Source organism: Vigna unguiculata, chromosome 9 (assembly GCF_004118075.2).
Source record: "Vigna unguiculata cultivar IT97K-499-35 chromosome 9, ASM411807v1, whole genome shotgun sequence".
NCBI classification, from domain to species: domain Eukaryota; kingdom Viridiplantae; phylum Streptophyta; class Magnoliopsida; order Fabales; family Fabaceae; genus Vigna; species Vigna unguiculata.
The window spans coordinates 18,155,132-18,227,220 of NC_040287.1; the positions used below are offsets into that span (position 1 = coordinate 18,155,132).

The 72,089-nt window shown below is 33.9% G+C and overlaps 1 protein-coding gene and 1 long non-coding RNA gene across 4 annotated transcripts in view; one reads left to right on the top strand and one right to left on the bottom strand.

The window, feature by feature from the left end:
- Positions 1-2,901, bottom strand: part of LOC114164137 (RNA pseudouridine synthase 7-like) — a 14,603-nt gene extending 11,702 nt beyond the window's left edge. Inside the window, exons 1-6 of one of the 3 annotated variants that reach the window (XM_028048678.1) lie at positions 2,801-2,901; positions 1,279-1,359; positions 1,120-1,163; positions 933-1,010; positions 350-450; positions 189-276 (exon numbers count right to left, since the gene is read on the bottom strand). In XM_028048678.1, the coding sequence (XP_027904479.1) occupies positions 189-276; positions 350-450; positions 933-1,010; positions 1,120-1,163; positions 1,279-1,342 (375 nt within the window). In that variant the 5' untranslated portion in view covers positions 1,343-1,359; positions 2,801-2,901. The other 2 variants (XM_028048677.1, XM_028048679.1) reach the window with 2 other exon arrangements.
- Positions 2,902-31,685: 28,784 nt separating this feature from the next.
- Positions 31,686-37,049, top strand: LOC114164689. Its single transcript, XR_003599583.1, has 4 exons — positions 31,686-32,589; positions 32,689-32,758; positions 34,724-35,061; positions 36,670-37,049. It is a non-coding gene; the product is annotated as an uncharacterized LOC114164689 (long non-coding RNA).
- Positions 37,050-72,089: the final 35,040 nt, after the last annotated feature.

A 72,089-nucleotide genomic window follows, 5' to 3' on the forward strand; every position in this document is an offset into this window, starting at 1 on the left:
TAGCTCTATATAAACAGGTGTTAGAAATATATCTAAAATCCTTAATGTTTCTTCACCTAACACCTTGAACTTCACGGAATATTAATTCATGACAGAACTTATTCTCTGCATAATTATTTTACTTCACATGAGTTATCACAGTTTTACAACATAGGCACTTCACTAACCCATTTGTTAATGATACTTACAGGAACAGATGCTGGCTTACAAATAGTTAGCACATCTGGTTCTTTTTGAAGAATAAGAACATCACAAGCCATCACAGGTGGTTCATGCCTGAAAGCTCGGTGGCATCAGTTGCAAGGTTTACTAAATCCATAGAATGAAAGCATAAAGTTTAAAACCCAACCTGTGTAAGAAATGGCTTATCTTTTGAGATGGTTTAACTACGTATGAAACTGGTACCATCTCTCCATCTACTTGAATCCTTCCACATTTCACTGCACTAACCTACAATGTTAAACACAAACTATCAATTAATTAAAACTCTGGGGCATCATCAAGTTCACTGAGCTGAACACAACAAGTGGAGTATGTAGTCAGTGATGCCATTTGTTCAGGAAAGTGTAAAAAACATCTCTTCCAAATAAAAATAATAACAACAATAATAATAACCATCACAAGACATTACTCTGGTATCCATTCTTTTCTTATGGATACTACACTTGCAATGCGGTTAGTTAGTTTCTGATAGTATCCAATATAATCAAATGTTTGTTATAAACTCGAGGTAACTATCGACGACTCACCAAGGGTACCTAACCTAACCTATCAGGAACCAGAGCAAATTTCACTCTCTTAACGTGATTTTTTTTGTTGAGTATTGAATTATTATGAAAGGTTTGTCATAAATTGTAACTACTTAAAACAACCGAAACTTACCATTAGACAAATCATCAAATCAAATATAAACGAGTAGGCGTAATTCTTACATAATAATCATAAGGTCGACCTTTAAACTCCTCAGCAAATAAGTCTACAATGGTTTTTCCCGCCCACCGATTTTTAACCTGCAACAACAAATTGACCATTTCTAGGGTTTAATAGGGGTTTTATAACATATAGAAGAGAAATTTTTAAATAATAAAAAATTGAATAAGCAAAACAAAACAAATATACATGAGCGATGAATTCAAAGTAGTATGGTCTAACAAATCGTATTCCTGCACAAATTCCAACAAGGGAAGAAAAAAGAAAAGAGAGTCACGTTCTATGTTCGTAGTAAATTTTCGTCCTTATCATTGGAATATGCAGAGTGTCTACGATATTGAATGATACCATTTCGAAAGATATAATCGTGCTGGTGTGGGGGATTCGCTGGAGTTTGCCACACGATATCCATGCCCTCCAATTTTTAACCTGCAACAACAAATTGACCATTTCTAGGGTTTAATAGGGGTTTTACAACATATAGAAGAGAACTTTTTAAATAACTAAAAATTGAATAAGCAAAACAAAAGAAATATACGTGAGCGAAGAATTCAAAGGAGTATGATTTAACAAATTGTATTCTTGCACAAATTTCAACAAAAGGAAAAAAACATTAATTCATTTTTCAAAATTCCAGTTTTTGTAATTTTTATAATTTTAAAATATTTTTGTTTTGTTTTTTTAGAAAGAAAATTATAATGGTGGGATTTAATTATAAAAGGATAAAATGGAGACAATAAAAATATGAGAATAAAAATATGAGAATGAATGAATAATATATGAGGTCCATGAAGTAAGCATAAAAACAGGTCCACAAATAATAAACAAAGACAAAGGGGCGCGGGGTTATCAAATGAGAGAGTGGGCAGAGTAAAAAAAAAGGAAAACAAGTGTGGCAGGGTGCTGTAAAAAGTAGTGGTGTTTGGAAGCAATAAAGTCCAATAAAGTCCAAAATGAGAATAGCATCCAGCGGTGCACAAGCGAGAAATGAAAACAGCCCCAAGTAAAATAAATAGAGGGGTGCAAGGTGCAGAAAGGTTGGTCTGCCCAAAGAAAAGAAATTGAGTGAATCTAATTAAGCTAACTCCTGATTCGTAAACCCCCATCCAACATCAGTCGCTTCCGTCGAACCTCCACCTAGCCGCACCTCTGGAGCTCGCCGCCGCTCATTTCTGGACAGCCGGTGATGTTGCCGCTGCGGTGCTCGAGACCGTCGCCGGTGCGGATGAGAACCTTGGGAATTCTCTTCTTCATTTTTTTTTCCTGGGCGAGACATACCGCTTCTTCTTCCTCATCGCCGCCGACGCCACTCATTTCCGGAGACTACCGTCAGCGATTCCAGCCGACGCAGGTCGTTCACTCATCTCCAATCCTCGATTCTCTTCCGCGAGAGAAAAAGATGCTATAGGCTCTGCGACTCGCCACCACCGTGCCGCCACCGCGATTGGGTTCGCAACCGTCACACTCTTCTCCCTCTATTTCTCCGTTCTGATTTTGTGGATGGATGAAGATGATGGGAAAAGGATAGAAATGAATGTTTGTTGCTGCAACGGGGTTCTGGTCCGTGATGTTGAATTGCAGGAATGGGGTTGTAACAGAAACAATGGATGGTTTCTATTGATGATGAAGAATGGGTGTGATTCTGGTTTGGTTGTGTGTTCTCTTTGCAGGTTAGAATGGTGTTGTGATGCTGCGGGATAAAACTTTGTTAAAAGTCGGAGGTGCTACGAGGGCGTGAGGATTCAGTGGAGTCGAGGGTGATAATAGAGGATTCAATGAGTCACGCAAAATTTAATAAACTATTACATTCTAAGCACGCAACTGCATCAAGTTCATCTCAAACATTCAAGTATTCAGATAAAGTACTTACCTCTTGCGGTTCCTGTCAGCTGTGTTGGTGGCTTCACCTCTCTGCTGCTGTTTTTAACAGTAACATGTTATCTAAAAGACTTGACTTAAAACAACAACTAATATATAGCAGTAATAGAAAATAAATTTAGTTTTAATTTTATAAAGTGAGTTTATAAAAAGTTTATTTTTTTATATATTAATTTTATATTTTACTTCTTCAGTGACCATCGAAATGCATTAAACAAGATTTATTTGACGCATATAAGTTTCACCATTTGAAGGTTAGTTTATGCATGGAATGAAATATTTTGTAACAAAATATTTTTGGTATAATGTAAAGGTTTGTGTGTGAAAATTCCTCGTATTCGTTTTCGTGACCTAAGGTCACCCTTCCCGTTACTTTTGGTGTAGCACATGATTCCTATTGTGACATAACCAAACGAAGCATTGTTTGGTGAAGGTTTTGAAAGGGTCATTGTGCCTATTAAAGTTGACTAAAAACAGTGATGGAAGAAGACAATTTTAGAAGGTTGGACCCATATCCTGAATTGAAAGGGTTGTCAGTGATTCTCAAGACACAATAACTTAGCACTATGATTGTGATTAGGGGACCAAGGAACCCATTACAAGTGCAACTACAAAATTGATTTTTTTGGATTTTTTTAGCATTTTGATTCAGTATTTACTTTTGCTATTTTTCAATAGATAATTTTTTAAATATTTTTCTTTCACATTTTAAAAAGTGATATTGTTCATATGTTTTTTTATCTCATCGATCCCAAACTATATTGCTGGAGTTACTAGTTATTTATTTTACTTTATATGTTTATTTTACAAGTTATTTATTTATATTTATTTTTGTACATCCATCCCAAATTTTAATTATTTAAAATAAATATTTATTTTACTTCATACACATTCTGAAATGCTAACAGATTACATCATAAATTGCATTATTCAACTTATATAGTAAAATTCTCATCACTTTCAATCTATTATTTTATTGGACACTTTTATTGTAAATCTAAAATATATTTAAAAAAAAATTTACAAATTTTCAGCATAATACAATTTATATTTTTAAATACATTTATAATAAATTTTAATTACATAAAATAAATATTTATTTTACTTCATACACATGCTAAAATACTAACATATTAGATCATAAATTGCATTACGCAACTTAAATAGTAAAATTCTTATATATTTGAATCTCTTGATAAGATATTATTAGTATCTTGTTCTTTTAAATGTGCATTTTTGTTCAGATTCCTTAAATTAACTTCTTGCTTCTTTACCTGATTTTGTTAACCATTTACCACTTTCAATCTATTCTTTATTTATCTCCTAATTAAATTTTAGTATTTGTATTAATTTAATTATAATTAGAAGTAATTAAAAAAATTGATAACATAAAGAAATTAACAAAAACAGTTTTTAGTAATGTAACAAAGTTAAATCTTATAATAAAAACAATAACTGTTGTGATGCTTTCAAAATAGGATCCTAATGAAATTTCCTATTCCTGACAAGTAAATCTAGATTCTGCTAATCTAAACTAATTATTTTTAATTATTTAACAAATCTTACACTTGAGTTTTTTCAAGAAAAAGTGGTTACTTTGTTTATCATGTTCAAAATAAAGTGACGAAAGAAGTTAAATTTTAGTTATCTTTTCAACAACCCACACAAATGATGAGATTGAGATACGTCGCAATCGGGATCGCGACGGCTAACGAAAAAAGAAAACGAGTTTAAAAAAAGATTTGGAGTCGCCACCATAATTATATGGGAAACTATGGAAAACCATAAAAATAAAACAAGTCTGCGAAAAACCAAATTTTTTGGGTTCGGGAGTCGGTTACGCGTAGAAAAGGTATTAGCCCCCTACAGCGTTCGCCCAAGGGCAGTACCTTTAATTAAACATGCAAGATTTGGTTTTCAAAACATTAATTTTCCCTAAAAAATGAGACGAATAATGCTAAAAAGAAACAATAATATTTTTTAAATTTTTGGGTCCGACAAAGATTGACTTTGGTCCTACGCATTCTCATCTAAAGTGAGAAATCAGGGTTATATAGTTCTTTAAAAGATGTTTTGAAAACTATTTGAAAAATGATTTAAATTTGTTAGAACTGAACCTGATAATTAAACATGCAAGATTTGGTTTTCAAAACATTAATTTTCCCTAAAAAATGAGACGAATAATGCTAAAAAGAAACAAAAATATTTTTTTGATTTTTGGGTCTGACAAGGATTGACCTTGGTCCTACGCATTCTCATCTAAAGTGAGAAATCAGGGTTTTGTAGTTCTTTAAAAGATGTTTGGAAAACTATTTGGAAAATGATTTAAATTTGTTGGAACTGAACGTGATAAGGACTGGCCTTGCTCGTACGTATCTCACAGTGGATAAACAAGGATCACATAGTTCTTAAAAAAATATTTGTTGGAAAATGTTGATATTTTGTATTTTTAAATTTTTTTGTATTTTTTTGTGATTTTGTGATTATTTAAAAAATGGTGTCATACGACGCAAATGGCCGAACAGACACCAAAAAAAAAGAAAATATTTTTGGTATTTTTTTAGAAAAATAGTGTCACACGGTGCGAGCGACCGGATAGACACAATAAAGTGAAAGAGAACATTTTTATTTTTTAGATTTTTTTCTATTTTTTTGCAATTTTTGATAATTTTTAAATATTTTTATATTTATTTTATATATATATATATATATATATATATATATTTAGAGATAAAATAATAATAATAAAAATAATAAAAAATAATGATTATAATAATAAATAATAATGAATAAATAAATAAAAATAAAATAAAAAGAAACAATTTATTTAAGAAATATGAAAGTGAAAAACAAAATATGAGAGTCCACGAGTAATTAATAAAATGCATGAAGTATATGAGGTGTACTTAGTAGAGATGGGAGTGCAACGAGTAAAATATAAAACAAACCCAAAATAGGAATAAAACACACACTAATACAAAAAAGCCATTTAACGTCACCCCAATAACGTCTGCCTAAAAAAAGTCCAACGTTAAAAATGATCGGTGGCATTTTTGTAAATAACGGGACCTTTTTAACGTCCGACGTGGAGCGGGCAGACGTCACTTAACGTCTGTTAAAAAATACCCCGACGTCACTCAAAAAAGGACGTCGGACCAGCACGCGCCAGACGTCCCTTGACGTCTGCCCCTCCCATCCCCGACGTCACTTAACGTCGGATACCACACCCCCGACATTAAGTTTTGGTTTATCTCTGCGCGAAACGCAGAAACCCTCGCGCTGTTCATCGTTTCCGCGAGAGTTCCCTCCGGCGATGCCATTTTCGACCCCCTCCAAGTGAGTTTCAAAAGGTTTTCGCCATCAAATTTGTTAGGGTTTGATTATGGGTTGATTTTACGCGTTTTGAACTTATTATTTTGCGTTTTCATCTCCATTTGCAGCGTTTTGAGATTTGTCCCACTTGCTCTTCATTCCCATTTGGCCAACAGTGTGTGGAGACCCTAGACTCCCTCTCAAAGTTCCCATTTGTTCAGAATTATTTATTTCGGTGTTTGATGAGCTTTGGGGTCTTGTTTTTCAGCTGGATATTTTCGAACATGTTGGTGTGCCACTGGTGGAACATTGCTTGGCTAGTTTCAATGGTTCAGTTTTATATGGACAAGTTTTTCTTCTTCCCGTTGACTTTTAATTTAACTTTTAGTTTTGACCTGTTGTTGTTGCTCCTGTGTTGTTGAGTCTGATGATGTTGTGTTTTTGAACTTGCTAGACGGGGAGTGGGAAGACTTATACGATAAGATTAAGCTGTGGCTTTTTCTTTCAGGGTGTCATTCATCTGTTGTCGAGACTGCTCAGCCAGCAGTATCCAGATTAAGAGGTATCATGTTGAACTGAACCCTTTTGATGGTTATATACATTCCCTTTAAAGGTTATTGGATGGTGTTTTTCTTACTTGTGTTTACTGGTTATATGTTTACATGGGATTTTGTTTATATTCAAGTTGTTGCTTCTGGACTTTAGTTGGCTCCTGGCGATTCAAAAGAGGTTGCAGCTGCTCTCTCTCGATCTTTGAGGAGTTGTATAGAAAGGTTTTTTTACTTCAAATCTCTTTGACTTCACCATTTCCACGTAAGGAATCGATTTAGCCATAGCCGAGAGGCTTGGCCTCGAAGGTGCATCCGTTGTTATCTCTTCTCGCAAACAGGTTCATTTCCCCTTTCTTAATTTCTTCTCCATCCACTCAATTTTAGGTTTTCCCTTCATATCTTTCACCTTCATCTCCTTCAATTGCCGCAGCAAAATGTTGACGCGGCGACAGAAAAACTAAGAGCAAAAGGAATTGAATTGTTAGAGGTTGTTTGTCATGTTTCTAATCCTCAACAACGGAAGGATTTGATTCACAAAACTGTGCAGGTCAGATCTTCAGATCAATTATGAAGTATAGTGAGCAATTTAACGTCTGACCGTACCAGGGCCGACGTTATTTAACGTCTGACGGGCTCTGACAGACGTTAAATTGCTCAGGTTTTTGGCTCATTTCAGCGCGAAATTTGACGTATGTTGTTACTGGCCCCGACGTTGGATAACGTCGGACTCTTAATGACCGACGTCAAGTGACGTCTGCTATTTTTTCGACATTATTTTGACGTCACCCGGTACGACGTCGGTGTTTGGGCAGACGTCAAAGGTCGAAAATGTCGGACGTTAAAAGGCTTTTTGTGTTAGTGACAAATGAGTGGTGGAGTTAGTAAACCTGAGGTGCATCAGGTAGTTACTAGAGGGGTGTGAAGTGGAACATGGGCTACACACAGTAACAGTAAACCAGTCCAAAACAAAAAGGGGTGTGATGCTAGCAAATAACAGGGGTACGCAGAAAAAAAATATACAGCAGGAACAACACAAAATAAAGGAGGTGCAAAGATTAAAAAAAGGGGATGCACGAAGGAGACAGACCCAAATTTCTCTAACCCTAATTAAACTAAATCTCTCTTTCAAACATCGTATCCTTTCTCTGCCTCTTCCGAACTCGAACAGCCACATCCCTCATCGAGCCTCCACCTAGCCGAACCTCTAGATCCATAATCACCGGCGTCGCTCCCCCTCATGGCTGACCAAGGCCAACGTCGGCGATGTTGTTTCGACTCCGCTTTCCCTTCTCGGCCAGGGCTTCTTCGTCGCATCTCCGTGACCAACCAAGACCAAGAGTTTGCCGCCCTTGTCATAGCTTGCCGAAGGCACCACCGGTGCACGAGCTTCCAAGGACTTTGACGTCGACGTCGACGTCGAGAAACCATGGATGCTCGACCTTCGCTCACTCTTCCCAGGTGCAACTCGAGCGGCCTCCGTTTCCCCGTGACCAAGACCGCCATCACAGCGTCACTGCCGTGAACAGGGAACACTACTAGAGACTCTAGTTCAGTTCTCTCCTTCCTCACATCAACGTGTGATGAAGGATCGTCTCGAATTTGGGATGAAATTCGTCTAGAACGAAAATGGGTATGAACCCTAAAACGAAAACGGGAAAAATGGAGGACGTCGATTTGGGGGGTTTTTTGTGAAACAGGATGAAATCACGCCACTTGGAGGAGGTTCCAAGATAAGTGAGGAAGATCCGCCACTTTGAATCGGAGATTCAAAGATAAGGATCGGTGGTTCTTAGGAGAACCTCGAGACTTGAGAGAAAACTCACTTTTTCATAAAACTCAAATCTGAAAACAAATGTGTCTCACAAGGGCTTATATACAATGGGCCGAAACACCAAAAGGCCCAACACAACTAAAGGTCCGATAAAGCCCAAACAAAAACATTACAAAAATATAAGAGTTTTTATTCTACGATCTGAAGCTAATCCGAGATCTCTTTGAAGGTTTTGGGCATGATCCCATCAACTGCTTTGAAATCCTTGTGACGATCACGAACCACGCCTCCATCATTGCCTCCGGGTTGGAGAAAATTCGACCTCAAACTTTAGCGCTATATTAGCTACAACAAAAACACACAAACATAAATGCTGAAAGCATACGAAACCAGAATAGTCTAGAGACATAAATAAAATGCTGTCAAAAAATGAGATTGAAATCATGGGAGAGGTCAATCTCTTATTATCAAGGTGCTTAGAGATTGTCCTTCAAGATCAAAGATAAACCTACAGAACACATCAAAGAGTTTCAACACAACTATACTATTCACAATGAAACAAAAAGGAAAACAACCCATAGTAATCATAATAGAAAAAGAGTGTCCCTGAAATCCCTTAGGATTTTTAGGATAGGACAAACACGCAAGCAGATGATTAACGTCAGGTTCATGTGTTGCCCATGTTGTTGTTGCCTTTTCTATCATCCTTTCCTCACCCCATTGCTTATTGTAACATCCCTAAGGAATATTACTTTGAAAATGACGTAAACATCCTTTCCTCATTTATAAACACATGTTCCCAAAACGTGGGAAAATTAAAATCGCAAAGTTCAAGACATTATAAACGTTCGCAATTCAAAGTTATTACAACTTATAAAAGCCCAAAATGGCTAATATTCAAAACTAAAAAAAATACATCAAAACTCAAGTCTTCAAAAGCCCATAAGATCCCGCACTCCAGTCTCAAACGTCTCCTGGCTCACCTGTCAAATCATCTGCTCCCGGATAATAAATCATCCGATCATCACTATACACACACACAGATAGGGTGAGCTATGCATATAAAAACAAATTAAATATGATATCCATCCCAATAAAAATTTGATGATATATATTAATTACAAATTATCCACCCTTGATCTCATATTCCTTCATGAGACATATGCATGAAACTAGGTTCTGGGACTTTTACTGTGCTTCCACGAAACTATCCCTTTCGTGGTCCAACCCTACGAGCCAATCCTGCTCATAGTCCATCCCCACAGACTCCTCGCCTGTAGTACAACATCCAAGCTTACTCAACTTGGACCCTGGCACGCACGAAATCACCATACTATGAACTCCTCGCCCAACAGTAACCGACGGGAACATCACAGTTCCTTGCCCATCGTGCGTCCAACGCATGCAATCACCATACTAAGGACTTCTCGCCCAATAGTAGCCGACGGGAACTCAACTAGTTCCATGCCCATCATGCGTTCCACCACTCAAGCACATCCTAGACCCCTATTGGACTTAGTCCGTCAAGCCCAAGCATAAAACAAGTGAACTTAGTCCTTCAAGTCCACTAGTCAAAATAAAACCCAAATTTTACAGCCACAAACATCGTCTAGACACCGCTAGGCGGATACAGACAGAAAACCGCCAGGCGGTCACACTCCCACCGCCAGGCGCCGCTGACAAAACAGAACCCGTAATTCTTCATCACCGCCTAGCGGACACAACCCTGCCGCCAAGCGCCTCCTATGGGTAGTGGCTACTGCCACTGGTTTAAGGGACTACCGCCTGGCGGTCTGCCCCGCACGGCCAGGTGCCATACCAGTAGCGAAATGCTACTGGTTTTTGGCACTTTTTACAGTTCTGAATACCTCAACTTGCAATACTAATTCCACACACCACTCATAGTATTTAAGACATATCACCAAAACTAAAACACACTTAGTTCAATTAATTCATGCCCAACTCAATTATTATCATGTCATAACATACCTCATTTGACTTTCAAACCTAACAAGCCACAAATAACAATAGCATCCCTACCACTTATCATCATACATGTTATTCTGTAAACATTCCATACTCAAAGTATTGCCATATACCCAATTAATTCTTGCACCCACCCTTTTCCCTTTTAATTACCTTAAACTGGGTCTCATACTCAATATACCCCGGTTTCTAAAACTTTTACACTCTTTTATTCATTCCACCCCAATCTGATCAGTATTTTACATATACTTGGACACCTAACTAACATAACAGTTACCAACATGTAAGAAACACCCCATGCACATATTTAATCTTCTATTTATTATTTAAACATCCTAGGTAATAAAATCCATCCCCTCTCAAAATATTTACAATAAGAACCCCAAATCAATGTGCCCCATGGCAAGGCACCAACCAAGTCGAACCTGCTACTTTACTGACAGGTCGCCTGGCGGCAGCCTCAGTACCGCCAGGCGGTACGTGAAAAACTGGGCTCCGCCCAGATTCTTCCCGCATTCGTTGTGACTCACCCACCCACCCCACTGTTTCACAGTTCACCCTTACAATAATGTAATTTCACATGCATCACACCCAGATTCAGATTACAATCAGATTATCATCCATCACACACGAACAATTCACCATTCACAATCACCGCTTATGACAATTCATTCCCAAACCCAAGCGAAACCTAAAATACCAACTCACATGAAAATTCATGAAATCCTCCCTCAATTTCGCGATTATAGGTAATCACACAACATCTCAATCATACACGCATCATATAAATTAACCCAGACGTCCAACATCGCAGAAACACCCAAAACCCGCAAGAACTGGACAAACCAGTTTGTATCGCCTGGCGGGCAGCACCTTGTCGCCATGCGGTGCATGAAGAAAACCCAATTTTTGGGTCCTGAACGTATGAGTCGCCTGGCTGTCCTTCAACACCGCCAGGCAGTTTCTGGGAAAAATCCAGAAAACTACGAAAAACATCATAAAACGCAGAAAACACAATGCAATTCCATTCACACATGGCATAGTTTATCATATCCAAAATAAAACCAACATAAACAGCTCCCCTAACCTGGATTAACACTTTCCTTGCTCAAAATTTCACTTCTTGAAAACTCCAATGTTCACCAATGGCTTCCTCCCAAATTACCCTCCTAACTCAACTCGCTTATCACTCCAGAAACTTGTCCCTCTCTGAACTCTTTGTCCTCACCGCACCTCCTCCAATTCCAGCTAACCAAACCCCCCCTTTTTACCCATAATGAGCCTTATAATGAAGGTTTAATAATGCTTGATGGTTAAAAACGAAATTAAGGTTTAATGACAGTGTTGATTACCCTTCAATTGCATAATACCTTCTATCTTTTCAGCCATCCTTGGCTGCTAAGTTTACTAGGGTTTCCTTTAACCTTTCAAATTCAAGACAAACCTAAAAATGGCAAAAATAGAGTTTCATTTGAGTCCCTCTAAGGTTTGAACCCACACTCATGCAATTGTTACTCAATGCCAAACCATTCAACCCATTCATATCTCATACTAAACAATAAAATTCAATTATTATAAAACTCCACAACATGTTTAATACACATAAAAATAATGCTAATTTAATAACACACAAAAATAGCATACATAGGATTCAAACCCAAGTCCTCTCACACAATCAAAGTACTCTCAACCACTTGAGCTAGTACTTTTCCACATCACACATTCCGCATTTAATTAAATAACTATTTAATTATTTATTTATTTTTTTCCCGGGTCTTACACTTATGCCATTGCTCCTTAATGTATAAGTCTTTCCTAGGCATTAAGACAAAAAGAGAGGGGTTAGTAAGTGTTCCCAATGAAAATGAAAAATCATGATGTGAATGGGAACAACAATTTAACGCATTATCATCCCCCTTTAAGGATTTCATCTCAACCATGCATATCAAGGGTGTGAGGAGATACTCATTCTTGTGTTTCTCTCTTTGTTCTTCTTCTTCCTTTGCTCTTTGTTCTTTCTCTTCTCGCTCTTTTAGCTCTTTTTCTTTTCTTTCTCTAAGCTCTTTCATCTTTTGTTCTCTTTCTCTCATCTCTAGCTCTTTTCTTTCTCCTTGCTTTTTCTTCTCTTGCTCTCTTAGCTCTTGCTCCTTTCTCTCTTTTAGCTCTCTCTTTTGTCTTGCTTTTACTCACATTCCCTTTAGTGCTCTTTCCGCTTTTTCATGCTCCCTTTTTGCTTGTTGCTCTTGCCTAACTTCGAGCTTTCGTCTAACACTCCTCTTTACCTCTTTCAAGTATATAATTTAATCCTGGAGTTCCTGAAGATTCATGTACTTTGCGTTCCAATTAGGACATTGATATTTTTTATGTCCATAACCTTCACACTTGGTGCATCTAATAACACTTGTTTTGTCTTTTGGCAATGATCGTCTATCTTCATGGTGCTCCCTTCTAAGATGCCCAAGTTTTTTATTCAACCTGATAATTCTAGACACAACGAAGTTGATATCTTCTATCAAGGTCGAATGTGTATGGAACATTTTGGAATGCTCAAAATTTCTAATTTCTGCACTGAAAGAGAGGAAACAAGAACTAACACAAAACACAGTAAGTGGTTAGCAAAAGTAATGTAGATAAAATTATCAAATGGGCTTCACCACTCCTTACGTGTTTACATTCAATTCCACTCGTGTTTCACTCTCAAAGCATATTCACTCGCTCTCAAGTTCATGTTCAGTTCTTCAAAGAACCTCCAATCAACCCATCCAGAATTCAACATCAAAGTGAAAGACGTAACGAATCTAAGCTCAACTCAAGAGGCCAAGGAAAGGAAAACTCCAAGACAAAACCAAGGAAATTTAAAGATAAACTAAAAAAGCACCAAAATTAAGAAAGGGCTAAACCAAAGGGAGTAAATATGTGACAAAACTAAGACTATGACAACGAGAAAAAGCACTTTTAAAGACAAGAGTAATCTAAACAGTGTATTTAGAATTACTACTAGAAATGTGAAACAAAATACTCAAGCTAAAATGTGATGATTAATTCAAACTCCCACAAGCAATACTTCCAACAATTTAGCTCAAGGTACATTGCCTCACAACACAAGAAACCAAGGAAAATCAAACTCAAAGAGAAATGATGGACAATAGACTCAAGCAATCTTAAGTGGTCCCTCATTTAACATCACTCACCAATCTGGTATGAAGTGTAGTTGCAAGAATCCAAATTGCGCCAAGAATTCCAAAAGCAAAGAAATAAAATGTTGTAGCTAATGAAGCCTTGTTGACTTTGCTGCCACAAGAAGATTGCCACTACAGTGTGGAAATGTGGGGCTGCTACTACAAGTTCTAAAAGAACACAACCACATGAAGTGCTTTATTTGTCAACCTTGCTCACCCTTTCTACACCATAGGCACTAAAGGCATCGAGTGAGGTAGCTGCAGCAATTTGAATCTGCCAATGCTGCCAATTTCTAATGCCACCGCTTGAAGCAACACCTAGAGCACAGCTTTGCAAGTTGAACACGCCACTTCGAGACAAGCAACCTTGCTTAATACCTCTTGCAATTCGCTGCACCGACTGGACCAAAAGCATATATGGCTGGCACCGACACTAGTGCAAAATAAGTATATTAGATCGATTCTGGAGCGTATATTAGATCGGTTCCACAACTGATCTAATATACACTAATGTAATATGTCAAAGACATATTAGATCGGTTTTGAAACAACCGATCTAATATCTTTTACTGAAAAGAAAAAAAAATTCGAAAGTGACCATGCGAAGGGGCATAGGAGAAACGAACCACCAACAAACCATCATAGACCAACACCACACCCCAACCGCAAACTTGACTAAGAGACTTCACGAAACACCATGGGGACCAGCATACATTCGGTAAAGTAGCGGCATCACAAATTTGCTTTATTTGCAAAGGAGATGGGAAAGCACCAAGCACTGAGAAAGACAACTACAAAGAGAGCTTTCTCCACACACAAAAACCCTAGGCATGAGAAAATGAGGGAAAAAAACACTAACTTGTTACATTGGTTGTTGAAGAGTGGCATGGAAGAGAAGAAGAAGCTTGTTGAAGCACGATGCGACAATGGTAGGGCACGGCGACGGTGGTCAATGGCGCTTGGAAGAGAAGACCAAAGGAGGCGAAAGAGAGAAGACCAAAGGAGGCACAAGAGAGAAGACAAAGTTTGAAAAATGAAAAGGGTTTTCGCAATTTGTAGTGCAGAAAACATATTAGATCAGTTGTTTTTTAACCGATCTTATATGTACCCGATCTAATATGTACATATTAGATCGGTTCTTTATATAACCGATCTAATATGCATATATTAGATCGGTTCTCCCTATAACCGATTTAAAATACTTTCCAATATTTACAAAATTGCCACCGTGTTTTAAATTAAATTGGTTCCATTTCAACCGATCTTATATCATGTTCTAATATCACCATTTTGCACTAGTGTGAATTAAGTCCAAGCTATTTATTTGGCACTTGCTTTTAGCATCCAACCTTGGAAATTCAAACAACTCATGTGACAGATTCGAACAAGCATCTACTGCACCAAAAACTTGCCAAATTGCATCGTTTCAACAACACTAATATTGCATAGCGCAAGCATCTTGTATTTAGTCCAACTGCTACACAATTTTCACTGCACCAACTTGCAATTGATGTTGTCAAACATGTCTCTGCTGCACAAAATAACTAAGACAGGCCTAAACCAATTCAACTGGCACACCAAACTAACTTACAGCGCTTCACCAACTTCAATTCTATGTTATGCTTCAAGTTGGCTATTATAGCTTACCCATCCAGCCAGCTTCAAAACGACTCTGCACCAAATGAGGTTGTCAAATGGTAAGAATTTAACCAAGGGTTCAGGCTTCACGTGGCAACAATTCACCAACTCAACATGTCTCCCCAACTTCACGCTACTCTGCTGCCTCAACAGATTGGCTACTGCGACTGCACCAAATCAAACATCACACCACTTCACCAAACTTTGTTGCTTCAAGATGGGGCCAACAACCTTCAAGCACGAAGTTTCCACTCTTTCCACTCTGCACTAGTATCCACCACTTCAAGCAACACAACACACCTTGCTGTATTCACAAATTTAGTGCCAATCCAACCACATCAGCCAATCGTCTACAGCTTCACCGATTTAATACGAGAATTAAATCTTCAAAAATCTTCCTCCACATGAGTAAGTCGGATGGACCAGCTTCTCGAACTCACTCACACCTTGATTGTTGTCTTAGTCCTTGATTGACTCAAGCAATTCACGTTCCAGAAAACACTAGCAGTAAAAATGGCCACTCGAATCAACTTAGAACACCTCAACTTCAAGTTTATCTTCAATGGGCCATTTTCTCAAACACGTGGTATGCAATCCACCACCCGAGCCAATTCTGATTGTAACACCCAAACTTTGGGCAATCTACCACAAAGCAGTGAACTCAACCAGTAACCAAAATCCATGAACACTTCCACACTCCTAGCTCATGAATCCGATGGAGTAACCCAAGCACCTTAATGTTACACGACCCACTTCGGAACTAAAAACACAAACCGCAACGAATCTTGAAGGAGAGAAACCAACCTATCAATGTCGCTGTGGAGCCAATACGGGAGTGTACAACTGAAGGACGAACGAGAACACCAAACACAAAAAAACACGAAAAACAAACCCAAGGAAAACAAAATCCGCAACGAAGAGAATCCAACCGAGCTCTGATTACCAGATGATGAAGGATCGTCTCGGATTTGGGATGAAATTCGTCTAGAACGAAAATGGGTATGAACCCTAAAACGAAAAGGGGGAAAATGGAGGACGTCGATTTGGGGGTTTTTGCGGAACGGGATGAAATCACGCCACTTGGAGGAGGTTCCAAGATAAGTGAGGAAGATCCGCCACTTTGAATCGAAGATTCAAAGATAAGGATTGGTGGTTCTTAGGAGAACCTTGTGACTTGAGAGAAAACTCACTTTTTCATAAAACTCAAATCTGAAAACAAATGTGTCTCACAAGGGCTTATATACTATGGGCCGAAACACCAAAAGGCCCAACACAACTAAAGGTCCGATAAAGCCCAAACAAAAACATTACAAAAATATAAGAGTTCTTATTCTATGATCTGAAGCTAATCCGAGATCTCTTTGAAGGTCTTGGGCATGATCCCATCAAATGCTCTGAAATCCTTGTGACGATCACGAACCACGCCTGTATCAACGTGGCTGAACCCTAGCACTAGTTTGCACTCGACTTGCGGCATCGTGGTGAAGCTCCGACTCGCCGACGGTAACGCTGTCGGTGATATTTTCTTTATCCTTTGGTTTCTCTGTTTTGATGTTGGGTTGAGATGATGAAAAGGTGCGTGACAGTGATGATGATTTCGTTTAATGGGTGATGAAGTAGAATGGAGATGATTGAGAGAACGTGAATCTACTGTTCTGAGCGTGTGAGTTCTGATTTTGGGTTCCTATTCTCTCTGGTTTTTGTGCAGGTGAAGGAAGAAGATGAAGGTCGAATATGAAGGAGGAAAGGATAATGAGGCTGGAAAATGGTCTGAATAGTGGTGCGTGAAGGCTCTCTTAACCCATGATAAGAAATGAAATATGAAGAAGGAGAAGATTAGGGTGGGTATGATGATGGTGGTGGTGAGTGATAGGTGTTGCGTCTTTCTTGTGTAAAGAATAAGGGAATATGGAGATAGTCGTTGGAAAACTGATGGTCGGGAGTGATAGTCGGGATTGAGTACAATGAGGGAGTGAGTACAGGGATACTGGATCGAGGTTGTGAGTGGTTCTGCTAGTGGAGATGGAGGGTGTTATGTGATGTTGACGTTAGTTGCTGTGGTTGGAATCTGATTCTTTATTTTTTGGTTTTTATTTAGATGCAAGGCATAGGCACATTGTAAATGGAGACTACAATAGATCACAACGACCTTTACACGGACACATGAATCAACAAGCAAAAGAACATAACACAACAAAACATCATATTTGCGTATTTAACGATGCACAACAAGCGACATACATTTCAATTTATATACACGCGAGTACTCAAGTAGCGATACTTACCTCTTGATGCTCCCTTCTCTCGCGTTGGTCCTTTCTCCTTTGACTGTGGCTTTTGTTTTATTCCCAGAACTTCTATAATCTCTTCTCACTCTTTTTTGTTATGTCCCTTCCTATTTTTTTTCTCCTTTTTTCTCGCTGCCCTGCTATCTGTTTCTTTACATGAATTGTATTTTGAAATTGTGTATCCTCTCCTACGAGTGTTCTCTTTCGAATGTGCTGAGAGCTTATCCTTTTTGTTCACGGTCCAGAGACGTAAGGTGGGAAGTGGCGGTTGCTTTCTTCCCTTGCTCTATATCTGGTAGAGCCACTTTTTCCCCTTCAATCAATCCATGCCCCTCCTGTCAGTCACCATGGCATCCCTTATTGATATCAAATAAGGAAAGAGCTAGACAATTGAGGCAACAGAAAATTAAATGTTCCACACCTTTTTTTCTCTTTACTATTTTTTCAAATCTGTTTTTTTTTCTTTTTACCCCTTTTTTTAATTCATTTTTCTTTATCTTTTCTATTTTTTTAAATAAAGAATAGTAAAAATAAAATAAATAATATATATATATATAATAATAAAAATAATAAAATAAATAAAAGTGAAGGGAATTGAAAACAAAATAAAAATAGAAAAAATAAAAATAAAATAAGATAAAAGGACAAAATAAAACACAATAAAATCAAAGTAAGATAAGATGGAAAATAAATAAATAAATAAAATAAAAATAATAACAAAAGAGTAATAATAATAAATAAAAAATAAAAAACAATAATAATAACAATAATAATAATAATAATAAATAAAATAAATATACAATCTGGATAGAAAAAAATGAAGTTGAAAACAGAGCATATAACAACAAAGAGAAAAATAGTTTCAACATCCTCACCATGGAAAACTACGAAAGAAAAGGAAAAGAGAAAGGAAAAATAACAGAAGAATTTCAACAACGTTTGAAGAAGTTGGAACAAGAGTGGGAAGCCTATAAGGAATCCAAGCCAAAAGCATCACACACAAACATTCCCTCCATTCAAACCTAACCATTCACAAGTCCCGCAAATATTCTCCCAAGGAACTCATGTTTAACCTTCAACAAGAGTCACCGTCACCTCTTGAGCCATTGAAGAACGTGACCAGAATCAAAGATGTGTCGGTCAGAGAGATCCTCCAAGAACGTAGGGAGGCTATTGAAAGAGGAAAGTTGAAGGGTCGACAACTTTTTCAGTCAACAACTTCCAAAGGTGAGAGTAGTGATCGTGAGGAGAGATCAATGTCTTTTCGTAACTTCGATGATGAATCTAATGGAAGTGAAGGGGTACATGGTTATTGTACCCGCGATGAACTTTGTTCTTTGTCTTCCTCTTCGTCATCTTGTCTTGCCGGTGATGACGACAATGATAACCAAGTCATGGATAAATTGATCCATTGTATGGCAACGGTAAAAGACAGTGTTAGTGCTACGTATCGCAATAGAAGAACGAGGTATGTTGTTTTACTAGGTGAGGTTACTGTTATCTTGCTCATGATTGTCATGTGCATGTGTTTGGCAAAGAATTTGGGTGGAAATGATTGCAATATGATCTTGGTTCCAACATGAGATGATTTCCATGTGCATGTGTATGATTTATAAATTGTTTAAGGATTATGATATAGTATTTTAGTGTGTAGACAGTCAAAATTATGTCTATGCATCTGCACAAATTTTTGTTTATAGAAGTTAATGATTTTTCTAGATAGGTGCATCTTTTTTTGATGATTATTTATTGAATCCATAACAGAACGTACTACATTGTGCCATGTCTTAAGAAGACTTGCCATTAACTTCCAATAATAATTCCTTCATGTTCTATTCTAATATGGGAGGTGCATTACTAAGTAGATTGCCTATGAGTAGGTTGCCTAAGATCTGGTCAAAGGTTTCCACTAACTTATCCACAGGGTGTGTATGTGAAGCGATTTTATTAGTCGGTTGTTTTTCTATTTTTAATAAATGTGAGTCTATAGGATTCCTATTTTGTAGGCATTAGCTTAGTCACGTATGCTAGTCTAATGCTAGTTTGTTATCTTTTTGTACTTGCTATAAAGTAGCTTTTTGAAGCAATATACACACAGTTTTTGCACCAATTCTTTAATATACACTTTCAAACTGGTATCAGAGCTCTACAGGGCCTGATACAAAAGCTGCAGCTTACTTGTGAGAAGCAAAGTCTCAAAATGCAAAGCGAGAAGTTATCGACCAAAATACCTTACTTTGATGGTCAACACTATGACCATTGGAGTGAATTAATGGAGAATCTTCATTGTGCCAAGGGTCTTTGGAATGTGGTCAAAACTGGTGTCGAGGAGCCACAAGAGGGCACGACTCTAACTATTGAGCAAACAACAAAGTTGGAGAAATCTAGACTGAAGGATCATAAGGTAAAGCATTACCTCTTCCAAGCCATTGATCGAACAGCCTTCGAGCAAATTCTTGATAGGAGTACCGATCAACGAACACTACAAGAAAAACCATTATTATCGACGATCAAAATCCGTCGGTAATGGCCAAAATCTGTCGCTAAATCAACATTACCGACGGATCATCGACGGTTAAAAATTTGTCAGTAAAATGCTTGTCTGTAAAATTTTACCGACGGAAATCATGTTTTGTCGGTAATTATCGAAGGAAAAATCTGTCGGTAAATCTGTCGGTAATTATCGATGGAAAAATCTGTCGTTAATTACCGACCGAAATATCCGTCGGTAAATTTTTTACACTATTCATCTTCTTCCTCCTCCCTCTTTCAATTTTTTTTCGTGGTTGTTGTCCCCGTCGCCGTCGTCGTCACCGTCGCTGCCGCCGCCGTCGTCTTCTTCTTTCTCTTTCTTCTTCTTCTTCTCCTTCTTCTCCTTCATCTTTTCCTTCTTCCTCTTCTTCTTCTCCTTCTTCCTCTCTTCTTCTTCTTCTCCTTCTTCTTCTCTTTCTCCTTCTTTTTCTTCTTCTTCTCCTTCTTCTTCTTCTCTTCTTCTTCTTCTTCTTCTCTTTCTTTTTCTTCTTTTCTTCTTCTCCTCGTCTTCTTATAAGGTGAGATTTGGGCGGGAAAATTTCCGCTTCTTTTACCGACGGATAAATCCGTCGATAATTCAAATTTGGGCGGAAAATTTCCCGCTTCTTTTATCGACGGAAAAATTCGTCGGTAATTTTGTCGGTAAAAAAAAATTGAATTATCGACGGATTTTACCGACAGATTTTTCTGTCGGTAAATGAAATTTTTTTTACCGACGGAAATCCGTCGGTATTAAAATTTGAGAATCCATCGGTAAAATCCGTCGATAATTCAAATTTACCGACAAAAGTATATCCGTCGGTAAAATTCCGTCGGTAATTTCAATTTTTTTTGTAGTGGAACAAATTAGCAAGAAGACAACATGGTTTCTAGATTCTGGTTGCTCTAATCACATTTGTGGTGATAAAAAGGCTTTCGTTGACTTGACGTATGAGGCTAAGCATTTTGTGAAATATGGAAATGATTCACATATGGTTTGGTTGGCATAGGAAGTATCAAATTAGTTTTCAATGGCACCACTTTTCTAATATGGGATGTATATTATGTACCAGAGCTTCAAAAAAACTTATTAAGCATTGGTCAGCTTCAGGAAAGGGGTCTCTCCATCCTTATACAGAAGGGAAAGTGCAACATCTATCACCTATCCAAAGGTTTGATTACCCACACAAATATGAGCAAAAATCGTATGTTCATTCTTCTTGATGAAAGTTGCGACACTTCTCCTCCCACTAACGAGTGTTTACATACTTCCTCCACTGACCTTACTTATCTCTGGCATAAAAGGCTCGGTCACCTACACTACAAAGGTCTAAAGACTCTACAAACCTTAAACATGGTACATGATCTTCCAACACTTGATTCCTCGGATGTTGCATGTCTTGATTGCATCATTGGCAAACAGCATCGCAATCCAACTCCTAAGACAAGCAAGTAGCGTGCACACACTATCTTGGAGCTTATACATGCAGACATATGTGGACCTATAGACCTGTTTCCCACAGTGGAAAACGGTATTTCTTAAGCCTCATTGATGATTATAGTCGTAAAGGGTGGGTGTATATGCTTTCTAAAAAATTTGAAGCTTTGGAGTGTTTCAAGTTATACAAAAGCCTAGTGGAAAAGGAAGCTGGAACGTCCATCAAATGTCTTTGAACCGATAGAGGAGGTGAGTTTAATTCTCTTGCATTCAAATCTTTTTGTGATGAAAATGGTATTAAGCGACAACTTACCACTGCCTACACGCCACATCAAAACGGAGTCGCTAAATGTAAGAACAGGACTGTTATGAACCTGGTGAGATGTATGCTCTCCGCAAAAGGAATTCCAAAAAAATTTTGGCCAGAAGCAGTAAATTGGGCATTTTATCTTCTAAACCGTTGTCCGACAAATGCCATGAAGAATATCACACCACAAGAAGCTTGGAGTGGAATCAGACCTTCAATCAAACACCTTCGCGTTTGGGGATGCTTAGCTCATGTACATATACTAGATGCCACACGAGGTAAACTTGATGATAAAAGTTTTCCTTGCATTTTACTAGGTGTTAGCAGTGAATTGAAAGGTTATCGCTTATTTGATCCTAAAACCAAGAGAATTGTGATTAGCAAAGATGTCTTGTTTGAAGAAGAAAAGAGTTGGAATTGGAGTACAAATTACAAAGAGTAGATAGAAACTGAATTGATGTGGGGTGATGATGAACTCTATAATGATAATAATGAGTAGCAATATAGTGACAAAAATGCTGAAGATGCACAAGAGGAAGACATGAAGCTCAAAAGTGGTGATGAAACAAATGAAAATCAAAGGAGAGAAAGAAGACAACCAACTTGGATGAGAGATTTTGTTAGTGGTGCAGGTTTAAGTGAAGAAGAAGAAAAAGTAGAAGGAATAGAGGGAGCAGCCTACATGGTCCAAAATGTCATGAGTGATGACCCGACTCTATTTGAAAAAGTTGTCCAACATGCCAAATGGAGGAAAGCGATGGATAATGAAATCCAATCGATTTAGAAGAATCAAACTTGGAAACTAATGAATCTACCTGATGGAGCCAAGACAATTGGAGTCAAGTAGATTTTCAAGACAAAATTGAATGAGCTGGGAGAAGTTGATAAGTACAAAGCAAGGTTAGTAGCTAAGGGTTACGCACAACAATATGGAATTGATTTCTCTGAAGTATTTGCTCTTGTTGCACGCATGGACACAATACGTCTACTTGTAGCTCTTGTAGCATGCAGAGGGTGGGATATCTTTCAACTTGATGTTAAATCTGCTTTCTTGCATGGGGAATTAAATGAAGATGTTTATGTGGAACAACCAAAGGGCTATGAAAAAAAGGGGGAGGAGCACAAGGTCTACAAACTACATAAGGCTTTGTATGGTTTAAAATAAACACCTAGAGCTTGGTTTAGCCGTATAGAAGCACACTTCATGAATGATGGCTTTCAAAAATGTCCAAGTGAACAAACATTATTCATCAAAAAGGGTGCTAACCAGACCATACTAATTGTCAGTATCTATGTTGATGACTTGATTTATACAGGTAATGATGTGGGCATGATGACAAATTTCAAGAAGTGTATGATGCGGGCCTTTGATATGACTGATTTAGGGAAGATGAGGTTCTTTCTTGGCATAAAGGTCTTACAAAAACCCGAAGGCATATTTTTGTGTCAACAGAAATATGCCAATGATGTTATGAAAAGGTTTGCAATGTTTGAGAGCAAACCTATGAAGAGTCCAATTGTTCCAGGTAATAAAGTTAATAAAGATACTAACGGTGTAATGGTGGATGACACTCATTTCAAACAGATTGTAGGAAGCTTAATGTATCTGAATACTACTCGACCAAATATTATGTTCAGTGTGAGTTTAATTAGCAGGTACATGTCCAAACCAACTGAGCTACACCTACAAGTGGCCAAACGAATTCTACGGTATCTCAAAGGAACTGCAAGTTATGGAATTTTGTACAGAAAAGGAAGGGAAGAAAATCTGCTTGCGTTTACGGACTCTGACTATGCAGGAGATGAGGATGACTCTAAAAGTACATCTGGCTATGTATTTTTATTCAATTAAGGAGCAATGTCATGGATGTCCAAGAAACAACCAATTGTTACTCTTTCAAGTATCGAAGCAGAGTTTGTAGTTGCTGCTGCTAGTGCCTGTCAAGCAATATGGTTGAGAAGAATTATGAGATTTTTAACTCTCTCTCAAAAGAGCACTCTGATTATGTGTGATAACAGTTCAACTATTAAACTTTCAAAAAATCCGGTCATGCATGGTAGAAGCAAACATATCAGAGTGCGGTTTCATTTTTTGAGGGACCTTGTGAAAGATAGAGAAATTGAGTTGGAGTATTGTGGAACTCAGGAGTAAGTTGCAGATGTAATGACTAAATCTTTGAAATTGGAGGCTTTTCAAAAACCCAGAAACAAGATGGGAATGGTTGATCTCAGTGAAATAAACTAATTGCACCTGCAGTTGGTTTAAGGGAGGGAATGAAGCGGTTTTATTAGTGGGTTGTTTTTTTGTTTTTAATAAATGCGAGTCTATAGGATTCCTATTTTGTAGGCATTAGCTTAGTCACGTATGCTAGTCTGATGTTAGTATGTTATCTTTTTTTACTTGCTATAAAGTAGCCTTTTTTGAAGCAATATACACACAGTTTTTGCATCTATACTTTAATATACACTTTTAGTATGTGTCCTTTCGTTGTGACCATGATCTGTTCATCGTCGTTCGAATGGCGTAGGATTTGTTTCTTAACATTGCACTCTCGATGAGCACACCTATAGTAACTTCTGAAACGAACAATAAATGTACTTAAGTATGCATAATCAAGACGAATTAGAAATATAAAAATCAAAATGCTAACCTTAGTTTATTGTATGGTTAGAATATTAGTATGTAGAATTAGAGATGTATAAATGGGTTTAACTCTTAATTAAATGTTACTTATCAAAGATTCAATTAAGGTTAGGTTCAAAAAATGTTCAATTTTTTAATTGTGAACTAAATTGAATCTAATTCTCTTGTCTCACAAATTAAACGGATTTGAAACTAATAGACTCCAACTTATAATCTAATCATGTAGATAGACCATAAATTCTTGAAAGGACTAAAATATTTCATTAATAATATTTAAATAAATTGGATACTTTTATAATAATATTTAATAAAATAAATAAAAATTATATCAGTATAAAAAATATAATTGACTCAATTTTAAATATAAAAAAGTAAAACATTTAAATGATCCAATCCACTAACTTACAAATAAGTTAGGATAAATTACAAATTTTTTAACTCAAAGAAAAATAAATGAGGTTGAATAGACAATTTGTAATACAACTCTAATAAACCAACCTATAATATTATACTCCTCATTTTTAACACAACTAATAAACCAACCCATAATATTATACTCCCAGAATACATTAAAATGTTTATCATTCAGTACATACAAGGAAGAACACCAATATATAATTAAAAAATACACAAATCGGCCTGGAGATAACTTGTATAGAAAATGCAATATTCCACATTTTTATTACTCCTATTAAGTATATTCAACTTCTAAATTAAAAACAGCATCCTAAATTATTGCCTGTGAGATTTTTTCTTTTATATTTTTTAAATCCTATAAAGTTTCTTTTATATATAAAGTTTTATATATAATTTTGTTTTTTTATAATGTATATATTGAAAAGTGAATAAAATTAAAAGTCATTAAAATTTAAATTTAACAAAAATAAATGCGAAAAAAAGAAATATATATATATATATATATATATATATATTGACATTTTTAGAAGTCTAAAATTTTATTTAAATGATTTTTGAATGTATTTTTTATTGGAAACTGACATCTAAAAATAATTTTAAAGGTGTGATTTATGTAATTTTATTTGAATGGTCAAAGAATATTTTTAGAATTTAAAAAATTTTAGAGGTGGGGAAGAAATCTTTAAAGATGCAAGATGAAAGCCCCTTAATGTTGTTACTCAAGCCACTAAATATGTGCAAACACACCGACCTCAAATTGGGCTTTTACTTTTGCACCTCCACAATTTTTTCATACATCCCTCAAATATTTAAAACAGCAATTCTGCCCTTTTGAAAAGTGAAATTGGGATTACATATCCCAGAAACTTTCTGGAACAAGGCTTTTGGAATTGAGAACAAGATTTTTAGAACAAAATTTCGAAAACAGAATTTCCTGAATGAAATTTTCAGAAAAATGATTTTTGAAACAGAATTTCCAAATGTATTTCAGAATATGTTTTTTGAATGAGTTTTTCAGTGAGTTTTTTCCACATTTTCTCTCTTCTTCTTTCCTTGCAGCGTTCTCTTACTCTTTTTCTTTCTCTTCTGCAGCAGTGATGATGGTGACTATGATGGCAGGAATAGCAGCAACAGAGGTAATGCAGTGTAATGGTGAAGGATATTTGAGTCTTTTTCTCTTCTTGATGAAGGGTTCAGACAGCAATAGTCCTCCAGTTGTAAATTTTAAGACCCCACATTTGTACCATCGTTTTACTCTTTATGCTTTATTACGATCATATTAAAATTAAAATTAAAATTTAGTGTTATTTTTAAATACTAATAATGTGTTTGGGTAAGAATATTTACTTTTTATGCAGAAAGGATTGTGACGGTAGCACACACAAAAATGAAAAAAAAATTGATAAATTTTTTTGTTATAAAACTTTAGATGTTATATATTGATAATTTTTTGTAATAGTTAATTAATTAGGGTAAATATTGAATTTACTAAAATAAGAATTAAAATATTTGTTTTCAATATATTAAGAAAGAAAATACACAATAGCATTAATTTGGTTTGAAATTTGTTAACGTGTTGGTCTTTAATAATTATAAAAAGAAAAAAATTAATATATAACAAATTTTAATATATATTAATATTATTATTTTTTATTTAATAAATCCATGAGATAATTATTAAATATTAAAGATCAAACAGAAGTTCAATTACTTTAAACAGTAACCAAAGTCAAACAAAATGAACATAGTTAAAGTTTTTCTACCAATAATATAATTTGTTGTCTTACTATATTAAAAATAAATTAATATGTACTAAATCAATTAATTATCCATCATAATATATTTTATTATTATTCACGTTTACATTTGAAAACTTTTATAATATTATATTATTAATATTTTATTAAAACATTATGATATTATATTCAAAATGAAAGTATTAATTTTTCCTAATATTCAAATAAGTAAAATAAATTAAATAAATAATAAAAAAATATTTATTAAGATTTTATAATATTTTTTTATCTTTAATTTAAAATTTATTTTAATCCTAATTTGATCGTCTCAACGACAACATTATCACCTGCATATCAATTTACACCGTAATCTCAAACAATATCATTATATAAAGGAGAGTGCTAATCACTATCCTAAGAACACTGATTAAGGAATAACTAATGCAAATTGGTTCCATCAATTTTTTCATTAAAAATTGAAATAATTAAGTACATTAGTTAAAATAATATAAATGCATATAATATATTTTATAAAGATAAAAGTATCATTTTAAATTCTTAGATAATAATTTTATGATATAAAACAAGGACTTTGAAATTTTTAAGATCTCTACTTCAATTATTTTTTTGTAATTTTTTTAGATGTTTAACATTATTTTTTTGTTAATTTAAACTTTTTTATGTTTAATTATATTTAACTTTTAACAACACTAAAATATAGTTATTTTATTATTTAATTATATTTTTATTTTTATTGGTCAACATTAAATAAAATATTAAACACATATATAATTTTTATGAATATTTTTATTTTTTAAATAAAATAAAATTGTATTAATAATTATTAGATTATATTTTATTTAATATCACTGATTGTGTATTTTTGTAAAATTTAATATATATTAATTATTAAAGACACTTGTTAACATAATCTTTGCACAAAATAACGTCATTGAACACATGTTACCTGTGTATCATTAAATAATGCATTAATAACATTAAATAACATCATTAATAACATTAAATAAAGAATTAAGGACATTAAATGTTAGACTAGATACTTTCTAACTTTCTTTTTTTATCTATCTTTTTAAGTGCATCGTCCGTATATACAGTTCACATGAGTTAAAAATAATTTGTAGATTGCGTCACATCAACGTTAAGAAAGTTAATCTTAATTTTCTTCCATAAAATAAATCGTAAGAAACTCAATTCACAGATTTATATATTTTATAATATATAATCTATAACAATATATAAATATATATAAAAAAATTATCTTTTTTCTTTATTTTTTAAATATATAAAAAGAATTTCTTCTTTTTATGTTCAATTTTATCTTTAATTATTATTTTAGAAATTAATTATTTTATAATTAATTTATATTTTGACATTTTTTAAATCTCTTTTATGTTAGACTGTTATTTTAAAAAACTTTTTTTAATAATTATTTTATTTAACCACTATTTTTAAAATTTATTATATATATTTTAAAAATAAATATTATTGATCTTAACTCAAATTTTTATAAAAATTAAAAAAATGCGAATACACAAACATAATAGCATCTGTATTTTTACTAGTATACTTTAAGAGAACAACAGTATCTTCTATTTCTAAGATATGTTGTTTGAAAAAGTAATTAAAATGGTTTTAAGTATTATTATTATTATTATTATAAATTTTAATAATATTATTCTAATTATTAGTAATATTATTATGATAAATTTCATTAAAAGTAATATTACAATTATTATTATTAGATATTATATTATTATAACAATAATTATTATATATATTATTAATGGTAATATTATTAATATTACTGTTATTATATTAGTATTATTAATATTATATATTACTATTATTTAATATATATTATAATTATTATATCATTACCGTTATTATTAAATTCTATTAGGAATATTATTATTGTAGGTATTATTTGTAATATTAATGTATAATATATTAACTAGAAAAAATATTATTAAAAATTTTAACATTATTAGTAGTAGTAAAATTATTGATATTATTATTATTAGTATTATTAACAATATTAATATATAATATATTATTATTATTATTTTATATGATTGTTGTTATTATTAAATTAATACATATAGCGGTAAAAATAGTTATATAGTATTATTTGTAATATTAATATATAATATATTAATCTTTTTATATATCAAAATATGGGAAAAAATAACTTGAAAAAATATTATTATTTTATTAACTATAATATAGAAAATCAATACTTAAACTAATAATGAAATTATTAATATTGCTACTATTCTTAATATTATTATTATTATTATTATTATTATTATTATTATTATTACATATTGCTTTTATATATTATATATTATTATGATTATTATTATTATTGTTGTTATTATTAAATTTATTAATATTGTTAATAGTAATAACATTCCAAATATTATTAGTAATATTAATATATAATATATTATTATTATTATTATTATTATTATTAGTATGGGAAAGAAAAAATTTAAAAAAATATTATTATTATTAGTTATAATAAGCGAGAATTATTATTATATCATTATTTTTTTTATTATAATTATAATATTAATAATTATTATTAATATAATTATAGTTATTACTCTTACTCTTATGCTTACTAATATTATTACTCATATTATTAATATTTTTAATAATATATTATGTTAGTAATTATTATTATTATTATATTATTATAATGGTATTACTATTGTTAGTATTATTATTGTAGTATTTACATATACATTTTACATATACATTTTACTTTTATTTACTACAAAATTATATTTTAATTACTTTCATTTTAATTTGCTTTATTGTTGATTTATCTCTACATCTTAATAATTAGTTGAATTAAAAAAAGTAAATACTACAATTAGTAAAATAATAATTAAAAAATTAATTTTTTATTATGAATAATCCTTTAAATTTAAAAATTAATAATTAGTATTAGTATTGATATTAATATAATAATAATATAATTATTATTGTTATATATTAATTTTATTATTATGAAAATTATTAGAAGTATTAGTTGTAATAATATTAATATTATTATTATTTTTGTTATTACTATTATTATTATTATTATTATTATTAATAACATTATTATTATTATTATGATTATTTATTCGTAGTAGTACTATTCTTATCATAAATAATATAATGTTATTACTATTATTTCAATTTGCTAAAAAATTATATTTTAATTATTTTCATTTTTATATTTGAATTGCGGTATTTAGATACACATCTTACTTTTATATACTATAGGATTATATTTTAATTACTTATATTTTTATTTGCTTTGTTGTTAATTTATCATTACATTTGAGTAATTAGTTGAAATAAAAAAGTAGTTACTAAAATTAGAAAAATAATAAAACTAAAATGTATTTTTTTATTATAAATAATCATTTAAATTTTAAAAACAATAATTAATATTAGTATTGATATTGATATTAATATTATTAATATTATTATTATTATTATTATATTTTGTATTTTTATTTTAAATAATATCAATATTATTATATTAATATCAATCTTATTTTTAATTGTAGTATTTAGATACATATTACGTACTACGAGATTATATTTTAATTACTTGCATTTTTATTTGTTTTGTTGTTGATTTATCTTTACATCGAGTAATTACTTAAATTCAAAAAAAGTAGTTACTAAAATTAGTAAAATAATAAAACTAAAAATTAATTTTTTATTATAAATAATCATTTAAATTTTAAAAAATAATAATTAAGATGATATAATTGTAAAAACAAAATAAGACATCATGTATCTTTTTATATATGAAGTCGTTGTATTAATATTATTATAATTATTTTTATCATTACAGTGTATTATTATTATTATTATAGTTAGACACACATCTTATTTTTATTTACTACAAGATTATATTCCAATTACTTACAATCTTTATTTGTTTTGTTGTTGATTTATCATTACATTTGAGTAATTAATTCAAAAAGATAGTTACGTAATATTACTTTTTGGCACCGGTTTTGGGCGAACCGAGGCCTATAGTACTCTTTGGCTTCGGGTGTTTGGTGAACTGAGGCATAAAACTTGGTTGAAATTGTAAAAATGTCACCGCGCCATTACATGCTTCAGTTCCTGGATAACCGAGGCATATAAGACGAGGTAAAAAGGAATTTCTGCACTAATGTAATAAACAAGTGTTAATATTATATTTATAAAACTAAATGTCAAGTTAACGAAATTAATTAATATTAACTATTATTTTTATTGAAGAATGTTTTTTACATATAAAAATACGTAATATTTAATAAAATAGTGTTAATATTATATTTATAAAACTGAATGTCACGTTAAAGAAATTAACTAATATTTTTATTGAAGACTGTTTTTTATATATAAATATGGAAGAACCAATTACTATTGTGTTGATATCTCAAAAGCATCCTAAAATTTGAAGGAAAAATCAGTGAGTTTTGATGGCAGAAAAAATGTCAAACAAGTTGGCTATCATCATGGTGTTCACAATCTTGGTCGTCTTAGCCATGGAACCTCATCATGTGGAATGCAAATTTATCACGCCAATGAACCCCTGTAAACCTTTTCGGTGCTTTACCCTCTGTCATGAAGTTAAGCAGGAATACTACAACGGTTTTTATTGTATGGAGAACTCAGAGGGTTCATTTTGCGTTTGTAATTGAATTAAAATCATTATCTAATATTTTGCTTTATTATAAAGCGTCAAACCATACTAGTTATTTCGAGGTTATATGAATAAAACATGGTTTAATTATATTTTAATTTTATTATTTATTTTGATTTTGATTTATTCTCATTATTCATAAAAAATGTTAAATAAAAATGTTAAGTTGTTTACTTTTTCTTCTATTCAGTATAATAATACCATATTTTCATATTTTTCTTTTTAATATTATAGGAAAAAAAGTTAGTCTTAGTACAAAGTTTTTTAATTTTGTTTAAATTTTATTAATGACTAAAGTAATTAAATACATATTTAGTGTTGAATAATTGTTTTGACTTTATAATTTGTTTTTATAAAATCCACGTTGGGAGGAAATGTCATTTTGTTTGAAACTACCCTAGGTCATTCTTCATTCTTCCCTCCTCAGTGGTTTTTCTTTCTTCTTTCTAGAACACCCTCACCGTTTGTTCTGCCATTGGTGCCACCACTTTGTGTTTGTGAAGGCAGATTACGCAAGGGTTTGATTAACGTTGCCTTTCTCCGTTGTCGTTGAAAACGCGAACACTTACGAATTGGGGAAAAACCTGAGGTTTGGCACCGTGGCAAAAGGTGGAATTGGTTGTTGTGCCCAGGTCATCGTTCCAGCGTTGAAGAAGTTGTGAGTTTTTATCGCATTTTCGAACAACCACTTCGGTAAGAAAAAACTACACATTATTTGCGAATGTCATCACGAAACTTGACCGCACCTCTGCACGTTGTGTATCCCACATTGGCATCTTTATTATTTATTTGATTGTTGGTGCATTTGTTATTTTTGAGTTTTTTGTTTGGGGTTTAAGGTTTTGTGCTAACCCCTATTTTGGTGTGTAAGAGTGTGGTGGATGTATGTCATTGTTTGGTGGTTCTTATGACAACCCTAGTTGATGACATGTACTATTGAAATTCATAATTTTAGAAAATGAACCACTTAACTTCACATTGATTAATCATCCACATTTTGATCATGGTCTGGGCTATAACATTCCTGGTTGTTTTTCAGCCCGAACTTGTAAGAACCCTTTTTCTTTTTCCAGCCCTAAAGGTTAGTGGGCTGCCTCTTAATGGGCCCAAGGGTTGGCCCAGTGCATATAAGTTCTAGGTCTGCCCTAAACCTAGGGTACCCTACATTTTCAGGACCTTTGCCCTTACCTTGAGCCGCAGCCGCCACACCTTCTGCTAGGGTTCGTTCTTCGTCTCGAACCAGTCCATCCCGAGAGCTCGACTAGTGATTCCCGCTCCACGTAAGTAACTCTAACCTACTGTACTTACCTTATGAGGTTTTACATTCGTTTCCACCGATTAAAATCCGAAAATCATTGTGTTCACCGCTGTTCCGCCAGTTCTTAGGTCCATCGCTCGAGCTACTGTGCTCCAAGGTTCCGCGTCGAAGTTTCGTTAGCTCTTTTCCAGGTACGGGAAGTTAGGGTTATGGTTTCGAGTCTCTTTTTGAATGGTTTGTGCGTTATTTGTTGAATGTATGGTGGGATCTGTCGTTTGGGTGTGTGAGAGTACCTTGCATGTGATGTTTGGCCGGAAATCATGGCCGTACAGTGAAGAACAGTGGCGAGACCTGTTAATCTCGCCCAAGCGAGTCCATCTCGCCTAGGCGAGATGAAACAGGGAGCTCGCCTAAGTTTTTTGCGCGAAACGTCGCCCGGGCGGCTCGCTCAATTTTTGAGCGAGCAGGCAACTCGCCCAAGCGAGAGGGATCTCGCTTAAGCGAGATCCCGTGTTGCCCATGCCCTTGTTTTTGGCGCTCTCGCTTAGGCGAGGGGGGAGGCTCGCCTGAGCGAGCACGTCTCGCCTGAGCGAGACCCCGCAGCCTGAGCGAGATGCTGGGCGAGACCGTGCTGTGTTTTGGTTGTTTAATGTTTCCCGAATGAACCATGTTGGCTGAGTATGATTATGTGATGATGGACATGTATATAATGGAGTATGAAATATATATTTGGCATGATTCATGAATTGTGGATGAATGGATTGGTATGAGACTTGGCATGAGAAATAAATGAATGGGTAGTTTGAAATTAAAGGAACATGGGGTTGTCATGAGATGAGACCCTAGACTCATGGGACGGTGATGATCAGAGGTATGGATTCAAAATGTGAGGCGTATGAGGAATAGATCTCATGGATGAGTATGAGGTTGTAAATATGTTTTCGATATTCTCCTAATGTTGTTTTATGAATGTTGGTCCGTGTCAGCGTGTAATTCCTTGGGGTCTCTCGGTGAGACCTCTGGGGTTGCGCTTCAGTGGTCGGGACGTAATTCCATGGCCCTTGCTAGTGGGTGTTCATGGTGGTGCCCCATCTGTATAACTAGGTAAGGATTCAAGGTAAGGTTGCATCCTGACACTCCGAGGAGCCAGTCAGTCTCAGTTAGAGCGGACTGACTCTTGTGGTGGGAGTAGCAGGAGGCCTGAAACTCACTAAGGGCTAACCTTGTGGTGGGAGAGATTTGATTCATTGCAACACTGGTAATACATGGCTCAGGATCGAGCAGCTCAGGTTCGAGCAGAGGTACCCACACAAGTGCAAGCATCCGCTGAATCCGACCAAGTTATACGTATCCGGATGAGTCGAGTCGAGTCGTAGTGTATTGGATGAAGAGTCATAACATGTTTGGTTGCTATGTGGATATGAGATGATGAAAATATGTTTGACTGCATGATTCATGTTGCTAGCTCTAGCTTACCCGTTTTGTTGCATGTTTGTGATGTATGTGGCTGTTCTTCTTGCGATGATCATCAACTTGGTTGATGGGAGCAGATGGGCGAGGTCTTCGTGGTCAGCAAGGGAGTGGTGATCCAGCAGCTTAGCCATCCGGGCTAGATTTCGAACGTCTTTCTTTCATGTTTCTTTAGGGCTATGGCCCCTGTATTTTGTTGTTACCGGATTTGTAAACTCTTAGTCAAACTGTTCATCCTGCTTTTTGTTGGCATCGTGGTGTGCCTGGTTTTGTAGGGGTGACGTTATGAACCCCAGGACTGCATTGTCGATTTATCTATGTGTGACGTGTCCTTTAATTTTACGTATTAAATTAAATGGGACGTTACAGAACTTGATTACCCTTTTCATAAATTGACATGCTGTTGATTGTTCTTGGTTAGAGTTAAAGTCTTGCAGTAGGCCATCCATTGATTAAGTGTGTTATTGGAGCTTTTAATTTGGAGAAAATGAATAAGTTAACTTTGCTCAAACAGTTTTAGCTTGTGCCTTTTCTAAAACATTATTGCTCCGCTTCTGCTTTAGCTTGTGCCTTTTCTAATTGTTGGTTTATTGCTTTAAGATTTATTGTCGAAATTCCCATCATGTGGTGAACTGACTATTGTTAATTCAGCTCACAGTTATGGTATTTTCAAATTATGATTTTAGGTAACACCTGGAGCGACCAGAGCGATGAGGTGTGACAGTGGAGTTGTATCGTGGAAGTTTCTGAAGCATTATGTTGACTCAGGGATGCTTGTTGATGAATTATTATTTTTTCGTATTTACTTAATTGATGCTTAATTTTTAATTGTATATTATTAGTGTATTTCCTTTTATTTGGCTTTATTGGAACAGTAACTCGAATTTTAATTAATTTGAATTTACTTGATCTAATTATCGTTTCTTAATTATTTCAGGTTTTGTTGTGAATTATTTTTGGACTTGGACACTTATTTTGTAAAGAGAAGAGTGTCACGTTAGTGCCACACTAACCCTATTTTCATGTAAGCATTTGGGTCAAAATGACAATTTTTTAATTTTGCAGTCCATAATGAATGTTTTATAATTTTGCTCATCAAAATGACATATTTGTAAATATGTAAATGTGTGGTGATGTTACACTTTTTTCACACCAGGAAGTTCTATTAACATAACATGGTCACGGTTTCTAAATGACCCCTTCATGATATGTAACATAAATTTGTTTAGATCATGGGTGACATCTTAGCTTACTTTATCAATTATATAAAAAAAATATTAACTTTTTTTAAAAGGTTCTAAAGTGTTTCTTATTATAGGAAATAAAATTCTTTACCTAGTTGCTTGGACAATGTGGGAATAAATTACACTAGATGTAATGTGTGTTTATGAGAAACATCTTCGTAAACACTAATTGTATTGTATTGATTGAAGTCTTACCCATGACTTCAAACACATAAAAGTTAACAATTGAAAATGAAAATAATTGTCCATAACTTGGTCGCTCATATCCCAAACAACATTGTTCATTTATAATGCTTATCAAAGTTTATGACAACAAAAACATTACAATTTCACAATGAAGAAAATATCTACATAGTAGTACAACATTTACAATAAGGTTTTCTTGATCATTAACAACAAGCTTCAGGTTTTCGTTCTCTTCGACAATATGTTGTACTCCCTTTCACCTCCATCTTGCCCACTTCCCTTGTCATAGCTCCATGGACCAAGTTACCCTTTTTGTGCCTTAGATTGATAACTACAACTACTCCTACCTCTGCCCTTCCCTATTGTTGATCAAGTCAAAATAACCATTAATATGAAAAAGAAAAAGGTTCCAAGAAAATAAGTATAAGCTACATACTTGCAAATTTAGAAAAAAACAACACTAAAAAATAATTTATTTTCTATATTTGAGCTGCTATAGCAACATCATCAAATATGGCTGACTATAATGATTTGAAATGTAAAAATCTACCTTGTGATTTCTTATAATTACACCGTTAAGTCGAATCCTCCCAAAATTCTTCAATTACTCCTCAATTTCAGAAATAAAGAGAGTAAGTGACAAATTTCTCACATAAACAAATTTGATTTTATATGAAGACATTTCCAATCAAATAAAATGTTACTAATAAATGAGTAGTTAGAAATAAAACCCCCAAACAAGCAAACAATGATTCTTTTAAGCAAATTAGAAATAAAACAAATATTTTGATGGGATTGTGTGTTTGGCCCCCACTATTCTGGTTCTTAATGCAAGTTTTGATGCATGCTTAATCCAAGAGATTTGGTAAGGTATGTCATACTTAGATAGGCATTATAAGAGACATTTGTGTGTCTAATCTTAAAGGATAGAGAAAGTAGTAGTCATTACAAATGCGAGTACTGAGTACTTTCCCAACAAGAGACATCTGAGTGAGGTTGCTTGGAAAATCTATTTAATCATTCTACATATTGGAATTATTAGTTGGTTGGTGTGCTTATGTTTTGCAAATTTTTTTCTTTGTTTCTATATTTTCACTTGTTTCTTTGTTATTATTATAAATTTCCAATTCTTAAATTTTTGTTTATATAAAAATTGGGATAATTTGTTTGTTGAAGTATATTTTGTGTTATTGTGAGTATAGGTATTGATGAAAATGAAGATAAGACACAAAGAAGCATATGGTATTGGTTCAACACGCGACCTACAGAAATGAAAAAAAAATGTCACACTAAATATAAGGCGTTGAGCTAAAAGAAGTTAGACAAGCGCTTGCTGGGAGGCAACCCAATATTTTTAATTTGTCTTAACATGCTTAATTATGAAATTCTCTCTGAACTTGTTCTAATCATGTCCTCAAAATATATGAATTGAATGTTTGGATGGTCAACTAAGTTAGAATATGTTTGAGTAATGATTTTCTTGTCTCATAATTGTGCATACAATTGAGATAACTTGTGGCATACATTGATTGTGAGATGGTTTGATATGTTTATATTTAGTCAGTCCTTGTTTAGTGTGAAAGTATCACCAGATTTTTGGATATTTGAGTAAGAAACATTTAAGTGTTGAAAGCATATAAGTGTTATCAACTTGAGAGTAGAGAGTTGTAAGGAAAGCAGTTATTTCCATGAAATTAATTTTTGCCCGATTCTTGTTAATATAATCACATAATTGGTTAGAAAGGATAAAGACATTTGTTTGATATGTTTAAGCTACTTAGCCAAATAGCCAACATTGATATATGTTAATTGTTTGTTACCTTTTTTAGCTTAATTGTTTCATTCTTTTATATAACACCCCCTTTGAGATGCCATGTGTAATTATTTTTTTTTGCAAAACTTCCAGTCATAAAACTCTGCTACTATCTTATTAAATAGGAAATTCACAACTATTTTATTTCAAAAGTCCACGGTCCAAAAGTTCATCCAAATGAAACTTTATTATTCAAAATAACCTTCATTAAATTAACCAAACCAAATTAATTCATAACGAGAAAACTTAATACCAATTTCTTCCAAGTTCAAAAAAATCAAAACAACTAATCTATTACATTTTATTTAAAGGAACATTTTCAAATATCTCAAAACATCCAAAAGCTTCCCCACGAGCTCTTCACAACTAAGCTTCTCCAATTGTATCTACATCAACATCTACTCTCGTATAACACAAGTTATACAATCATCACAGATGGAAACTATAACCACAAACATGCAAGGGTGAGCTAACCCTATCAAACATCATTCCACAACATAATATTCACATATCACTCACCTTACATTATCACAACATATACATAAACTTAACAAAGTTAACAATCCATCACATGTCCTCACAACCAAGCATGCAATCCAACATATTACCACCAAGTAATATCAATGGTATGGCATGCTCTCATATACAACCACCCAACTTATTCTTGAAGGCAACCTACCAAAGATGTCACTTCCCATTACTCTCATAGTGAGCCTTGACAATGTATACAACTTCTCATTACTCATATCAAGAGTCTTAACGAGATATGCAATCTCCCATTACAATTTTTAATCTCCTATTACAATTTTTAATGGACCTTGCACTCCTAAACATATTGATAACAAGCAGGTTGATAAGCCTTGGAATGAATGGACAAATGAGGAAAAAAGGTGTGCTCAATATGATTGTACAACAAAGAACCACTACAAGAAAATTGCCTATTATCTAGGAAAAATTATCTAATTCATAGATAGATTTTTTTTATCTACAAAATGTGGTCGTAGATAACGTAAAAGTTCGGAGGAAAAAAACCAGTACATTACATATGAAACTTTTGTAGGTAAGCATGATTAACTTTGGTGGGAATCTTTTTTATGAAGCGTTACCTACGAAATTCAATGTAGATAACTAATATCATAAAACAATAAAAATTATTTAAAAGAAACTTACCTAAGAAAATATTTCGTATGTAAAAGTTAAATTATTTTTTATTAAAAATATAATTTTTTTAAGCTACAAACATATTATGTAATATTGTAGCTTTAAGGCAAATTTTTTTCTAAGTTAAGAAGTTAGAAAAATTGGATCGTGCAAACCTCCCTCGAAAAAATTGAACCTCCCTCGAAACCTCCATACTCATTCCAAACCTCCATACTCACTCGACTTCGACACCTCAATGGAGTAGCAGCACACAACGTAGCAGCTGACGTCTTCATCCCACACAATGTAGTAGTAACGCGACTACTTTGCGCGTTCATGTTCCAGCTCCAGCCAAACCAAAACGAGGTTGAGGTTGAGGTTCCAACTCTGGCCAAAATGAGGTTCACGTTCACGTTCACAAAACCCCCTTCACCAACCAAAAATATGCGGTTGGGAAGGAATCAAAAACCCTCGACGAATTGGGAAAGAATTGTAAGTGATGGGTTTAAGGTTTTACTTTTTGGGATGTATGTTGGTGGCTAAACCATTGTTTCAACCGATTCTGTCTCTGTTTTTTTAGTTTTGTTAGTCTGCTTCTTCCTTTGGCTCTAGTGTTCCATCTCATTGCATTCTGCCACCTCGTATTTTTGTTTCCCAGGCTATTTGATTACTTTTTGTCTTACAAGGCTTAGAATATGGGAGGTAGAGCACAAAGTTTTTATTTAGAAATTAAGAAAAACTGGTTGGTATAAGAAAAGTAATGAGTAATAAATGATAGTTTTAAATTTTAAATATAATATAAATGAGTTGTTTAGATATGATAGTTTTCTTGAATCCTCCACCTTTTCATGCCACACCATTTTTGATGAACTTGTTAGAGATTTGCGGAAGTTAAACCTATAAAAAGAAGTCAAAATCTATAGCTAAATTTGGTTTGTCTGGAAAAGAGTATATGCTGATGTTTAACCACTCTTACCATAATCATGTATGAATTTCAAGCAAGAAGATACAACTAGCCATATATGAAGGCTATGAAATCTAATGTTATACTTAATTTATCTTAACTTAGCGAGAAAAAGATGATTGGGCAATGTAGTGATTAAAACTCCTCATGTAGGTCAATGCTTGATCTTTTTTTGCCTCTATATCTCCTTTCTTAGTGTGGTATGTTTTTATCATGGAAGAAGATTAATGTTAGCCACTGCATAATGTGGCTAAATATATGAGAAAACGATTCAAAAAGACGAACTTGAATTTGATGTTTGTTCATAAGCTCTTTAAATGAAAATCACATTACTTTTTCATAACTATTTGATAAAAAAATGATCACTGTTTTGTAATCATTTCTAAATAAAAAATACATGTTTAGATACCAATGCAGGTTTTGCAAAAACCTTTCTAATCATCGTACTAAGCCCTTTCATTGTGAAACACATAACTCCAATGGTGTTAACAAAGTTGTGAAGTATGTGCAATTTGTGGCTACTAGACAATTATGATCATTCTTTCTACATATTTCAGTGTATTAGAACTTTTTCACACAATTCACAGTTCAAGGAACTCATAATTCATATTCAGATGCATAATTTCATCAATTCGTAGTAGATAGTTTGCATTCATCTAGGTTCAAATTTACAATTTATGAATCCATGCATATCTTAGGCATTTCTGTATTTTAAGAGTTAGTTTGCATCATATTATACATGCTCAAACTATAAAAACAACATCTCATACATAGCACACAAATAGAACACAAAATCTGCACCAACTTTCATGTGCTATGAAACCTTTTTTTACTAAAAGTGTTGTCAAGCTTTGTTTTATAGGTGATTTTGTGATTCCAGCATATTTGATCATGTTTAGGCCTTTCTTTCACATGCTCATGCATAAAGAAACATGTCTAGCCCTTTTCATTGCATATAGACCTAAAAATTTGCATGGGTAATATATATATATATATATATATATATATATATATATATATATATATATATATATATATGCTTTGTCCTTGAATGGGTAGTATGAAAGGTTTATGGGGATTATATTGCTATGCAAAACCCTAAATTTATGCTTTATCTTTACTAATTGATGTACTCTGTATTTATTTTATATAGCCATATGAATATAACTTTTACTTGCTGATAGAAGAAAAAGAAAAAAAAATGTTGTAAGTAACCATATTAATGAAAAACACAGGGTATAATAGAAGAGTTGTAAGTAACCAACAAAATGACAAAATTAGTTTCTTTTTATTTTATTTTAAATGTGTAGTAATGTCTTTTGCACCAACCTTTACGGAAAGCATTATTACGACTGGTTTGGTGATGAACACATTTTCCATTGAATTATGGGTTGAAAAAGGTTACCCTCCTAACCAAATAATAAAATTCCATTATGTATAATGGGATTTGAACCTAGTTATCATTACATAGTATAAAATGCTAACACCCAAGACATTTTTTTTGAGTAGTAATTATGTCCTAGATTGTGTACTTTCATTTGCCATTTTATCTGGATGAATTCTTGCACTTGTTTCTAAACTTTAACCTCGAAGTACACTGAACTTCATTTATATGCATTGGTGCATTTTACATTGAAATTTGTATTATCTTAATGAGCACATGATTTTAATAAATTTAAGGTGTGTTAATTTGTCTTAGATTATATTTTTATACTCATGCACATATCTATCCATTTTCTTTTTGTGGACAAAGTTGCACCATCTGAAATCCTAGCTTGACGTTTTTGTTGGTGAGAAGGTTAAAGTTCTGGTTAGGGATGTCAAAAAAATCTGTATCCGAGGGTATCTGTGGATAAAACCCCCAACAGGTAGAAAACGGATATTAAAAATGGATACCCGCTACCTGCGAGTACATGTATTTTTGATACCTGCATGTTAACGGGGCGGGTACAAGTATCATAGTATTCGTACTCGTGGATACCCGTACCGCTAAACTTTAATTCACAAAAATACCCTATATATATATATATATATATATATATATATTAGTAAAAAACATTTTGAGTCTTCATTCAGTAATGGTGGTCGGATTCTTACCCCACATCGCAGTAGATTACTTCCAAATATTGTGGAGGCATTAATGTGTCTCCAAGACTAATTATGGACCAACATGGAAGGTAATGAAATTAACATTTTTACTTAGATATTTTAATTAAGTGATTGCTAGAAATTTTTAATGAACTTCTTATGTTTTCAGGCTCTTCTAGATTAAAATTGGACAACATGAAACTTTATACAATGTTGCAAGATATGGACATTGATGAAATTATTAATTTCTTTAATCTTTCATTCAAAAATAAACTATAATATAAATTGTTAGTGATTTTTTATTTGTTTGTTTTTTAGAAATCAATCTGAGCTTGTTGATTCAAGCACTAATTAAAGAATTTCTATTGTGTTGAACGTCATTTTATATTTACTTTTATAATTATTTGGACTTATATGAACTTGAGTTTATTTGAACTTTATTTCAAATTTATGACAATGATGTATTTTATTTTATTTGAATTTATGGTTAAATATCTGTTTTTTTAAAATATTTTTGTAAATACTTACGGGTACCCGTGGATATCCGCAGATATGAAAAAAATAGGCAGGTACCTGCATAACGGGTACCCAACGAATATGGGTATGAGTACGGGATAAATATTTATCTAGCAGGTAGGGTACGGGGGAACTACTACCCGTATCCTACTCGTTGACATCCCTAGTTCTAGTCCTAAAGTCACACTCTCCTGATAAAATTTCTTTAAGGTACTAGATTGATAACTTTTTTTACTGATATCTCTTATTTTTTGGTACATCTATTTATTACTAATTAAAATTATGATACCTACACTTATCATTTATTACACGTGAACTCCTTACAAAATTAGGCATCACCAGGTTGAGAACTAAGGTAATAGTAAGGCAACTAATCAAAATAATTTAAAAAAATTTGGTTAAAACAATTTGTAAGTGAGTAAAGAAATAAAATGTTTAAACAATCTTTTATTTTTTTCAAATGTTGTTTAGAAATAGGTTCGAGTCCAAATTTGACATTACTATTGAATATAAAAGCATTGATAATTTAAGAAAAAGACAAGAATGGAGTTAGAGCTAAGAAGTTAAGAATGATAGAATAAATAAAATGTTGAAGCTTCTTCCTATGTCTATGTGGCAATGTATGCTTCTTCCACCATTCCATCATATACTAGTTTCAATCACCATCTTCAACCTCACACCTATATCCATTCAACAATTTTTGAGGAAAATTTTCAGCAAAAAAAAATTATTAATGATTTTTACACATGATGATTGTAGGTGTTTATGCTTTATCCCTAAAATTTCACATCAGAAAGAATTAAATAACTTGTCCTATTTCCAGCGCATCTTATGTGATAAATAATATCAATGCAAGCTATGACGCAATGACTTTTTTAATACTAAATTTATTATTAGGGTATATTATGCAATGACTTTTTTCACATCATTATTAGGGTTTTAAAAAAATATAAATAAAACAAATGTATCATATCAAAGTATAAAAAGGAAATAATAAAATAAATACTATAAACACTACGATAGTTAAATAAATTATACATAGTAAGAAATCTAAATAATAATAAACTTATTTTCGATATGGCATTGGTATGAGTGCCTCTTCAAAATTCCTCCACCAAACACTATTTTGCTTTGCTAATTCATCCTGGGGGATCTTGTAGGATGAAGTTAATTATGCTTTACTAGAATCTTTTTCAAGTTTAGGTTTCATGTATTTTAGTTATTGTTACTAAGTTTAATGTATTTTTGTCAACACTCAAATTCGTCCGGATAAATACATTTGTTAAAATAAAAAGAAAAAAAATATGTGTTTTTGATTGATGGCAGATTTTTTTTAACTTTAATTCTACCATGAAAAAAAAAGAGAAGAGAGAATCTAATTTGTTTTTAATTATCACACCCTTTTCATGAGCCCAAATATTTTATACATATTTTCACCACATTGTTTGCTATTTACACTCTTCACATGACATGTCACAAAATGATATTTTATAATTTCTGTTTTTAGGGAAGAATATATATAATATTAGGAGCAATATGTTTTTTATAATAATTTAAATAAATATCTTACATTTACGCTTATGTGTCTCATTGTTTTTTTTAATCTGAGAATATATTATTTTAATAATTAGAAGCACATATTCCCGATAATAATGCTTTCAGAGAATGATACGATTTTAATAATTGGAAGAAAATATTCCTGGTAATAATTAGAATCAATTATAATTTGATGAGCATCTTCATGTATCGGAAAATATATTATTCTAGTAATTACATGCAATATTTTGTTAATAATGATAATCAATACACTGTATATTATGCGACCATTTAATTTCTATAATATGTTTCATCGAGACCGATTCCTTCCTCATATATTTTATTATAATTAAAGACTAGGATTTTAGTGGTATCGCAAGGTGCCTATATAAACACAAAACTTCTCCAATGTAGGACACAGAAAAAATTCAAAAAACCCCTATTCTTTTTTATTACTAGAGCATACACACAAAAATGGGTCACTTTACTATCAATCAGTTTTGCTATGTTCGTGTCCCTGAAAGGTAAACTCTCTTTGCTTCTAATGTTATTCATGTATCACTCAAATTTTCTTATAATATCAAATGTATGATCGATTGACATGTTGTATGATTAAATGTGTTTGAGGTTCGCACGTTAGATGATTTTGGGTTTGTCATTGATATGCTCAACCCTTTTCTTTCATTTTATTTGAATGCCATTTATCTTGATAATTAAAAATGTTCTTTTCGTAGGCTTTAATTCTCTCTAAAAAAGATAATAATAAATAAAAATAATAAATAAAAAATTATATTATTTCTTTTATATAAGTATTGAATATCATGTCAAGTCTCGAACTTGCTTGATAATCAAAACACTCTTTCATAGGCTTTTAATTTTTTTTAAATAATAATAATAAAAAATAAAAATTATAAAATCATTTTTAAATATCATGTCAAATCTCAGATTTGCTTCATAACTAAATCTTTTATCATGTAGAATCTCGGGTTCTCTGGATATTAATAATATATATATATATATATATATATATTAAAATTTAAATTGTAAAGAAATAAAAATAATATCAAACAACAAATATTTTTATAAATAACTACGTTATCCCTGATCTTCCAAATGGAAATACGTAGGAGCGAGGTACAATCCTCGTCGGGGCAAAAAAATAAAAAAATAATTTTGTTTTAATCTTTAATATTTTTGTATGTGTTTTTTTTTATTTTGTTTGATTTTTTGGGAATAACAAATATTCTAAACATCAAAATTCTACCTTACACACTTAATTAAAGAGGGAACCGTCTTGAGACGGGCATTGTGGGGTGCTAATACCTTCCCCACATGTAACCGACTCCTAAATCCAAATTTAGTTTCAAAGACCATTCTTTTAAGGTTTTTCTATAGTTTTCCATAATAAACTATGGTGGCGACTCCTCTATTTTTTTAAAATTATTTGTCATCCCGCCGCAATCTCGGTTGCGATAGATGGTGACTTAACTGGGGACGTTTTGGAGAGTCGATTCTGTTAGTTGAGTATGCGAAAGGTATGCTGTTTTTATATATTTGTTTTCCCCTTGTTTTTGTTTTACTTAATGTATATTATCTATCTTTATTTGTGTTGATGTCATCTTTACTTGCTTTGATGTCCTCATATGATTATATTGTTGAAATTAAACCCTAGAGTAGAAGACAATTGTTATATTTGTTTGGAAATTTTCTAGTTGTTTTGCAGCTGTGGGTTTGGGTAGTTTTAGGTTGCTCCCTTCACACACTACACATGTTAGGCTAGTGCATTCATTTTAATATTGGGGTCCCATACCTAGACCTGAGTTAGCCATAAGGAGTGGAGGTCCAACGATTGTTATGCTAGATCTCAGATCTACTTAACTATTGTGAAGGCTTCATCTAGAGTTTGATTCCTCTTGATATACCATATCTATTAGGTCGCCTATCATTGTAGATTATGTTCTGAGGTTGACTTCAACTCTAGAGGCTAGTGAGATTATTTAGAACTATTCCTTGAATTATCACAAAAAAGCCCATAGACCAGAAAATAGATTTTCTCTAAACCTTCTAGGACACAAAGGGAGTGTGCATTATATATTTATTTTTTTCAATCTTTTCATTTTTATAAAAATAAGTAGTTAAATTTCAATTGTGTCATATTTGCATCAATGTATAAATAAGGGTCTCTCGAGGCGCATACATGCATTACATCCACATCTTGTCTTCATTCATGGTTCCATGCACACAGTTTTAAGGTAAATAACATTTTTACATTCACTTGACACGTAACATGAATCCACTTTGGATTCATGTCACAATGTATAATGCATAATATTCATCCCATTATTTTTTCATGCCACCTTGCATAGTACATACCATACATACACTCACATGCATGTGTATAGGTAGTTTCTAAATTTGTAGCATCTTGCATTTTCATGTCACTTTGCATAACACATTACATGCATCAACACCACATCTTGAAAAAAGTTTCACTATAATAAATTCAAAATTAATTGTTTCCTATTTTTTGTTAATAAATTCATGGAATCTTGCTAAAGGTGAAAAAAAATAAGAGGAGAAAATAAATTATTCTTTGGTCAAATTAGTTGGTTGAATAAATAGATTTTTTTTTATGAAAAGTGGCATGCTTTTGAAACATTGCTCTAATATATGTACATGGAATTGCTCAAACTCATTTCCTTTCCCATCCCATTTCCCATCACCTTGCCTTCATAAATCTTTCTTTTGTATTCCATGGAGATCATCATAAAGGGGGCATGTGTCCTAGAATGAATTAAAATTGAAGTAAGTCTTTGAACACAAAAAAAAATTGAAGAAAAGTCTGCTAGACTGAAAACCCAAGAGGGCGATCTAGGCAAAAATTAAGACAACAAAAAAATAGAAAATAATACAAAAAAAAGTAAGGGCAAACAAGGGCAACCTCTAATGTGATTGAATTTTTTTCCCTTTGGATTAAAGCTTTTAAAATTAAAACAATCATGAGTTGAAATGATGTGTGATCATGTTTCTTTATCAAGTAAAAAAATGATCTTGCTTTGTTACCCATTTTGAGCCTATACAAAATCAAAACTTCTTTCTAATTACCCTAAACAAGGGTCACCTTCCCACTGAAGTTAACATAATGTTTGCATATATTTCATTTGACTTGTAATTCACCAATAAAAAAATTTGAAAAGAAAAAAAATTGATTATGCAAAAAAAAAGAAAAAAAAGAAGAGAAACAAGAGTTGGAAAGTGGAAAACAAGAAGTGGTGAACAAAGGTAGTCAAATGAATTTTAGGTGCAACGTTAGATACAAACCCTTGCTTTAAATAACCTTTATACCATTTATTTTGAGCCTTCATTATCCATTTATTTTATATCCCTTAGCCTTGACCACAATACAAGCCTAATAAAGTCAACACAAATCAATGATTGGTTGTTGTTTTTTGAAAACTTTAATTTAGAGGAGAAAATTATGTTATGTTAAGAAGTTTGTCCAAAAAAAAAGAGATTGAGAAAGTGTTCAAAGATTTGCTTTCAAACACTGGGGCAGATTATTTTTGGTTGACATGTTTCCATAGAGATTAAGATTAGCACGAGTAGTCAAGTTAAATCAAGGCCATGCCCTCTCATTCTTTTATTCTTCATGCATTTCCTATCATATTTTCTGCTTTGAGCCTAAACTTTGATATACCTTTCTCCTACCACTCATTATTCTCACTTTGAAACTAAATTAGGGAGATGTTTCATTTGTTGTTCATACATTATAATCGGTTATCTTGAATTTGGGCAATTGTTGATTTTGATTTTCAGACTTATATTGGGGCAACTAGTATGAAGTCTTCTATCATTTTCAACATTCTCATGCTATCAACAACTAGGGCAAGCTCAAACACATTTTGCACCCTGAGACCAATCTATACCCTCAAATTGGGGCAACTTTTGAAGTCTCCATCTTTTTTTACGAATAACTGGGACAAGCCCAAACACACATCATGTCCTGAAGTTAACTCTTAACTATAAAATTGGGGCAATTCCTTAGTCAATTACCTCATCTAATCCTTTCCAAGACCTTTGGCAATTTCATGTATGCCACTCAAATAGTTTTCAAAAAGCAATGATACAGAAAAGAGTTTGTCAATAAACTGATAAGACCAAGGAATGTTTTTCAAAGAAAAAAAAATTAAAACAGAAGGATTCCATATATCTAAAAATAACAACAAATTGGGGATCAATTGAAATAAGTTTCATACGATGTAAAAGGTGAAAAAAATACACGAGGGCAGGCTTCATGCATAAATTCATATCTAATCATACATACATCATTCATTTTTGTGAAAAGAAAAAAATTAACAAACAAAGGAACTTTCATCATGCATTCATACATTAATTCATACATCAAAGTTTCAAACTTTGTTCATGTAAAAAAGATCATAACATGTGCATCATACACTAATATTGTTAGTGTTCAAAAAAGAAAATCCATAAGTCATGCCAACATTATCATTCACCATGCATGCTCGAAATAAACATAACAACATTATCACACATCATAATCAATGTTAAAAAAAATAATACATAGCATGTGTTAGCATTTTTATACGTATATCATGTAAATGTTAGAAAAAAAAATTCATAACAAGCATCAACATATTCATGCACTCAGAAAAAGAAAATTCATAACATGTGTTAGCATCTGCATGCATTCCTACACATATCACATCAATCATCAAACAGAAAATATCCAAACACATGTTAGCAAAATTAAGCTCTATATAGTATTTGGTTCAAAAAGAAAATAAAGCATATACATTCAAACATATTCATGCACATATCATATTAGCATATTTATGCACAATCATATAAATGCTCAAAAAGAAAAATACATAACATATCTTTTAATAATCCTGCATCATAGTTCTTTTTTATGAAATAATTTTTTTTTGTCACTTTGGGATCAAAACCCTCTTCATTCACATGCACGGTTGTCGAATCCTACTGTTTCAAAATGAAGAAAATGAGAAAGATACAAATTTTGCTTCTTTAATATTTCTCGGGTTGATGGTCCTCTTCATTCATATGAATGACCTACATATCCTTAAGCCCAGTTTCGTACTAGCCCCTCAAGTCCAGTTTTATCTGGCCACCTCAAGCCTAGCTTGGTCTAGCCCTTAAGCCCAGTTTCGCAATGGCCCCTTAAGCCCATCTTTATCTGGCCACCCCAAGCCTAGTTTTGTCTAACCCTTAAGCCCAACTTTTTCTGCCCTAAGCCCAATTCATCTGGCCACCACAAGCCCAGTTTTATCTTGTCACCCCAAGCCTAACTTTGTCTAGCCCCCAAGCCCAGTTTCACACTGGCCCCTAAGCCTAGTTTTGTCTAGCCCACAAGCCTAGTTTTATCTGGCCATCCCAAGCCTAGCTTTGTCTAGCTCCCGAGCCTAGCTTTGTCTAGCCTCCAAGCCTAGTTTATCTGGCCACCCGAAGCCTAGTTTTATCTAGCCCCTCAAACCCAATTTCGTACTGGCCCCTCAAGCCTAGTTTTATCTGGCCCCTCAAGCCTAGTTTTATCTGGCCACCTTAAGCTAGCTTTGTCTAGCCTTTAAGCCTTGTTTCATCTAGCCATCCCAAGCCTAGCTTTGTCTAGCCCTCAAGCCCAACTTTGTCTGGCCCAAGTCCAGTTTATCTGGCCACCAAGCTCAGTTTTGTATAGCTATCAAGCCTAGCTTTGTCTAGCCCTCAATCCTTGTTTTACCTTGTTTTTGGTATTAGTCAAGGTTTCTACACCCTTCTGTGTTGCCAAGGTTTCCACACCTTGTTTTTGTGTTAATTAAGGTTTCTACACCTTGCCAAGGTTTCTACACCTTGCCAAGGTTTCTACACATTGTTTCTATGTTAGTCAAAGTATTCACACATTGCCATCATTTTTTACACATTATATTTTACCCTAAACAAGGTTCCCACACCAATTCATCTGAGCCATCTATTTTGCTTCATGTATATAACCTGGTGCAACTTTTTGGGTTTCATATTATTTGTCCATCTAGAGATTCAAGTATACACTTATCACATGATTTGTCAAGAACAAATATGAGTCTCTTTCATTCATGCATTCAAAAAATTCAATTTGACTTTCACATGTAAATTTCATATTAGGACCCTCTTTATTGAATGGTTACAAATTGTTGTTTCTATATCGGCCCTCTGCGAGGCAATGGTCAAGTTCAGATTTTCTTTTGGTATATTGGCCCTCTACGAGGCAATGGTGGAGTTCAGGTTTTCTTTTGGTATATCAGCCCTCTACGAGGCAATGGTCAGATTCAGGTTTTCTTTTGGTATATCGGCCCTCTACGAGGCAATAGTCGAGTTCAAATTTTCTTTTGTTATATCGGCCCTTTGTGAAGCAATGGTCGAGTCTAGGTTTTCTTTTGGTATATCGGCCCATTGCGAGACAGTGGTCGAGTTTAGGTTTTCTTTTGGTATATAGGCCCTTTGCGAGGCAATGGTCGAGTCCAGGTTTTCTTTTGGTATATCCGCCCTCTGCGAGGCAATGGTCGAGTTCAAGTCTTCTTTTGGTATATTGGCCCTCTACGAGGCAATGGTCGAGTTCAAGTCTTCTTTTGGTATATCGGCCCTCTACGAGGCAATGGTCGAGTTCAGGTTTTCTCTTGGTATATCGGCCCTCTACGAGGCAATGATCGAGTTCAAGTTTTCTTTTGTTATATCGGCCCTCTACGAGGCAATGGTTGAGTTCAAGTCTTCTTTTTGTATATTGGCCCTCTGCGAGGCAATGGTCAAGTTCAGGTTTTCTTTTGGTATATCGGCCCTCTGTGAGGCAATGATCGAGTTCAAGTTTTCTTTTGGTATATCGATCCTCTGCGAGGCAATGATCGAGTTCAGATTTTCTTTTGGTACATCAAGGCCCTATGCGAGGCAATGGTCATCGATCTCTTTAAATCCAGGCCCTCTACGAGGTAATGATCATGGATTTCTTATGTCACATCGGGACCCTCTACATGGTAATGGTCACTGAGTTCCTCTCTTTCGGATGGAGACCCTCTCCTTGGGTGTGGTCATGTCTATCTTTAAATATGTTTGACTATTTTTCACTTATTTTATTTTTCGTCTATATTTCTTTTTGAAATCCGAACGAAATTAGTGTTTTTATCTTTACTTATCTTTTACTATGATAATATGAAAATTTGACTTTCATATTATCTAGTCAAATCTAAGTAAAGAGGGACAGTTGTCAACACCAAATTTCCTCCGGGTAAATGTATTTGTTAAAATAAAAAGAAAAAAATAAATAAAAAAATAATAATAAAATAAAATAAAATAAAAAATGTGTTTTTGATTGATGGTAGATTTTTTTAACTTTAATTCTACCATGAAAAAAAAAGAGGAGGGAGAATCTAATTTGTTTTTAATTGTCACACCCTTTTCATGAGCCCAAATTTTTTATACATATTTTCACCCTATTGTTTGTTATTTACACTCTTCACATGACATGTCAGAAAATGACATTTTATAATTTCCGTTTTTAGAGAAGGGTATAATATAAGGAGCAATATATTTTTTATAATAATTTAAATAAATATCTTGCATTTACGCTTATGTGTCTCATTGTTTTTTTAATCAGAGAATATATTATTTTAATAATTAGAAGCAAATATTCCTGATAATAATGCTTTTAGAGAATGGTACGATTTTAATAATTGGAAGAAAATATTCCTGGTAATAATTAGAATCAATTATAATTTGATCAGGATCTTCATATACCGGAAAATATATTATTCTAGTAATTACAGGCAATATTTTGTTAATAATGATAATCAATACACTGTATATTATGCGACCATTTAATTTCTATAATATGTTTCATCGGGACCAATTCCTTCCTCATATATTTTATTATAATTAAAGACTAGGATTTCAGTGGTACCCCAAGGTGCCTATATAAGCACAAAACTTCTCCAATGCAGAACACACAAAAATATTCGAAAAACCCCTCTTTTTTTTATTACTAGAGCACACACACAAAAGGGGGTCACCTTACTATCCTTTCAGTCAGTTTTGCTCTATTCGTGTCCCTGAAAGGTAAACTCTCTCTGCTCCTAATGTTATTCATGTACCGCTCATATTCTCTTATAATATCAAATGTATGATCGATTGACATGTTGTATGATTAAATGTGTTTGGGGTTCGCACGTTAGATGATTTTGGGTTTGTCATTAATATGCTCAACTCTTCTCTTTCATTTTATCTGAATGCCATTTATCTTGACAATTAAAAATGTTTCTTTCATAGGCTTTAATTCTCTCTAAAAAAGATAATATTAAATAAAAATAATAAATAAAAAATTATTATTTCTTTTAGATAAGTATGGAATATCATGTCAATTCTCAAACTTGCTTGATAATCAAAACACTCCTTCATAGGCATTTAATTTAAAAAAAATAAAAATAAAAAAAATAAAAAATTATAAAATCATTTTTAAATATCATGTCAAATCTCATATTTGCTTGATAACTAAATCTTTTATCATGTAGAATCTCGGTTCTCTTGATATTAATATATATATATATATATATATATATATTAAAATTTAAAGAAATAAAAATAATATCAAACAACAAATATTTTTACAAAGAACTACGTTATCCTTGATTTTCCAAATGGAAATACGTAGGAGCGAGATATAATCCTCGTCGGGCCAAAAAAATAAAAAAATAATTTTGTTTTAATCTTTAATATTTTTGTATGTTTTTTTTTATTTTGTTTAATTTTTTGGGAATAACAAATATTCTAAACATCAAAATTCTACCTTGCACACTTAATTAAAGAGGTTACTGTCTTAAGACGGGCGTCGTCCCGTCGCGATCTCAGTTGCGACAATTTTGTTTATTGTTACTGAGTTACTTTTGGTGTATTCATCACTGTTGTTATTTTATTATTGAGAACACCTTGCTTTTCTTCGTACACGATTTTACACCATAAACTTTATAATTTGGTGTAATATAGATGTTCCTATTATACTTAAAAAACATAGATACATGAGCATAAGTATCGTTAGTTTTGATATAAATTAGAATTATATATATATATATATATATATAGGGATGGCAATTAGGGCCTGGCCCGCAGGCCCGGCCCGCAGGCCCGCATAAAAAACGCGGGGCGGGCCAGGATAGTGAGCCCGCAGGCCCGCGCGGGCTCGGCCCGCATAGGCCCGCGGCCCGCACGGGCTAGCCTGCGGCCCGCGCGGGCCGGCCCGCAAGCCCGCATAAAATTAAAAAAAAGAAAAAAAACTTGCACTTGTGTATATTAATTACTTCTTTTATGGACTCTTGCATTAACATTTCAAATTCTTGTATAATTGGAAAAGACAAGTATTATGTAATTCTTAATGTGCTAAAATTTAAAGAATACATTGTGTATGTCATAGTATGAATATGATGAAAATGTTGAATTATCAATTTATCATCTAATTCCCCAAAGTCTTTACTTAATTTTGTGAACTTCTTAAAGTTTCCCAATTTTTAAACATTGAAAGTTTTATCATAAAAAAAATAAATAAATAAAAAAAAATTTTAAAAAAAAAGCGGGCCGGCCCGCGGGCCAACCTTTATGCGGGGCGGGCCAGAGTATGCGGCCCGCATAAAATGTGCGGGGCGAGGCGGGCCGGCCCGTGGTGTGCGGACCTTATGCGGGGCGGGCCTAAACGGGGCGGGCCGGCCCGCATTGCCACCCCTATATATATATATATATATATATATATATATATATATATATATATATATATATATCTTTAAAATACACATGATCATGACTTTATTATATTTCCTATTTTGCAATTACCTGCGGAAAATTTATGTATGTAAATTACCTATGAAATATTTCGTAGGTAACTTATTTACAAAATATTTTGTAGGTAATTTACATACACATATTTTCATAGAGTTATCTATGAAAACTTTCGTAGGTAAGTTATCTACGAAAATTTTGGTAGGTAAGTTCGTAGATCACTTCCCTACGAAATTTTTCATAGGTAATTCGAATAATTTTTCCATGCCAGGATTTCGTAGATAATTTCCCATGTCAAGGTTTCATAAATTACATGCATAGGTAATTTATCTACGAACACATTTTTTTGTAGATAAAGTTACTTACCAGCAGTTTACCTACGAAATTTTCTTCATTGGTAATTCGTAGATAATATCGAATTACCTACAAAATTTACCCATTACCTAAGAAATTTTGGTGTAGATAAAAGGCATATTTCTTGTGATGAAAATTCTCACATCTTCATTAAACATGAATGAGTTCTTTAGAGTCTCTCAATGAAAAAATGCAAAAGACATGTAGGATATGCTGAAGTCACGCATAAGGGAACCAATGATTTGAAGTAAGCAAGGAACCATGCTTTGATACAAGAGTATAAGTGGTTCAAGATACAACAAGGAGAATCAATTGCTGAAGTACAAAAAATATTCACTCACATTGTCACTCATTTCATAGGTTTGGGTAAAAAGTTTGATAAGGAAAAGCTAAACATCTCAAAATCAAGGGATCTATCCACTATGACCACAACTGCATTGTTTGGAAAGCTAAGGGATCACGAAATTGAAATGCGTAGGCTGAATGAGAAAGAGCCAAGTGACAAAGAGGTGAAGAATATATCCTTGAAGACTAACACCAAATAGAGTGATGAACCCGAGGAAGAGGTGGCTGAATTAAGTGACATTGAGAACTTGAATCTACTAGTTAAAAGGTTATGAAGGTATCTCAAAAGGAAAGGTAACAAAGGTAATCCAACGAGGTACAATTCTAAACATAATGAGTCAAATAATACTCCTAGTTTTTCTTGTTATAGTTGAGGAAAATAAGGACATATCAAGATTGAATGTCCAAATAATAACAAAGAAAAGGAGAAGAATGTTGATAGGAAAAAGAAAAAGAAGTGCAAGGAAAGATGTGCCTACATAGCTTATGGAGATAACAACAAAGAAAGAATACTTGGAAATGGAATCATAAGCAATGAATCCTCATTCAACATAAAAAAATGTGCCTCTAGTTGAAGGGTTGAAGCATAACTTGATAAGTATAAGCCAAGTTTCTTATAAGGGATTTAAATTTGTTTTTGAACCTAGTCATTGTCTCATCTTTCATGCATGTGGTAGCATTGTGTTAATTGGAAAAAGAGTTAACAATATATACTTGCTTGATCTGCATCATGCATCATATAGCATACATTGCTTGATTATGAAAGAGGATGATACTTGGTATGCAACATTTAAATCGACTGAATAAAAAACAATTGGTTGAAGGTTTACGAAAACTTAAGTTTAAGAAGGATAAAGTGTGTCAAGATTATCAAAAGGAAAGACAGACAAAGGTTTCTTTTAAACCCAAAAATTGTGTTTCAATTGAAAGACCTTTGGAATTGCTTCACATGGATCTATTTAGACTCTCATGAACCATGAGTCTTGGTGGAAACCTTTATGCATTAGTCATAGTAGATGATTTCTCTAAATTTACATTGACATTGTTTTTAGTAACCAAGAATGATACATTCCATGCTTTCAAAATGCTTGCCAAGGTTTTAGAAAATGAAAAGAGTTTGTGTTTATTCGAAGTGATCATGGTGTAGAATTTCAAAATGAAAAGTTTGAACATTTTTGTAAAAAATGTGGCATTAAACACAAATTTTTTAGCTCCTAGAACTCCACAACAAAATGGAGTAGTTAAAAGAAATAATAGATCAGTTGAAGAACTTCTTAGGACCATGTTAAAGGAAATTTTACTACCAAACTATTTTTGGGCTGATGCAATCAACATAGCTTGCTATGTTTTAAATTGTGTGTTGATTATGCCTATTTTAAAGAAAACCCCTTTATGAACTTTTCAAAGGTAGAAGATCTATTTTGACTCACCTAAAAGTATTTGGTTGTAAATGCTTTATTTTAAATAATGGTAAAGAACAACTTGGCAAGTTTGATGATAAAACGGATGAAGGTATATTTCTTGGTTATGTTACACATAGTCATGCATATAGAGTATATAACAAAAGGCTAATGATTGTTGGAAAGTCCATGCATGTGGAATTTAATGAAATTAACCCAAAGTTGCAAGATCAAGGGTCTAAGAATGCAGATGATGAAGATATGCTCTTGGAGAAGCAATCTGGAATAGTAAATCAATCAAGTGAAAAGGAAAAACAGTCAACTGAAACAACAGTAGACAACAACCTACCTAAGGAGTGGATTGAACCTAAAGTGCTATCAAAGGACAACATCATTGATGATATTAATCAGGGAGAATCCATTAGAGGTAGACTTACTTATTATGAACATGTTGCATTTGTGTCTCAAATTGAATCTAAGAATGTGAATGATTCTTTAAGTAATAGTAATTGGGTTATTGCTATGCACAATGAACTCAATGAATTCACAAGAAATTATGTGTGGTCTCTAATTCTATAAGTAATGAATGAATATAATTAGTACTAAATGAGTGTTTATAAATAAAATGGATGAAGATGGTAACATAGTTAGAAACATGGCTAGGTTAGTCAATAAAGGGTCCAATCAAGAAGAAGGCATTGATTTTGATGAGACATATGCACATGTAGTTAGGCTAGAAGTTGTGAGATTACTATTGGCATATGCTTGCATGTGTAACTTTAAATTGTCTCAAATGGATGTGAAAAGCGCATTCTAGAAGGGTTTCCTAAATGAAAAAGTGTATGTATTACAACCTCCTGGCTTTGAAGATCACCTATATCCTAATCATTTTTTTTTCAAATTGAAAAAGACCTTGCATAGTTTGAAACAAACACCACGATAGTCGTATAAAAGCTTAAACAATTTTATTTTATCAAAAGGATATGTTAGAGGTGTTGTTGATAAAACTCTTCATTAGAAAACATGAAAGTGATGTTATAGTTGTTCAAGTTGTTGCAATCGAAACCGGCACAGGACGACAAACCAAAAATAAAATTTGAAAAAATTGAGTTTGAAGTCGCCACCATAGTTTATTATGGAAAACTACGAAAAAACTGCGCATGGTGAAGGTATTAGCACAACATAGTACACGTCCTAAGATGGTACCTTTAATTAAATGTGCAAAAGGATGTGGTTTTTTCAAAATATTTAATTTTCCCAAAAATAATAATAAAAGAATGTAAAAAGAAACAAAAATATTTTTTTGGTTTTTTGGGTCTAACGAGGATTAATCCTCGCTCCTACATATCTTCATTCACAATGGAGAATCAGGGTTACGTAGTTATTTATGAAAAACCTATTTGAGAAAAGATGTGATTTTTATTTTTTTTTATGATTTTGAAAACCTTTTTATGTTCTTTGGTATTTTTAATTATTTTGGAAATAGGTGTCATGCAACGCGAATGGCCAAACAGACATAAAAAGTAAACAAAGAAAATTATATTTTATTTTTGGTTCTTTGCATATATATTTTTTTTAAAAACGAAATTTAAAATTGAGTGTCACATAACGTGAGCCGCCAAACAGACACTAATAGAAATAAGAAAAAAATATTTTTTTATGATTTTTAGAGTAAAATATTTGTAAATAGTAGAAAATAATGTCCCTACTAGAAAATGTCAAAGCTATGTGTAGGAAAAAAACACATACAATATTAAAACAAAAATATAATAACAATTGAAAATTCACAAATCAAAAGAAAAAATAGGAGTGGCGTACCTTCCAAACTCTTTCATTCCTCTTCTTATCTATCAATCTCACTCCCTTTTACTTTACATCACAACTACCTTTTCTCTTTTCTTTTTCTTTTACCTCCTTCAATATTTTTTTTTCAAAAGAAAGATGAAAAAGAGGTGTGTATGTGTGAGTAGTGATGGGAAAGAATTAGAGAAGTGTAGAGAAAAAAAATTTCATCCCTTTTCATATGACAGACTGTGTATTTATATCCACACATTGCAATACCAATGTAATTCTAGCCTTAATTGTAATGAATGATATAAGGAAGGAATTGGTCATAATGGTACCACATTAGGAGAATCATAATTAAAAACAAATTAGGCTCCTCTTTCTATTTTCTTTTTATTTTTCTCATCTCTCTCTTTTTTGTCTTTCTGTTTTGCTAAAATTAAAATTTGAAAATGTTGAAGAAAATTTATTTCACTTTTTTTTATCCATTAACTAAAAAACATTTTTTTATTCACCCAGACAAAATTGGGTGTTGACTCAAGTGTATGTTGATGATATAATCTTTAGCTCAATGATGAAGGCGTGACCACCTCCTTAGAAGCTCCCTCAAGAAGGATCACTAGAAGCATGTCTGGAGGGGAGTCTTCTATTCCATCACCTTTATCTTTGTTTTGCATTACTTTGGTTTGAATTCCCTAAGTTCGTTTCTAGTTGACTTATTTTGGTTGACTTGTTGACTTTGATCCAAAGTTGACCTTTGACCAATATTAGATTAACTTAAACCAACATGCTAATCCTTGTTTGTCTTGTTTTGTAGGTAATTAAGAGAAAGTAGAGCATGGCTAGGTGGCACTTGGTGATTGGAGCACTTGGATGAAGTGGAAGAGAGAGGAAAGTAAAAAGCATAAAGCAAAAGCAAAAGTAGACATGTACCTTGTCTCCTTTTACCTTTGTGGTTTATGCCTTAGAAGGTCACTTGGTCTCCTTCTTCTTTTGGCCTAGAATTCTCATGGGAATGCCTCCACCAATCATCTCACTTCACTTGGCCAAGACTCACTCTCACATTAGGTTTAGGGTTTGCTAGTTAATCCTTTTTCATGTTTTTGTATTTGCTAAAGGACCCCTATGAACTCCTATTTAAAGGGTGCTCCTTGTCTTGTAAAAGGGTTGATCATTTTGTTTCTAAACTATTGTGTTTCAACCATTAAATTTTTGTGAGCTCTCCTTCCTAGAAGTGAACTCACCTTTGCCTTATCTTGCTTGCAAGTGGTGGCACCATCACTCATCTCTAGGGCTTGGTTGGCTTAGATCCCTCCTATGAGTGGCGTGCTTCTTCCATGCTTCATCTTCTATGCTTTCCATTTTTAATGTTTCTTCTTTCATTTTGGTTCTTTAAGTGTTGTTAATGCCGTGTGAGTTTAAGCTTGAATCCAACTGTCTTCTTCCTTTCATGAGCTTGAGAAATGAACCTTCACATCTAGATAGCTTGCTATCTTAATGTCTAGTGGAAATTTTCAAAAAGCTTTCTTAAATAACTTCACCATATTCATAACTCTAAAAGAAAACAAGATAATCCTTCATCATTTGGTATCTAGAGCGTTGGTTGTCCTTGAATATGGTGTTTTCATGTTCTAACCTTGTCTTGTGTAGCTATCTTTGAATGGTCCACATAAAAACAGTGCTGGTAGCAACGTGTGTGTTTTTGAAAAAAATACTGCAGCAAGCTCAGTGGTCCAAAAGTAACGTTCTTTATATCAAAAGAAATCTCTGCGAGTCTAGTTTCCAACAAAAAAAGAATTAACGCATTTGGAGTTCTGTGGAGAGAGTTATGATCAAATGAGTGAGCAAAGGTCAGAGCTGCCGAGAATACGAAAAACAACGTTTTCAGGTAATGTTGTGGCAATTTTGGCTTCGGTTTTGTGACTCTTTTGCTCCTAAATGTGGTTGGATAACATGTCTTTTGATGCTTACTCTTTGAGCCTCAAATCCATGAGTTTAAATGCATGATAGCTACATGTTTGTGTCTTTGTGTATGTCATGTTGAGTCTTTAAATGTGTCTAACTTTTGCTTGAGTCTCTTATCATATGCTTCTTTGAGTTTTCTTGTTTTGTTTCTAAGTTTTTGAACTATTGCTTGAGATCTATGCCTTGTGTTGTTGTATGCTCCTTGAAATTGATTTTGACCTAATTTTAAGGAACTAAGTGTTCAAGACACCCTAAAACATCATTCTCATCATTTTAAGTACCTAGTTTTGAAAAGAAAAAGTGTTTTCAAGACCAAAAACAATTTGGCCGAGAGCTTTTACAATGCTTGGTGAATCCATTTGGCCATTTTTACTAGGTGTTATGCTACCAAAATTTATACTTGGATTTTGGGTGATATTGGCAAATTAGTTCCATGCTTTGACTTGGTTATGATCTTTCATGGTGTATGCATAATTTGAGGTATAATCTTGGCTTGTTCAAATGCTTTCCATAGAGTCCTTAAAAGTGCTTTTCATTGTTTTAGTCTTGTTCAAGTTTTGTCTTTAAAAACAAGTTTCCTTAGAAGTTAAACTTTCTTGTTTTTTTTGAGCTTTGCTTGCTTGTCTTTAGGTAATCTTTGTTTTGTCTTAGTAGTTTTCTTTTCCTTGTCTTCCTAGAGTGTTTGGCCGAGCCACTTGTTTGAGCTTTGAAAATGTTTTCATCTCTTTAAAGGTGTTTTCACTTGTTTGGAAGGTTTTTGAGTGCTAGCCTTGCTTGTGTGCTTTGGGAGTGTGATCAAAAACACTTGGGTGCTTGAGAAGACCACACTTGGTCTCGGGTTTGGAATTGTTTGTTAGCTAACCTCTTCCTTGTCTCGATTTTTGGTGAGTTTTTGGTGTAGGAACATGAATATGGATCCAATCTTGGAGGTAGAAGAAGAGGAGGAGTCGGCCTCACCTTATTCCCCTCCCATGGTGACTCCTATGGCCCAAGAAAGTGGACAAATGACCCTTGCCAACATCTTACGTGAGATGGAAGTGAGTAGGAGAGAAACTTTTGACCAATTGAGGGCGGATAGGAGGCAAAGTGAGATCTTCCTACAAGAGCACATCCAAAGACTTGAGCTTAGGGAAGATGAGAGGAAAAGGAGGAGGTCCTCTTCCGAGGACTCTAGCCATGGTGGAAGAAGAAGAAGACACGGCTATGATGGTGGTGGAAGGCGCAATGAACTCCCACAAAGACAACCTCCACCAATCAAGATTCCAAAGTTCAAGAGGGAGAATGATCCAAACCTCTACATAGAGTGGGAGCAAAAAGTGGACCAAATCTTCAATATTCATTTAGTTAGTGATCAAGAACAAGTAGATTTAGTAGTTTTAGAATTTGAAGATTATGCCATGACATGGTGGCATCAATTGTGTATGGACAATATTAACCAAGAGCCACCCGCGGCCTCTTGGATGGACATTAAAACTTTGATGCGCGCTAGATTTGTTCCTTCCTACTATAGCAGGGAGACTCTTTTGAAGCTCCAAAGGCTTCAACAAGGGTCTATGTCTGTGAATGAATATTTTAAAATGATGGAGTCCATGCTTCTCAAAGTAGGACTCCAATTTTAAAGTGAAGAAGAAAAGGTAGCTAGATTTGTGAGTGGTCTTAGAAGAGAAGTTCAAGATGTAGTTGAGTTGTATGAGTATTCCACTCTTGACAAAATTTTACACTTGACCTTAAAAGTTGAAAGTCAATTGAAAAAGAAACAAGAGGCCAAGAGGAATACTTCTTACAATGAATACTACTCTAGAACTTGGAAAGGAAAAGAAAGAAAGGATGAGAAACCACCTTCCAAAGACCACCCACCTAGGAATAATTCGTCTAGAACCTCCCATGAAAGTGCAAACTCTTCTCAAAGTTCAAGAACTAGTTCCATCAAATGTTTTAAATGTTTGGGCTATGGTCACATTGCTTCAAATTTCCCAACAAAGAGGAACATGATCTTGAACCCTAAAGGAGAGGTTGAAAGTGAACATTCTTCTCCCCCCTCCCCTAAAAGTTCTTCCTCCCACACTTCTTCCTAATCTTCAAGTGAGGATGAAATCAAACCTAATGAAGGAGGTTTGTTGGTGGTTAGGCGCATGCAAGGCCAAGTGCCTAAAGAATTTGAAAACCAAAGAGAAAATATTTTTCACTCAAGGTGCCAAATCAACAACAAAACTTGCTCTCTCATAATTGATAGTGGAAGTTGTGTCAATGTGGCTAGCACAAGGGTTGTGGACAAGCTTGGCTTGAAAACCATCCCTCATGCCAAGCCCTATAAGGTTTCTTGGCTTAGTGAGGAAGGTGAGATCAAAGTGGACAAGCAAGTCCTTATTAACTTCTCCATTGGAAACTACGAGGATGAGGTGTTATGTGACTTAGTGCCTATGGAAGCAACTCACATTTTACTAGGAAGGCCATGGCAATTTGATAGAAAAGCTTTTCATGATGGCCATGCCAACAAGTTTTCCTTTAGCTTCCAAGGCAAAAAGATTACATTACTACCTCTTTCACTAAGAGAATTCAATGAGGACCAAATTCAAATGTTAAAGAAAAGAAAAGAAGAGAAGGCGCAAAAGAAGGCACTAGAGCATGGCAATGAGTCCAAGAAGAGCATGATCACCCTCAAAGGGGTGAAAAAGGTAATGCTTGCCTCAAAACCTATCTTCTTAGCTTATCCTAGTGAATCTTCCCCCTGCTTCCAAAACCCTCACTCTAGATGTCCCCTAGACTTGTCATTAGTCTTAGATGAGTTCAAAGATGTTTTTCAAGAACCTCCAAAGGGTCTCCCACCCCTAAGAGGTATAGAACACCAAATCGATTTCATACAAGGCTCATCTTTGCCTATTAGGCCAGCCTATAGGACTAGTCCCGAGGAGGCTAAGGAAATCCAAAAGCAAGTGAATGAGTTGTTAGAAAAGGGGTGGGTGCCACATAGCATGAGTCCTTGTGCAATGCCTATGATTCTTGTCCCCAAAAAGGATGGAACATGGAGAATGTGCATAGATTGTAGGGATATCAACAACATAACCATCAAGTATACATTCCTAGATTAGATGATTTAATTGATGAGTTACATGGTGCAACCATATTTTCCAAAATAGACTTGAAAAGTGGGTACAATCAAATTAGAATCAAAGAAGGTGATGAATGGAAAACCTCTTTCAAGACTAAGTTTGGATTATATGAGTGGTTAGTCATGCCTTTTGGCTTGACCAATGCACCTAGTACATTCATGAGACTCATGCATCATGTTCTTAGAGAGTTCTTAGGGAAGTTTGTTGTGGTGTACTTTGATGACATTCTCATTTATAGTATGTCTCAAGATGACCACTTGCATCATTTAAGGAGTGTGTTAGAGACTTTAAGGAAGATATCCTTGTATGCTAACATGGAGAAATGTCTGTTTGGGATGGATCATGTGATCTTAGGGTTCAAAATAAATCAACATGGGGTCCATGTGGACCAAGAAAAGGTGATGGCCATCAAGGATTGGCCTCTCCCAAAGAATGTGAGTGAGCTTAGGTCCTTCCATGGGTTGGCTAGTTTTTTATAGGAGATTTGTGCCAAACTTTATCACCATAGCCGCCCCTCTCAATGAATTGGTCAAGAAAGTTGTGGTCTATAAGTGGGGCAAAGATCAAGAAAAGGCTTATGAAACTTTGAAACAAAAATTGATCAATCCACCACTCTTAGCCCTCCCTAACTTATCCAAAACTTTTGAAATTGAGTGTGATGCATCCAATGTAGGTATTGGGGTCGTGCTTCTCCAAGAAGGACACCCCATAGCCTATTTTAGTGAGAAACTCAAGGGGAGTCACATTAACTACTCTACCTATGACAAAAAGCTTTATGCTCTTGTGAGGACTTTGCAAACTTGGCACACTATCTTCTTTCAAAGGAGTTTGTGATACATAGTGACCATGAGTCACTCAAATTTTTGAAAAGCCAAGGCAAGTTAAACAAGAGACATGCTAGGTGGGTAGAGTTCTTAGAGCAATTCCCATATGTGATCAAACATAAGCAAGGAAAGGCTAATATTGTGGCGGATGCACTTTCAAGAAGGCATTCCCTCCTTTCCATTCTTGACACTAAATTTCTTATTTTTGATCATATTAAGGAATTGTATCCCAAGGATGTTGATTTCTCCCCCATTCTTAGTGAATGCCACCAAGGGGCTTACAAAAACTTTTACCTTCTCAATCAATATCTTTTCAAAGGTAAGAGACTTTGCATTCCCTAAGGTTCTTTAAGAGCATCACTCATAAGAGAGGCACATGAGGGAGGTTTAATGGGGCATTTTGGACCAAACAAGACTTTGGAAGTCTTAAAGGAACACTTCTATTGGCCTCACATGCGGAAGCATGTAGATAGGCATTGCAAGAGTTGCATAGCATGCATGAAAGCCAAGTCTAGAGTCCAACCCCATGGTCTTTATACCCCATGGTCTTTATACCCCATTGCCCATCCCTTCCAAGCCTTGGGTTGACATTTCTATGGATTTTGTCTTAGGCCTCTCAAGGACAAAAAAAGGTAAGGATTCAATTTTTGTGGTGGTGGATAGGTTCTCTAAGATGGCTCATTTCATACCTTGCCATAAGATTGATGATGCAACTTATATTGCAAATCTTTTTTTCAAGGAAGTGGTGAGACTACATGGCCTACCTAGGTCCATTGTGAGTGTAGGGACTCCAAGTTCCTAAGCCATTTTTGGAGAACTTTGTGGGGAAAACTTGGCACCAAGCTTCTTTTCTCCACCACTTGCCACCCCCAAAGTGATGGCCAAATCGAGGTGGTTAATAGAACCATAGGGCAAATGTTGAGGTGTTTGATAGTGCAAAACATTAGAGAATGGGAGGAACTTCTTCCCCACATAGAGTTTGCCTACAATAGGGTTGTGCATTCCACTACTTCTCATTCCTCTTTTAAGGTTGTGTATAGGTTCAATCCCCTAACTCCTTTAGACCTCCTTTCCCTACCCACTCATGAGGCATGGACTTGCCAAGATGGTGAGGCCAAAGCAAAGTATATCCAAGACTTGCATTCGCAAGTCAAGGAAACCATTGATAGGAGAGTTAAGAAACAACAAAAGGATGGTAATAAGGGAAGAAAGTAAGTCATCTTCCAAGAGGGAGATTAGGTATGGCTTCACTTGAGAAAGGAGAGATTCCCTACTCAAAGGAAGTCTAAACTTCTCCCAAGAGGAGATGGCCCCTTTCAAGTCATTAAGAGGATTAACAACAATACTTATGAGTTAGACTTACCCCTAAGCTACAACATAAGTAACTCATTCAATGTTTGTGACCTTTCTCATTTTGATGTAGGGTTTAAGAATTCATGGTCGAATTCTCTCCAAGAAGGGGAGGATGATGAAGGCGTGACCCATCATACCACATCCTTAGAAGCTCCCTCAAGAAGGATCACTAGAAGCATGTCTAGAGGGGAGTCTTCTATTCCATCACCTTTATCTTTGTTTTGCATTACTTTAGTTTGAATTCCCTAAGTTGGTTTCTAGTTGACTTATTTTGGTTGACTTGTTGACTTTGAACCAAAGTTGACCTTTGACCAAGATTAGATTAACTAAAACCAACATGCTAATCCTTGTTTGTCTTGCTTTGTAGGTAATTAAGAGAGAGTAGAGCATCTCTAGGTGGTACATGGTGATTGGAGCACATGGATGAAGTGGAAGAGATAGGAAAGTAAAAAGCATAAAGTAAAAGCAAAAGTAGACATGTACCTTGTTTCCTTTTGCCTTTTTGGTTTATTCCTTAGAAGGCTACTTGGTCTCCTTCCTCTTTTCGCCTTTGGCCTAGAATCCTCATGGGAATGCATCCATCAATCATCTCCCTTCACTTGGCCGAGAATCACTCTCACATTAGGTTTAGGGTTTGCTAGTTAATCCTTTTCATGTTTTTGTATTTGCTAAAGGACCCCTATGAACTCCTATTTAAAGGGTGCTCCTTGTCTTGTAAAAGGGTTGGTCCTTTTGTTATAAACTTTGTGCATTCAACCACTATTTTCGTGAGCTCTCCTTCCTAGAAGTGAACTCACCTTTGCCTTATCTTGCTTGCAAGTTGCGGTACCATCACTCAACTCTAGGGTTTGATTGGCTTAGATCCCCCCTAGCTATGAGTGGTGTGCTTCTTCCATTATTCATCTTCTATGTTTTCCATTTTTATTATTTCTTCTTTCATTTTGCTCTTTAAGTGTTGTTATTGTCATGTGTGTTTTAAGCTTGAATCCAACTCTCTTCTTCCTTTCCTGAGCTTGAGAAATGAACCTTCACATCTAGATAGTTTGTTATCTTAATGTCCAGTGGAAATTTTCAAAAAGCTTTCTTAAACAACTTAATGTCTAGTGGGAATTTTGTTTAGTCTATGCTTGTGTGCAAGATTGCAATCCAATCCAAAGGTGTCTCATTATAAAGCTGCAAAGAGGATTCTCAAGTATCTGAAAAGGACCATCAACGTTGGAATATGGTATCCAAGTGATTCTAAGATAACGCTTAGTGGTTTTTTAGATTTTGACTATGCAGGATGCAAATTGGATAGGAAAAGCACAAGTGGAACATGTTCATTACTTGGCTCAAGCTTGATATCATGGAATAACAAGAAGCAAGCCTATGTGGCACTCTCCAAAGCTGAGGCAGAATACATAGCAGTTGGTCATGGTTGTGCTCAAATCATTTGGCTAAAACATCAACTCACAGATTATAGAGTGAAGTTGGTAAAGGTACCCTTTATTATGATAACACCAGTGCAATCAATCTAACTAAGAATCCAAGACAACACTCTAAAACCAAGCATATTGAGATAAGATATCACTTCGTTAAAGATCATGTTCAAAAAGGTGATTGTGCAATTAAGTTTGTTAAAACTGAAAATCAATTGGCTGATTTGTTCAAAAAAGCATTAGCTTGAGATGGATTCAACAAGCTAAGAACTTAATTAGGCATTTAGATATGAAAAATGTAAGCTGATATGTTTTTAGCTTGTTAATCTTATTAATCCATGTATTGATTTCATTTCATAAGCTAATGTGTGCCTAAAATGTGAACTATCATAGTTAGTTTCTTGATTTTACATATCTATGCATTGATTTCACTTAAACAATCACTATATGTTGAAAATATAATCTGTCAAATTTTCTAGTTTGTTGATTTTACAAATCTATGCATTGATTTCACTTAAACATATGCATTGATTTTACTTAAACAGTCATTGTATTCTGAGAACATAATCTGAAACATCTTTTAATCTATTGATTTTACTATTTTATGTGTTGATTTCACTTAAACAATATCTAGGTACAAGAAATTAAATTTTATGACTTTTAATTTGTTGATTTTTCAAATCTATGTGCTTTCACTTAACCAAATTATGTGCGTCTGATGAACTTTTAGCCTGTTGATTTTTAGAATCTATGTGTTGATTTCACTGACAACGCTGTCGTCAAGCGATCAAATTAATACTACTTATCTATAATAACTTCAATATTGTTAAGAAAGTAGTCAACAAAATAGATAGGGTAAAGTAACCCAAAGTCGTCTCCCAACGAACACGGAATTGATTTTTAACAAATTAGTTCTTATAAAAACTATACAAAGGAGTTAGTCAAATAAAGTAAAAAAATTATGAAAGGATTAAGATAAACAAAGAAAGAAGTAGAATTGAAAAGATAAATAAAATAAAAATAAAAAAAACAATAGTAAAGAAAAATAGGTCGATTCCACTGCTTTTTCAAAATATGATTCATCATTGGTTTCCTAAAGATTGTTGTTATTGATTTCTTGTTTAAGACTTCAAATTAATCAATGTAACTTCTTAATTAATTTGTTGGCGTCCTTACTTTCAACCAAAGTAACTTCTCAATCAAAAGCAAGAACTTTGTAGATTAATATTAGTTAATTTAACCAAAGTAACTTCTCAATTAAATATTACTAATCCTAATCATCTCCATTCTTTTACCTCTTATATCTAGTAAAAAGCTAATTAACCAAAGTAACTTTTTGATTAATTCTAATCTAAGTTTTAACCTTTAATCAAAGTAACTTACCAATTATTAGCAAAAACTCATTCAATCATATGAAAGTTTCTAAAATTAATCAACGTAACTTCTCAATTAAAATTTAAAAACCCTTTGACTCATACGATTGTTATGTGATGTAGATTTAACACCATGCTAACTTGCTACAATGTAAAAATCATTACTTTTTCTAAATTAAGAACAAAAGACAGATGAAAATAAATCTCAACAAGAATCAAAAGAACAAACAAATTAATTGATCTAACCTTAGAATCCAATTAAGAAATTACAATGGAATCAACCCAAGAAGTTTAGAACTCCATGAATGCAAAATAAAAATAGAAGAAGAATAGAAAGAGAAAGGAAACGAAATTAGGCCCCCCTAAGGGTTCCTAAACTCCGAAGTCCCGAGCTTGTCCTTTTTACTTCTCCATTGGTCTCTTTATATAGGAATTGGACTAGGCTTTTCTGTTGCTAAAATCTCTCAAATATCTTTTAAAATAAAGATAAAGATAAATATTTAAAAATATTTGGAGAGATATAGACTATTTGACAAATATAATTGGTTGATAATATCAATATCTAATATAATTAAATTAATTAATTAATTAAAGATATATGATAAATTATCACCAATTACTATTTGTATTAATTTTCCAAATCAACCATTTGCAATCTCCTTAAATTATCTTCTAAATAATCCAATATCTTCAAGATATATTTGTTTGTTGTGGAACTAAAAAGATTCAAGAAGATCTTGTCATATTTAAAAAGATTTGGTAGTTATTATCTTTTAATATTTTATGATATAATTAAATAAGATAATTATTTAAAAATATCAAATAAAATATCTAAAGATATATTTTTCACAAATTATCTTCTATCATAAAGATAAAGAAAACCGCAAGGTCCAATTTTTTTGTTCCTTTCTTCTTGGTTTAGCCAAACTTCTTCACTTTTTCAAGCTTTTCTTGCCATCTTCATGCAATGCTTGGCTTGAATTTTTGTGCTTTTGTTAATTTCTTATTCTTTGGATTTATCTTTAAGGTGTCATGAAGTTTTAATCAATTTATTTCCACACTTCCATGAGCTCAACTTAGCTGCAGCTACACTAACACACCTCAAAATATCCAAAGAACATTTATGCAACTAAAAAGCTATTTTTAACATGTTTTTGTATCTCATGCTCAATAAACCCAATTATAGGAAATCCCAATTAAATCAATCTTTAAGCACACAAATTCAATTAAATACCCAGAATTAAACATTAAATGAGGGCAAAAATACACACTCATCACACTTGAACAACAAATATTTGAATAAAAATAGATTCAAAATTTGACTAGGTCAAAGCAAAGGTCACGTGGTCTCGTACAAACTACTCTAAACAATTATTGCATCAGCTATTTGTTGCTTTTTTTTTAATGCATTGACCATAAAGCATATGTATCGCGTGATTCCAATATTCATGCACCTTACATGATTTGAATTGATTAATTTATTCATGAAAACTCATTGGAAACATAATGTTTTAATTTGATTCTTAAATATGATGCATTTACTACGCTTTGGTAACCTAAATAGAATTAAATGAAATAAATATGCACAATTCAACTGATTGATTATGCATTCAACGTGTTAATTTATAAATATTGCACTTGTAAACATGCATTTGCATCCATATCTCTTAGAAATAGCCATACCTATAGTCATCATGCCTCGTCGTCAACAACGTCATGTCCAATCAGATAAAGAACACTCTACTCCTCCCACTCCTAGCTCTCCAAATCATGAACACCAAGGGAGAATTGAAGCTTGGTTTGAAGGAAATGAGGACAACATCCAAGTGTTCCTCATCGAGATGACCAAGAAACATATAAGCATTCCTAAGGTATTGAGATACTCATGGCTAAGAACTGAAGGGTCTCTCCTCCAACAACTCAAGCATCAAAAGTTGAAGACATTCCTTGAGCTTTTGGGGAAAATATACCCTGACTTGGTGAAGGTATTTTTCACCAACCTGTAATTCAAAAATGATGCTCTATTGCCTAGTGTTAAAGGAGTTCAAATGTAGAATTCCAAGAAGGCTTGGAAGGATGTTGTTGGACTTAGGAAAATAGGAGTTCAAGTGAGGAAAGGTGAAATTGGGTTTCTTGAAGAGTTAAACAAAGTGCAATACTATGGGCAATGTTTGAGGAATCTTGATGCTACGATCAAACCTTCCATGTTGGTGGTCTGAAGGTGGATGAAAGGATCCTTGCTATGATCATTACCAAAATTATAGTCCTACATGGAAACCTTGAATGAAGGAGACCTGATTGACGTAGGATAGTCCTGGAGTTGGGGTGAATTTGGGTCTCAAACAAAATTGGGTATGAACCCTAGAATGATGGGGGGAATACAAGAGGAAAGCACACCACTTGGAAAAGGTTCCAAGATAATTGAGGAAGATCTGACACTTTGAATCGGAGATTTAAAGATAAAGATTGGTGGTTCTAAGGAGAACCTCAAGACTTGAGAGAAAACTCACTTTTCATAAAACTCAAATATGAATACAAAGTGTTTCACATGGGTTTATATACTATGGGCTGTAAGACCCGTGAAAATTAATTAATTAATAAATGCAGGTAGAAAGCGCCTTTATGGCATTAATTATTGTTTAATGTGACATGGAAAGGTACTAGCTCAAGTGGTTGAGAGTACTTGGTTTGTGGGAGAGGACTTGGGTTCGAATCCTATGTATGCCAATTTTGTGTTGTGGTTATTTATTGATTTTAATGATAAGTATGAGTATGGAATTGGTATTGTAAACTTACATTGATTGGAGTGTAACACTAAATGTGAATTGGCATAGTGTGGTAGTGCTTTGGCCTCATGAGTGGAGGGTCACGGGTTCAAACCTTGTTGGACATAAACTAGGCTTTATTTTTGCTAATTCTAGCTTGGAATGGAGTTGAAAGGGCAAAGGTAAAAATTAGAGGGAGGAGCAGCCAAAGGGCTGAAAAACCATAGTTAACAATGAATAGGAAATTAAAAACATAATTAAGCCCATTTTTCGTTTTAGTTTTAAACCCATAATTAAGGCACCTATAAATGCCAAATTTTAGGAGAGAATGAGGGTTTCTGGAGTTGTTAATTTGGCTTTTGGAGAGGAGCACGAATTGAGAGAAGGAGAGGAGAGTTTGGGTGTGCAAAAGGGCTGAAGCAAAGTATTAGAATAAGGAATCATCTTCTTCCCAATTTCATTCCAAAATCACAGGTTAGGGGAGCTGTTTTTGTGCATGTAAATTCTCTTATGTGTGTGCTATGATTTTGGAATTATTGTCTTTCTCACATGAATTCAGAAGGATGTACATTTCTGTATCCTATGTACTATGAATGTAAATTGGTTGGTTTGACATTTGGGTGTAAAGTCTTTGTGATTATATAGGGTATAATTAGGGTTTTGGTATGGAATTTGGTAAGGATGACTCAATCTCGAATTGGGGTAATATGAATGGATGAAATAACATGATTGATGTGTGTTATCCGTTGTTTTATGCTGGGCAATGATAGAATTTTGTTTTGGCTGTTTTGTGGTGTGAATTGGGCAAGGTTGGAGTGAATTGAGTGTGTGAACAAACTTGAAACCCTGCAAGTCTCGCCCAAGTGAGGCCCCCTCGCCTAAGAAAGAGTTGTAGAGTATCACTTTGGTTTCTGGTTCGTGATTTTCGCCTAGGCGACCAAGAAAAGGGTTGAGCGACATGGTCTCTCGCTCAGGCGAGAGGCACTCGCCTAAGCGAGGTCGCGAGGAGTTTTGAGCGAAGGGCATGCTCGCTTAGGCGAGAATGGCTCGCCTAAGCGAGGTCTCAATGTGAATTGGTGTGGGTTGCTTGAATCCTCGTTCAGGCGAGGTGTGGGTTAATTTGAGCGAAGGTATGGCTCACCCAGGCATCGCCTAAGCGATATAACGTGATGATGTTGCTTTTTTAAGCTCGCTCAGGCGAGGTGAATTAGCCTAAGCGAGGCTGAGGGCTTAGCTAGGGCGAGAGTCCCTGGCTTAAGCGAGTTTATGCGATTTCCCATGTTTGTGTGTGCTTGTGTGTATGATTTGGCTACTTTTTCCTAAGTATAAGGAGTATATGCATGTGGTGTGGTGTTTGGGCTTGAAGGACTAAGTCCAATAGGGGTATGGGATGGGCTTGATGGTTGGACACATGATGGGCATGGAACTAGTTGAGTTCCCGTCGGCTACCAATGGGCGAGGAGTCCTTGGTATGGTGATTACATGTGTCGGGCGCACGATGGACAAGGAACTGTTATGTTCCCGTTGGCTACTATTGGGCGAGGAGTCCATAGTATGGTGATTGCGTGCATGCCAAGGTCCAAGTTGAGGAGGCTTGGATGATTTACTACAGACGAGGAGTCTGTAGGGCAGGACTATGAGCGGGATAGGCTCATAGGGTTGGACCACGAATGAGTTAGTTTCGTGGGAGCACAGTGAAGTCCCAAGACCTAGTTCATGTGTATGAATCATGAAGGACTGTGAGATCATGGATGAATAATTTGAAAACAATGAGATATTTAATTAAGTTATTTTGGGACGGGTTCCATATTTATTTCATGTATTTTGTTTATATCTTGTGCATAGCTCACCCTTTCTGTGTGTGTGTGGCGATGATCGGATGATTCGTTATCCGGGAGTAGATGATTTGACAGGTGGGCCAGGAGATGCATAGACTCGGAGCGAGGGATAGCCGGGGATTTGTGTTTATATGTTATTATTTTGATTTTGAGATAAATATGTAACATTTGGGAGCCATGTGAATATTGCTTTAGTTTTATGAATTATGGACTCCTAGTTTTATGACATGT